The sequence below is a fragment of the Lathyrus oleraceus genome, chromosome 4, assembly GCF_024323335.1.
Source record: "Lathyrus oleraceus cultivar Zhongwan6 chromosome 4, CAAS_Psat_ZW6_1.0, whole genome shotgun sequence".
Classification (NCBI taxonomy): Eukaryota; Viridiplantae; Streptophyta; class Magnoliopsida; order Fabales; family Fabaceae; genus Lathyrus; species Lathyrus oleraceus.
This window is the reverse complement of record NC_066582.1, coordinates 441952967-442025055: the sequence shown is the minus strand read 5'-3', so window position 1 is coordinate 442025055 and position 72089 is coordinate 441952967. Positions and strand designations below refer to the sequence as shown.

Sequence of the window (72089 nt, the reverse complement as noted above, 5' to 3'; positions counted from 1 at the left end):
ATTTGATCACCCGTCAATATAGGTGGAGCTCTGCCTTGTTCTGTCTCTCCATTGAACCCCTTTCTCCATCCACGGTAGTGATGATTTGAATTTAAGAATCTCCGATGACCGAGAAAGACATTCTTCTGACCAAACTCCAAGCGCTTCCAATCTGTTTTATCTTCACAAATAGGACACGCACATTGACCTTTTATGCTATACCCTGATAGATTTCCGTATGCAGGAAAATCATTAATTGTGCCAAACAACATCGCCCTCAAGTTGAAACTTTCTTTCCTATATCCATCATAAACCTCCACACCGGTCTCCCACAAAATCTTTAAATCTTCGATTAAGGGCTTCAAGTACACGTCTATGTCATTCCCTGGTTGTTTAGGTCCAGAAATCAACATAGACAACATCATGTACTTACGCTTCATACATAGCCATGGAGGTAGGTTATAAATCATAATAATCACAGGCCATGTACTGTGTGAGATACTCTGGATACCGTGTGGGTTCATTCCATCAGTAGATAATGCCAAGCGAAGGTTTCTTGATTCTTCTCCAAATTCAGGATAATCATTATCAATTTTCAACCACTGTGGTGAATCTGCCGGATGTCGATACTTTCCATCTATAATTCTTTCATCTGCATGCCAGGTCAAGTGTCTTGAATCGGTTTCACTACGAAACATGCGTCTAAATCTCGGAATAACAGGAAAATACCACAAGACCTTTGCTGGAGACAACTTGTTCTTATATCGCGAGACACCGCATTTAGGACACTCATTTAACGATGCATACTCATTTCGAAACAAAACGCAATCGTTTGGACATGCATGTATCTTATCATAGCTCATGCCAATAGAGCACAACATCTTTTTGGTCTCATATGTTCGATTGGGAAGAACATTATCCTCAGGAAGCATATCTTTCAAAAGGGCTAATAACTCTGTGAAACTTTTATCCGACCACCCATTGCTCGCCTTTAAGTTGTACAACTTTAATACCGCAGACAATCTTGTGAATTTAGTGCAACCATCATACAAAGGTTTCTCTGCATCACTTACCAACCTCTCAAACATTTCGGGACAATCCTTAAGATCTCCTTCAAGTGCTTCTGCAATCTCTTCAACTCGATCACAATCGTATGTATCTGCGCCACTATAGTTTGAGGCATAGGTCGTACTATCCCCCGGTTCAACATTTTCGTTACTTTTCTCACCATGCAAATTCCAACATGTATAACTTCGATCAATTCCATGCCTCATTAGATGCGATGTCAACTGAACTGCGTCAACCCGTTTCCCATAACAACAACCCAAGCAAGGACATATCATTCTACTGGGGTCTTCGGCGTTCGCAACGGCAAACTTAACGAATTCTAATACCCCATTCTCGTACTCTCTCGACAATCGATTGGAAGACATCCATGTATTATCCATTACTAATTAGAATAAACAAAAAACAATTTCAGAAGAGTTCAAACACATTCGGACCTAGGTTTCTAATGATATTGGTGTTGACACAAAATCAGATATTCATAGGGCTTGAAATTGCCTAATAAACCCAAACAAACGTAGGGCTTGAAATTTAACGCATGCGCTATCAAATTTAAAATGACTATGAATATTGAAACTTTACAGGTTGAAACAAACGTAGCATAGACAACGCATAGACAACAATAACAAAAAACTGAAATGGGGCAAAGCTAAAACAAAGCAAGAAATAGGTGGAAGGAGGAAACGAAACAAAGCTAAAACGAAACAAACGTACCTTTGGTGCCAGAAGGAGGAAACGTCGTAGATCTAACAGAGGTGGAAGGAGAACGCGTTAGAACCCTAACGTGAAAAAGAACGAAAATAACAGAGAGTGAAATAACAAAACGCGCAGTATGTTATAATTTTAATGTTTACTAAACGGGACCTTAGAGGGCGCTTGTGGAAAAAAAGCGCCCTCTAAGGTGCGCTGTCTATTGCTCCTTATTTTTTCGCTTCACTTTAGACAGCGCTTTTGTAATAAAGCGCCCTCTAAAGTGCGTTGTTGTACATGGACTTAGAGAGCGCTTTTTTAAAAGCGCCCTCTAAGGGTACCCTTAGAGGGCGCTTTCATAAACGTGCCCTCTATTGTTGTCCCTCCATTTCCTCATTATTTTTTCGCTTCACTTTAGAGGGCGCTTTGTTACACAAGCGCTCTCTAAAGTGCGTTGTTGTACATGGACTTAGAGAGCGCTTTTTTAAAAGCGCCCTCTAAGGGTACCCTTAGAGGGCGCTTTCATAAACGCGCCCTCTATTGGTGTCCCTCCATTTCCTCATTATTTTTTTGCTTCACTTTAGAGGGCGCTTTGTTTCAAAAGCGCCCTCTAAAGTGCGCTGTCTATTCCTCCTTATTTTTCTCTTCACTTTAGAGTGCGCTTCTTTAAGAAAGCGCCCTCTAAGGTGCGCTGTCTATTCCAGTTTTTGGCGTAGTGTTTGGTGTTGCTTTGGTTACACCAAAGGGGAGCCCACGGTCCTTTTGTTGCCCGGATAATATTTGAATGCACCAGCAATGGTGGCTGAGTACGAAGCTTGTATCCTGGGTATCGATCTTCAGGGTGTACATCTACTAGGGCAACAACTTTCTCACTTGTGTATGGGATGGAAGTCGTGCTACCAGTTGAGGTTCAGATTCCGTCGTTACGGGTCCTGATGGACGTGAAACTGAAAGAGGCTGAATGGGTAAGGACTCGGTATGAAGAGTTGAGCCTGATTGAGGAAAAGAGGCTGGCGGCCGTTTGTCATGGGCAGTCGCACTTTAGGCCGAAAGGCACGGTCTCGTGTGCATCACGTGGGAGATATGGGTTGAAAGGGATCCTTCCTCCTCAGAACAATCGTAGGGGCAAGTGGACAAACATTATGAAGGTCCATTCGTGGTCAAGAAGGTTTTCTCTGGCGGAGCCTTGTTGTTAACGACCATGGATGGTGAGGATTTTCCATCCCCTGTGAATGCGGACGCAGTTAAAAAATACTTCGTATAAGAGACCCGCTGGACGAAAAGAATAAAATAGTCCAGGCAAAAAAGGGCATCCCGGCGAACCAAAAAAAAATGAATGAAAAAGGTTCGGGCAAAAATTAGGGATAAAAAGGAAAAATTGTACACCCGGCAAGTCGAAAACCCCACAAGGGCGGCTTGGGCAAAAAAGGGTATCCCGGTGGACTTAAAACCCGAAAGGGCGGTCCAGGCAAAAGAGGGATTGAAACGAACAACTGCGTCTAGCACGATCGTTTAGGCTTTGGTTAAGGCATCTGGAAAATATCCAGTAGGGATCGGTCGGAAGCGTTTTGTTCAGAAGGCAGAAAGTGCGGAGAGTCTTGAGGACATATGGGGTGTAACCGAGTTGGAACTCGATGAGATCGCGGTTTCACATTGCCATTAGGATAGATTTTTCCTTTTGTGCTCAATTACCTCTTTTCAGGAATTGCTTCCTGTGTTTTGCTCGGTTTTGAGCCACATTTTTCTTCAATCAATAAAATGCATATTCAGTCAAATAATTTTGGTTTTTGTTTTCATTACCGCTTTGATTGCAAAAACATCCGTTTATTTTGATAAAGAATATTTGCATTTTGAGACATACAGGTCCCTTCCAATGCATGTTTATAAGATTGAAAACTTGAAATCTTATTCGGAAGGTGGAGTGACCCTAGGTGTTGAAGCTTTGACACACCTGGGGCACGTTTTTATCCAACGATCTCTTTTGTAGGTGCTGTTAGATATTTTCACTCACTTGCAGGTTGTGATGTGAAGCCTTTTTGACAAAAAGATCCCCGTGGAGTCCAATCAGGGACGAAGAATTGAAGAATGGTGAAGAAACGGCGAAAGATGCACGACGATCCTGGAAGTTAATCAAGAAAGCTCTTCAAAGTCTGAAGATGGGAAAGTTTGTATGAATCCAGGGAGCTCGATCCCCGTGGAGTACGGAGAAGGCGAGAATACAAGGTGATGAATCAGAAAAGTCCAGATGAGTCTGGGAGCTCTCAAAAATGGAAAGCTGATACTGGATTTAGATGTTGAATACCAGGGTTCGACAAGTCGGCGGGTGTTCTGTGCCAGACTTTCCTTGTTTCCCCAAACAGGGTTGGGATTGTTACCTCCTCAGCAGATTCAAGGTTTGTGACTTCCCTAGCAGGGTCGGGATAGTTATATCCCCAACAGGTTTGAGATCGGTTTTTCCTCAGCAGCCAGGCCTGAAGATTGCTATTTCCTAGCGGAGGTGTCTGTTGGTAGTTGTTTCCCTAGCATGGCGGAGCGTGTTAGTTCCCCAGCAAGTCAAAGATTGTTGTTTTCCCCGCAGAATGCATTGGTGGTTTCTTCCCCAGCGAAGTCCCCAAGTGGATCGGGTTCAGTGGAGGTCATCCTTGGTAAGGGTGGTCCTTTCCCCAGCAGCGGTGCTATTCCCCAGCAGGGTGGAGATTGGAGTGTTGTCGAGTTCCTCAACAGAGTGCCTCGAGCTCCCCAGAAGAGTCCCTTGAGGGGAATACTGTTTATGCATTCATCATGTAGATAAGCGTAGCATATTGCATCATAAATTGCATAGCATTTCCATGGTTGTGGAGCATTACGCCGTAAAAAATCATGCATCAGCATTGCAAGCATAAACTAGTTTCAAGCCGTGGTTACCGTTTGAGGTTTGGTTTCGCCAGTTGGAAGATGTTACTCTGAGGAGCTTAGCATCCTGACGTTGGGTCAATGGTATTCCCCAGTAGTGCGATATTGGAGGAAGAATTTCTGTCGTGCGAGATGGAAGTTGGAAGATGTTACTCTGAGGAGTTTAGCATTATGACGTTGGGTCAACAGTATTCCCCAGTAGTGCGATATTGGAGGAAGAATTTCTGTCGTGCGAGATGGAAGTTGGAAGGTGTTACTCTGAGGAGTTCAGCATCGTGATTTTGGATCAACAGCATTCCCCAGTTAGTCCCCGGCAAGCATCTGCCTGGTTTTGACATATGTAGATGTCATCCCTGCGATACCGGTAAGTGTCGTGTCGATCCCCGTAATATCCTGTCTTTGGTGTCAGTAAACATCATTGTCCGATGTCAGTAAACATCATTGTTCGATGTCAGTAAACATCATTGTTCGATGTCAGTAAACATCATGGTTCGATGTCAGTAAACATCATTGTTCGATGTCAGTAAACATCATTGTTTGATGTCAGTAAACATCATTGTTCGATGTCAGTAAACGTCGAGTTCCTTCCCAGTCATCAGTAAATGTTTGGTCGAATATCTTTTCTTTGGTGTCAGTAAACATCATTGTTCGATGTCAGTAAACGTCGAGTTCCTTCCCAGTCATCAGTAAATGTCTGGTCGAGTATCTTTTCTTTGGTGTCAGTAAACATCATGGTTCGATGTCAGTAAACATCATTGTTTGATGTCAGTAAACATCATTATTCGATGTCAGTAAACGTCGGGTTCCTTCCCAGTCATTGGTAAATGTCTGGTCGAATACCCTCTGATATGTCGCCATCAGAGTGGTGGTTGGTGTTATTTCCGGCATGGCCAACGGAATTATCACAAGAAAATGGAGAACGAGGTTCATGATTTGGAAAACAAGAGTAATATGAAGTTGTCGGGGTTCAAATGCGGTGATCCGGGATCATCCACGCGAAAGAAAATATTTGTTCGGGGTTCAAGAAAAAGCAACAAAAAAAATCAATCAAAGAAGTACCGGGGTTCAAGAAAAGAAAAAAAATCAAAAAGTTGTGGGGTTCAAGAAAAGCAAAAAATATAATAATCCCCAGCGGAGCGCAAATTGTTCGTCTGTTCTTGGTATTCAACCACTCTTCACCCTGATCATCTGAAAGCCGAAGCTATTCATATCGACAGGTTCACAGTGGATTGAATAGGGGCAGCTGTAACACCTCAAAATTTGCCCTCCTCTCTTGGGACTAGCTTAGCATATTGCATTTCATTTAGGACATTAGACATTTTCATATTGTATATCATGTGAGAACAAACAAGTCATCCTCCAAAGTCTTTTTCAGAAGATAGAGAGGTGAAGAGATTCAAGCCTGAGGGTCTCATGGATTGATCACTAGCCATCTGAGGGTTTGTGCTTCAATTAGGGTTTTCTTGGTCCTTCAAGGAGGTTGAGCATTATATTGGTTGCAAGGGTACATCATCATCATCATGGTTATGTCCTTATCAAAGGCTTCAGAATTCGTGCTCAGATTCCTTGGGATTAGGGTTTTGACCTTTGGTCAACCCTAATCAGTTGCATTCTACCAGTCAGGGATTTTCAAGGAGATGAGGTCTTTCTTGAGAAGGAGATCATCATATGATTTTATTGAGCTTGTACAAGCTAGGGTTCATTTTGTAGCCATTTCCTCAAGTGGTTGAGGCTCAAGCTGATCAGAGCATGGCTAGGTCATCTGTCAACCAGAAAGTCAACAGAAAGTCAACTGAGGGCTAGGAGGTGGAGAAATGAGCTTCAACATCTCATTCATGTTCAAAAGGGGCTTATTAATCATGTCAAATGCATATCTTGAAGAATTTGAGGCCAGATCAAAAACTTTCCAAAAATGGAAAGTGACCTATAATTGTAAGTTTCCAAAAATGGAAAGGTTTTGGTTCAAATTTAACTTGATTTTACATCATCAAAGAAGCTTCAAATGAAATTTTGTCCAACATGAAAGTTTAAGATCTCTCTATCCCATTTCCAAAAAGTCTAAGATCATGAATTTATGATGAATGGTTGAGGAGATATGGTCCAATCATTGCCAAGTGTACATGGAACTTCAAATGTCCATATCTTTTGAACCAAAACTCCAAATTTGGTGGTTCTTTTTGCATAATGCTTCTCATGTCATGAAGTTTCCAAATCAATCATCACATTGCATAAAATGTTATCACATGATCATTTTCATATCCATGCCCATTTTGGAGGGAAATTGCAAAATTTAAAAATGGTGCATTACATGAACTTTTTACCATTGACAATGTGTTTTAAAGATGATTTTAAGTGCATTTGAGCTGGTAATGGTTACTGTTCACGTGTGCATGCTTCACACCCCCTCCAATTTGTCATTTTTTGCCATGCACCTTATCTTGATTAATTTCAACTAAAACATGTTTAATTTGGATCAAGAGTGGATTAGTGAAGCATATATATTCATAATCATAACAGAATTGATGAGAATTCTAGATCTAGATCTCAAAATTCTCTCTCCCTCCAAAATTTTCTTCTAATCAAAATTCAAATTTCTTCAACATAACACCTTGTTTTTATTGAAGATTCATGATCAGTGAGTGTGATTAAGTGTGAATTCAGCCTTTGTTTGGAGAATTGGAGCCATAATCGAGCAGTTGAAGTGCAAGAACATAGCCATGGCAAGTGAGAATTGAGCTAGATCTACACGTTTCCAAGCTTCAATTTCTTCATCAAACATCATTACAAGTATTCTGGATTGGATTTGGATCATTGCAAGGCCTTAGATCGTGCGTTTTCAAGAGCTGCTCTTCAAGAGGTTAGTTTTTCGAGCTTCATAATTCTCAAATCCATGCACATGTTCATGTAGATCTTGTGTTGCTGATGATTCTGGTGAAAATTTCATGAAAAATGATGCACTATAGCATGAGATATGTGTGAATAAAGTTTGATGCATCAACTTTATTTTGTTCGATTCTCATTGATCTTGAGGAATTAGGATTAGATGTTGCTTGATTTGTGTTCTCTATTGCATGAGCTTTGTTTTGATATAATTTTTGATGAATTCTGGAAAATTCTGGAAAATCTGGAAAAAATGTTTGAACATTCATACTGTTCATCTTCATCTTCGTGAGGAAGATGAAGTTTTCCAGGTTAGCGACGGCCTAGCGTCCGTCTTTCCGTCGCTAGTGATGCGCTAGGGTTTGCAGGTGAAACGACTGCGTTTCATATTGGCGCGCGCCTCATTTGAATTCGTACTGGCTTTGATTCCTGGCGAAAGCATTTTTTCAAATACACTTCCATTTTTCCTATTTCCCTCCATATTTCATGCTATGCTCCATTTTGATTTCAAATTTTTTTTTATCAACTTTAAAAATACATATCAAATTGAAAAATGACTCAAATAATTCCAAATTTTTTGTAGCATGATCCTCTGTTTGTCTAGTTTTTTTTATGATAATTGCTAAAGTTGTGCATGGCTGGGTTTTGAATGGTGCTAGACTCTTTGATCATATGTGCTTTATTGACCTTGCCTTGCTCTTTCTATTGTGAAATGCTTGATTTTAATCCAAATGCTTTGAAATTTTGACATGATGATTCTTGACATGTTAATGGATGTTTGAGGCTTGGTTTGGTATTTTTCTCATTTGCCATTTCTGTTTTACACACATGTTTGTATGGTGTGACAATTTGTGTCACACATTTGGTTAATCAACTTGTGCAATTTAATTTCCATATCAAATGATCTTTGTTGCTTCTGATTTTTTGTATGATGATTGTATTGGATGTGTTGAATGCTCATGAATTTTTCCAGAATTATTTGAACCATTTCTGTTTTGATTTGGAATTTTCATTCTCAATGTCCATTTGAATGCTTTGAAATTGTCTTTGACTTCCCTTGCACATGAAATGCCTTTGCTTGATGATTTTGTTTTGGTCCTTTTTAGGACATGTTAATATGTGTTTGAAGTTGCATTGTGTTGAATATTAGCTCCTGTTTTGAATTTTTTCTTCATCTTTGACCCTAGGCTTTGACCTAGTGGTTTGTACTTACATGTGAGCTTTGAATTTCAGGTGCAAGCATCCAATTTCCATGGTTGATGTTGCTTCATCATTTGAATGTTGATATTTGCTATTGATTGCTAACAATTGGTTGTTTTGTAGGTTGAGGATAATTCACTTGAGTTTGCCTTATGGTTTACTCATAGTGCATGTTGGATTGTCTGTGTGTTGTTGACTGTTCTCTGTTTGTCTGAACACTGTACTGATTTGTTTTGTTGTTTACACAGGTACCTAAGTTGCTTTAAGTTCATTTGAACTTTGCTTTGCTTTGCTTGTGGTTGGCATACCACTTAGGTATAATCCCTGATCTTCATGTAGTCTTGAAGACCTGACATGTTACTTTGGCAGGCACCTATCTGAAGCCCTCCTTAAGAGGCAATGTTTGTGTTTGTTTATCTTTGTGCCTTGTACATATAAAGACCTCCTAAGTGAAGAGGCATTGGCAGATAAAAGGGATGTGCAATCCATCCCCTGCTACTCAGTTGTGTCATTCATCCTGCTCACACCATGTGTTGATGCACTTTGAATAAAAACCCAAAATCTTGTTGTGTCAGTCATTGTGGAATAGAGTCCCACATTCTGGACCCCCACACTTTCATTGTCTGAAGCTATCCCAGGCCAGGGATAAGAGCTATGAGGTCTTATCCTCATCTACCATTTCATCTGCTTCACCCTAACTCTCAATGTTAGGGTTAAGAGCTAAAAACACCCCTTTCCAGTTGGCTTGTTTGTCGAGGTTGATTTGACCCCTTGACTAAAGCCTTGCCTTGTATGAGCCACTTGTTTGCATATAGTGTATGTGCTTGCTCTCTTGTGCTTGTGTTTGATTATGTACTGTTTAGGCTAGCTTGCTTCCTGTGCAAGTTGGGATTAGAGACCTCAACATAGGGATCGTATGCATGACAACTTCTAGGCTCGAGTTGTAGTCTTCCTAGTAGCTTGTTATCTCCCTAGTCTCTGGTCAGGAGAAAGTTTCTCCTCTGTTAAGGGGAACTACGTCGCCCTGATCCTCATACCAGATGAGGTACGTAGGGAGGAGATCGTACGAGATCTCTCCGGGCGCCCTTTTCTTTTTTGCGTGTGTTTTGCTTGACAGCTATCAGGCTCGAGTTCCCGACTCCCTGTTAGTCTGTGTGTTCACCCTTTTTCTTTTTTGCGTGTGTTTTGCTTGACAGCTATTAGGTCCGAGTTCCCGACTCCCTGTTAGTCTGTGTGTTCACCCTTTTTCTTTTTTGCGTGTGTTTTATTTGACAGCTATTAGGTCTGAGTTCCCGACTCCCTGTTAGTCTGTGTGTTCACCCTTTTTCTTTTTGCATGTGTTTTGCTTGACAGCTATCAGGCTCGAGTTCCCGACTCCCTGTTAATCTGTGTGTTCACCCTTTTTCGTTTTTGCGTGTGTTTTGCTTGACAGCTATTAGGTCCGAGTTCCCGACTCCCTGTTAGTCTATGTGTTCACCCTTTTTCTTTTTTGCGTGTGTTTTGCTTGACAGCTATTAGGTCCGAGTTCCCGACTCCCTGTTAGTCTGTGTGTTCACCCTTTTTCTTTTTGCGTGTGTTTTGTTTGACAGCTATTAGGTCCGAGTTCCCGACTCCCTTTTAGTTTGTCTGTTTGATAACCTCTTGTGTGTGGGTGTGGAGTCTGATGTAAGTCCAGCGATTGGCATTCGGTTTCCCGTTTATTGGTTGTTTGTGTGGAGTCTGATGTAAGTCCAGCCATTGGCATTCGGTTTCCTATTGGTGTTTGTTGTTTGGAGTCTGATATAAGCCCAGCGATTGGCATTCGGTTTCCTGTTTGTGTTTCTTTTGTTCGGAGTCGTACGTAAGACCAGCCATTGGCAGTCTGTTTCCATTTGCGTGTTTGCTTTGACGTCTCAGCGTCTGTGCGTGTGTTTTGTTCCGGCGTGCGTTAGCCGAACTACGGTAGCTCTGATTCTCATTCCAGATGAGATACGTAGGCATAGGATGCGATATCCTAGCGAGCCTGTTCCCCTCTTTTTCCATCCCTGTTTATTCCAGTGTGTGCATTCTTTTTGAGCAGTTCTTCAGCAACCTTATTCTACTCTTCTGAGCGTGGATCCCGTCGAGTACGACGGACGTGACGGGGTGCTAATACCTTCCCCTTGTGTAACCGACTCCCGATCCTTGTAATCTCCGATCGTAAGACCATTTCCTTTCCAAGTTTACTTCGAGCGTTTCCTTTCCCTCCTTTGGGATAAATAACGCACGGTGGCGGCTCTGTTTGTTTGTTTTCCCGCCGGTTGTTTTTCGCGGATGCGACATGGTGTTGGGCTAAAATGAATAAAAAAATCATGTCATATAAAATAATTCCAACAACATTGTCACGTATTCAAAATTTAATATTTTTATACAAAATTTAACGGAAATGGCAAACTTTACTAATAGAATGGTTTTTAAGGGACTAAATATGAACTTTTATTAGTTAAGGGATGAAAGTAAAACCTTAAATTAAGTTAAGGGATAAAAAAATGCATTAAGCATAAAATATGAAAGTAAAACCTTAAATAAAGTTAAGTGACGAATAATTATCTATATACGTTATTTTCATATATACAATTCCATCTTACATTGTACTCTTAGTCACCTTTTTATCGTCTTTGGGAAGGGGTTCCTTATTAAATCGGGGTAAGATCGGCTTTTCATCTACAGGCCCGACCCAAGGGGCAGGTCGCCTAGGCGGCTTCCTTGGGCCTAAAAAAATATGAAGGTATGCATACTTACTTCTTTTATGTCCTTGACTATGAATATGATTTGATTTATCAAAACTGTGGAGAAAAAATGAACAATATTTTTAAAATTTTAATGTTAAGATATTTTTTTATTTAATTCACATTGAATCCATCAAATCAAGATAACAATATGCTATTTGTTTTATTTTTTATTAAGTAATATATACAATTAATTGATGATCATATGTGAGTTTCGTAAAAAAGTATGGTGATAATACGTTATTTATAATTTTTTATATATAATATAATTTTGTTTTTCCTGTTATTAAAAATATTCTATAAATAGTTTAATATAAATTTTTATGTATTTCAAAAAATAAAATTAAAGAACAATTCGTCGCAGGCCTCCATATGTGTTAGGTCGGCCTTAGTCATCTACAAATTCAACTCTCAAACCTTGCCTCTAGATTTAGAGTGGGATTCTATTTAGGGGTAAGGATATTTCATCGAGATAGAATTCCTTACCAATTACCTTGTGATTCGATCTATATTGTGAGGTTAATATAGCTTATAACTACCATAAAATTCTATAGGTCGAGTCCATAATTTTTTTAGCACTAAAGATATTTCTGTTTACCAAAATATCTGGCTAGGTTCAACCGACTTCAGTTTAGGCTTATATACATGTTTTATCAATTTTTCACCATTCCTTCTTACTTTGAACCTTTAAGGTTCAAAGAAATAACTCATGTCATGGTTATTGTTGGTAAAAGATCATTATACATGGTCATATCAAACAATCCCTTTTTGACTAACTTGAACTTTCCTTATTTAATAGCTTTTTGAGTAGTTTTCTTAAAGACTATACAATTAGTTGTAGAATGAATGTAAGAGTTGTTCCATTTTCAATAAATGTCGCCATTGATCATATTATGGAGAAACTTTACATTATAATGCATTTGTGTAATTCCCCCAAAAGCTAGAACATGAATTACCCTTCCCCTTAAAGATCTCAATTGTTAATATATATGTTCTAGAATTGGATGGCATACGAGTATATGGTTCCCCCATATCACCAACAAAACCATGCCATGAAATTGTTATAAATTTAAGTTAACGTTAGTTAAATATGCCTTCGGAGCATCCTTCTCCAATTTGAACCTTTAAGTTAAGGTTGGTTAAATATGCCTTGGTAAAGAGGAATATCCGGTGAAGATTTTTATAATCAAAGATAAATTAAACAACTAAAATTTATGAAATTTATTTTGGTTTCCTTCTCCAATTTGTGTAGTGAATGTTCCAATGTGATACAATTTTAATTCCCCATCTTCCTCAAAAAAGGTAAAAAAAAATTAGAGAGATTTATATCCCTTGATAAAAGCACCATATTATTCATCCATTATGAATAAATTTTTATATACACATGATCATAGGCTTATCATGGATTTCAAATGTGTCCTAAAGTACCTCTTGATGATATCATATATGAGGTTACGATCCAATGTCTATTGTTCTAGAGGTCTTTCATTACTACAACATGTTAATGTCGTATATTTTCTAGGAGTTATTTAAAACATGTTGGTTTTTAGCCCAAGGAGGAGTATTCCCATGTGGTTACTCTTAGTTCATCTTCAATGGGGTTTTCACAAAATGTTCCTAGTACCATTGGAGCATTATATTAGTCTTGGTAGGTTTGAACCCACTAGGGTTGAAACAGGTGCATTAGGTCATGGAATATGTGTTTCTAGGTTAATATAACAAGGTGGATAATAACTTATTTCTATTGATTCTAATAATCAATGATCGTTCTTTGTAGTTTAGCTACTAAGAAAAAATCTTGTCTTTCAGTATAAGACATGTTTTCTACTTGCAAAGAGTTGTTGTAAGGAGATATATGTGTCATGCTAATATGTCATATTGATTCATGAAGACTATTACCCATATGGATATGTTTAGTTAAAGATTAGTCTCATTCATTATATGTATCTTTTTCCTATTATTTCCCCTAGGGATAGTCGTGGCAAATATACTAAGCTTGGAATTTACATGTTAAAAGGTACATGTCATGTACGATTCGACTAAACTAATGGAAGTTTATTGTTATCATGATTATCTAACTTTGCATAACAATGTATGTCTTACCTTTATATCCTTGAGATCTCTAAATAATTGAGGTGGCTGAATTATCACAAGAATTCCATCCTCTTTCCTCCAAATATTTGACATATTGATCCTCATTATGAACCATGGGTTTAGTTTTGTCAGCAAGTTATTGAGAGACCTAGTGCATGATGCCATGTATCAACTGTAACTCCTATTTACTTCAAGCGATTACATCAAAGAAAGAACTATGTTCTTCAACAGTGGATTCCTTTATTCATCCAAATAGTGTTAAGTACATAGTTTGATTTTTTTTTCAGGTTCCTATACTAATGAAAGTATAAGTAGATTGTAAAGTAAAAAGATAAAGATAAGTTGTGAAAAAAATGATAAAACTGATTGGTTATTTTTATCAAAAATAGAATATATGATGGATATTTGTAGGTAAAATTAATCATATTATCAATAACATCGTGACCTATACAATTTAGCCATAACTCTCCTTAATCAACTATTCTCGGTGTGACGTGTGTTTCTTCATGTTATAGGGTCTACGTAACGCCTCATATTTGGCTTGGTTTCCCTCTATTTTGCACAATTTTTGTTCTTCTTATCCCCGTGTAAGTAAAGGTTTGTTATGGAAATAAAACATTTAATATTTTTATAGAAAAATAATATAATCTATATTTGGAGATCATATTGGTCTTTGGTATGTGAATAATATATAAATGAGAAAAATAAATATAATTAAAATGGATGAAAATATATTAGAGTTTTTAAAATTTCAATGTCACATATTCAAAGTCAAGAAACACATTTATAAAGTTTAATTCATATACTTTATTTGTTTTAACATATGGCATAAATAATAAAAGAACACACTTCTTCTTTTAAATTAAGTGTTTCCTGCTTATTCCTCAAAACTTTTTATGATGAGAGTTATTATTCTTCCTTCTCCTTTCTTGCTTTATATCTTTAACAGGTAAGTGAATTGTGTTTATTCTCTTCTTCACAATATTCATTTTGTTGTAATAATGTGTTTCATTTCTCTCATGTTCTTTATTATTTATTAGCTTTTTTGTATTATTTTTTATTTTAGTATTTTTTTATTTATTATTCTTTAGTATTTGTTTATTTTCTATAAACATATATTTAAATTTTGTTTATTTTTAAAAATAATTCACTTATCTTTTACACAGATGAGTGAAGAATATTTTATGGATTTAATTGAAATACACTAACAGTGTAAAGAGATTTTACATCATTAGTTAATCCTAGACGTTGGATATTAAAATAAGTTTGACTTTTATTTAAAAAATCTATAAAGTAATGCAAATGGGTGATGGTGATGAATCGACAGTGTAAATCTTTTTACATTGAGAGTGCATAGTAATTAATCTCATACTTTATTTATGTTAATATGTTTTTGGACTTTAACTCTATCTCAAAATAACAATCACAATTTCATGCTGCATGCAAATATTTTGAGCCCAGTACAAGCAAATTAATTATTTGTACACATATTTTATTTAGTTGATGTAAAAAATATTTTTTGTTTAATTAAAATAAAGTTAATAAACTGATCTAAAAGTTTACATATCTTAATTTTTAAATATTTCAATAATTAAAGAAAGTCAATATAAAGTATGGCCCAAATGAAACAAGATCTCTCTTATACGTTGGGCCTGACCAGTGAACAACGGCCCAAGGGGCTTGGATTTTACTAATATAAAGGAAAACATTTTCCCCACCCATAAAATTATTTTGGATGAATACATTTAAAAAATCGTTTTTTTGTAAAAAAAAAACTTGGATAAATTATACAGGTTACTTTATCCACTTCATATGATGTTAGTTTACCATAGTGAAAAGTCACAAAAATCCTTAGATTTTGGAGATGTATCTTCGAAAACGTATTTAAATTACACACCTCTAACGCTTTAATGGATGAAGCAGCCTATTTTTCTCAAAAATATTTACGAAAATGTATCTCTAAACTAGTTTTTGATAAGTTTGAGGTGGATGATTCACTTGTGAAGTACAAAGTGTTTTCAAGAGATTAATCTCAAAATGCATCTCCGTAATTTTTTTTGCTTGATTTCGTAAATGCATCTCCAAACCATTTTTTAACAAATATGAAAATGATGACTCACTTATCAAGCATTGTATGTATTTTATTCACCCTTATCCCATGAAGTGGAATTCTAGAGTCTTGTATGATTTTTTTCTAAGGGAATTTATTAATGCACCATATGTATTACTTATGCACCACGTGAAAATACTAAAATGCCACCAGATTCCAGAGATGCATCTTTGGACTTACCCAATTATGACTTAACGTTAAAATATTCTGGAGATGCATTTTCAAACTTATTTCCGAGATGCATCTCCGAAAGGTATTGAAGCTTAAATCACGTCAGGCCCCTTCTCTTTCCTCGTTTCTAAAAAAACACAAAGTTTGCTCAAACTCTCTCAAAGTGTTTTCCATCAACCAACTTCAAAATCAAACAACCAAGCTCAGAGATTCTTCAATTAATATCAGGTGTATCAGAGACATCATACAAGTGTGAAGTTAACTCTAAATTTGTATGTTTTTTGATTTATTGAAATTTTTTTGACGTATTGTGTAAATGAGTGGAAATTGATTATTAAGGTAAGAAATGAGTAGAAATGACATGAATGATAGTTTAGACATATTATAAAACATGTTTGTGGGTTGAAAATGATTGTCAAACCATTATTTTTGGGGTTTGCATGTCTGCATTGCAGCCATTGAGAGACCTGAAGAGTTGTAGAAAATTCTGGAGATGCATCTCCGGAATTTTTCAACGTGTAAGTTTCCCAGTAACCGGAGATGCATCTCCATAAATTAGCATTATGTTTTATTTTTGCTTTTCTTGCTTGTAGTGTTGCTTGCTTGTACTAATTATTTGGTTTACTTACAAGTATTATGGCTTATAGATACGATAGACTGAGGCACGAGAGAATTGTGCAATATGCATCGGTGCGGACAGAGAAGAGTCGGGTTTCGGAGGCACCTGTTCACTATGGCCATGCAGAGACATCTACTTCTAGGACTCATGCTTCTCCTTGTGTTTCTCCATCTTTTTCTTCCTGTAGGAGATGGGTTTCACCTACTGATGTATCACTTCATCCATCCTCCCGCAGGTGCCATGCTTCACCTATTCATGCGCCATAGATAGTGGAGGCACCAGTGCCACCTCCAGCGAATAATTCTTATGAGCCAGTGACACCTCTGGCTACTGATGTTGATAAGCCAGTGACCTCTGGTTAGTGAGGTTGTTGAGAATGATGAGGCAGAGCCACCTCAGGGATTTTGGAGGAGGCCATGTAGAGTTGTCAATACCGCCTTTGTACCTAGACCATATTGTCAAACATATCTGGGACGGAGAGGTAACATTAGTTGAACTCATTCTTTTTAATTTACATTTATTATTATATTACAAGTTTCTAACATTGATTTATTTTTCTGTAGGATCGTGATCCACTGAAGTTTATTAACCATAGGCAGAAGACTATTGGTTTGCCTCAATCGAATGAGGATTTGCTTCTGACAACTTTATCCCTATCTGGGATGAAAAACTTGTGCATGAACGGTTATATTATGGTCAACCATTGGATGATTAATGCATTTGTGGATTAAGAACTTGTCCATATAGCATATGTTATGAGAGCATACCTGCTAGATTTGATTAGCATTATGATTTTTATGGATAAGAATGTCACTTATACAGATGTCGTCTACCTACGATACTTCGAGAATTTCTAGTGGATTCATGAGTACAACTGGGGGGCGCTTGTTTGGTCTACTTGTACTCAAAGTTATCAGAGGGTTGTAGTTGGAAGACAAAGCAGGTAACAGGAAGCATCACACTACTTAAGATAATATTTATTGGTCTTTTAATGTTTCTGTGTCATTTTCATTTCATCTTTACAACACCATTACTGATGATTCGTGTGTTCCAAACTTTTCAAGCTTGGATCCTTCAACACTTCCCGCGCATCTCCAATTGGGCGGGTGTAATGACTTACACTGAGTATATGTCACGTGTTAATGCATTTACCCCGCTCAGAGGAAACCATGCGATATAGCCATTTTGTATCTTGACCGCTTGGTCACCAAGGACATGTACTTCACCAGTTATGTCAATCATCATGATACGCGGCCATTGGACGACATAGTGTTATACTCATGATGGTTGGCTTGTGGATCACGTCTCACTGCTCTTCATCTTCCATAGTCCGTGATATGGTATTTCAGCTACACTCAGACCATTCCCAAACATCGTATTGTCTCTGTTTCTCCTGCTTTGACACGTAGACAGATGTACGTCATTTTTGAAGATTATGAGAGTCATCCAGTACCGGAGGAGGCACAAAGCATCGTAGTTGAGAGCGACTCAAGCTACATCAACGAGTACATCAGGTGGTTCTTCAGGGTGTCACATCCATATATGGTGCAGGCTTCTCCAAGAACTACACCAAGACCAACTCATCAGGAGATATTATAGGAGGAGCAAGCATAGTTAGATCAAGTTGAGAATGTCTTGTCTAGATGTCGTTGCACAGTGGAGATTGTGCAGGCAGACATTGATATAGGTATCTTCCCTAATGGGTATGATTTGAGGCATCTCCTAGATGCCATCATGACAGAGGCACGAAAGGCATTGATTTACCGAAGACAACTCTAGAGGACGTGGGATATTGAAGTCTGATGAGTTAGAGGAGGCAGAGGAGATGTAGTCCGACATACACAATGGTGCAGTAGTATATAGTAGTTGTGTTTTGGATTCATTATGGATTGTATTTTATCTTTATTTCATGCTACTTTATCATGTATTTCGACTTTATTTATATATGTCATTTTTGGGACCATCTGAATTTATATATGTCATATTTCGCATATCGATTGTATGGTTTAAATCTCGTCACATAACATGCTACATAACATTTTTAAATCTTCATCTGAATAACCATAAAAAAGCATAACATGCACTATTTTGATATGTTACGGAGATGCATCTCCGTAAAATAACCGGCGATGCATATTCGGACGCACCTTGTCCAAAATGCCTCTCAGATTCTGGAGATGCATCTTCGGACGCACCTTGTCAAAAATCTAAACAGTAATGATCCATAGATGCATCTCCAGAATAATAAACGTGTAAAATGCCTTTAAAGTGGATGAATAGTGTATATTTTAAAATATTACGAAGATGCATCTCTAGATCATTAACGTTTAGATTTTGGACAAGGTGCTATTAGATATAGGCATTTGTTATAGTTAACATAGATATTATTATGTACATACCATACATTATAGCTTAGCCTATACCATACTTGTATATAAATACTGATGTAACTATTATTCAGTTTAATAAAAAAATAGTATTCAATTCATTTTAATTCTTTTTCTCTTCTTGAATACGTGTAACAAACTCTCTCTCTCTCTCGTTCTTGAACACGAGTTATCATCTTCATCTCCTTCAAGATGAGTTCCACTTGGTTCCTTGATATGGTATCAGAGCTATACAAGCTCTAGTAGCCATTGTTTCTCTCTTTCTTTTCTTGTATATCTTTCCTCTTTCCTTTTCTTTCATCTTCATCAATGACTGCTCAGAGCTTTGCCGATTTTGCTACAAACTCTGCCAATCCATATTTTCTCCATCCAAACGAGAATCCAGCTCTCGTTCTTGTTTCTCCCTCACTCAACGATAAGAACTATGACACATGGTCTCGATCGATGCAGATTGCGTTAATCTCCAAGAACAAAGACAGATTCATCGACGGTACTCTTCCCAAACTTGCTGTTTCGGATATTCTATATGCACCATGGATTCGATGCAACACGATGGTTCTTGCGTGGATTCAACGATCAATTTCTGAATCAATTGCGCGATCGGTACTATGGATTGAAAATGCCGCTGATGTGTGGAAGAATCTGCAAATTAGATTTTCACATAGCGATATATCTCGCATATCTGATATCAAAGAAGAATTGTATAAGTTTCGTCAAGGTACGTTAGATGTATCCAATTACTTTACTCATTTGAAGGTTGATAACACTAAAATTTATGTATTTTCAACTCCGATTTCACATGCATTCTAGTTGTTTTATTGTCATTTTGTTGTGTTATTACTGTGTTTTCCTTTGTTTTCAGGTTTTTACTTTAATCGGAGTCCCGATCGAGAAAAGGAGTGAAAAAGGGCTAAAAATCCTAAAATTCAGCATTTTTTGCTTATGGCCTACCCAGTGGTGGGCGCCACAGACCAAGCCATGACGTGTCAAATTCAACTTCCCTCAACTCCCACGTTTCCCCACTACATCCACTAAGGCGCCTCACTTTGGCCTTGTGGCGGGCGCCATGGCCTCGTGGCGGGCGCCACAAGAGGAAAAACGGTTCCCTCTTATTTTCAAGTTGAAGGGCATCCAAGTCATTTCCATCTTTTTACTTGCTTATAAATAGAAACACGAATTCACTTTTACAATCATCCAAACTTAGAGCAGACGAAGATCCAAACTTAGAACAGAGGCAAACTCAGAAGCAAATTTGTTTCACTTAGGCATATATTCAGTATTTTATAGTGGTAATCGCTTCGTATTGGAGTGTTACCACAATTGTGTAATCAAGTCTGTGATAGAGTCTGTAATCGAGTTTGGAGCACTTTGGAAGGAAGTTAATCCTGCCGCCATTTTCTTTTCCGCATTGCAATTTACTCAGCCCTCCGATTGGAGCAGGTTTTTATTTCTTGTCTTTACTTTATTTATTTTCTGCACTCGCTTTTACTTTATTTATTTCATGCACTCGCTTTTACTTTATTTATTTCCCGCACTCGCTTTTACTTTATTTATTTCCCGCACTCGCTTTTACTTTATTTATTTCCCGCACTCGCTTTACTTTATTTATTTTCTCGCACTCGCTTTAAATTATTTACTTTCCGCACTCGCACTACTTTTATTTACTTTCCGCACTCGCACTACTTTTATTTATTTTAATGCACCTTTACTTTACCATGTCTAGCTAAATTTATAAGGTTAGAATGTAAGGATCATAATTGAACCGATAATCCGTACAATTGTTCGTAGAAACACTTAAGGGCTATTTTAACTTTCAAATTAAGTTTTCCCGCACTTCAATTCCGTTGGGTAAGATCGAAAGCCGTCTAACCTCTTTCTAAACTTAATTGTTTTTAACTATTTCAAAAACAGCGAAAGCGCTTTGTTTAGTTCATTAGGAGATTTTAACATTAAGAAGAAAAAAGATTTTAAAACTATTTTCGGACGCGTTTATAAGTTTAGAGTCTGGTTCGTAAGAACCTCTTTTGGTTAAGAAATCCAGGTTATAATACTTTTCAACTTAGTCAAGATACTATATTTCTTAAAAATAGGTTTACTACTCTAACGCAATGCGCGCCTTTTTATAAGTGACAATAAGAGGGTTTGATTAGGGAGTACAACTCGGTTCTGAATACGCGAAAGCGACAGTTCCTGTTAAATTAGTTCTTTTCAAAGTAGGAAACATTGCCCATAAGTAGTTCTATTAGCAAGTACTTGGATTATCAATTGATTACGTGAATTACATTCGACCCTGTCTTTATTAATTAAATCTATTTAAATACTTTACTTTTCATTGCACACTACAAAAACACCTATTTTGACTGCCTTTGATAAACACCATAACAACAGATAACGATAGCTTGACACTTGGTCTCTGTGGATTCGACAATCTTTTATATTACTCTGACGCGTTCGTATACTTGCGAAAAGCACGCATCAAGTTTTTGGCGCCGTTGCTGGGGACCAATTTCGTCAAATTTCATTTTCCTGTTGTTATATCATTTAGACTTAGGTTATTTCCCGCCGGTCAATGCGAAGAACTCGCAGTACCGGAAGTTTAAGCCTAGTAAACCCTCTGGCGGAACCTGGACGTTACGCTCGCGCACATTTATTCTTTCATAGAATTAAGAGAGATATGACCGAAGATCAAAACCAAAGACCTCTTAAGGACTTCGCTCAACCATCTAATTAAGAACCTAGTTCTAGTATAGTAAACCCAACTATCCTAGCCAATAATTTTGAACTTAAACCATCTCTGTTACAACTAGTGCAACAGAGACAATTCGCGGGTCTCGCTACCGAGAACCCTAACCAACATTTAAAAATATTTCTTCAATTAGCAGATACTTTTAAAACCAATGGAGCTTCTCCTGAGGCAATACGTTTAAGATTATTCCCTTTTTCCCTCAGAGATAAAGCCCTATCATGGTTAGATTCCCTTCCACCCAATTCCATTACGACTTGTGATAACCTTAGAAGAGTTTTTCTTGCTAGATATTTTCCCCCGAGTAAAACCGCCGTTCTTCGAAACCATATAACTAGATTTACCCAAAACCAAGGAGAATCGCTGTTCGAAGCTTGGGAGAGATATAAAGAGTTGTTACGAGCATGCCCACATCATGACTTAGAAAACTGGTTAATCATTCAAACCTTATATAATGGACTTTATTATAACACAAAGATTACCATCGACGCTGCCGCTGGCGGTGCTCTGATGAACAAACCTTACCCTGAAGCTAGTGCCCTCATCGAAGACATGGCTCAAAACCATCAATCATGGGGAGTCGAACGAGCGACAGTTGAGAAGAAGGAAGCCCAAGGAGGAGTGCATGAACTGAGCTCTATAGACATGATGCAAGCTAAAATGGACGCATTAGCCCTCAAAGTCGAGCATATGTACACGAACCCGAATACTGTAGCCGCAGTTTCGTCGGATTGTGAGATATGTGGAACCCAAGGACACCAATCTGCAGAATGCAGTGTATTGAACGAAACCCACTCCGAGCAAGTGAACTACACCCAAGAGAACCCATACTCAAATACCTATAACCCTTGATGGAGGAATCACCCTAACTTCTCCTATAAAAACAATAACCCTATCCAAAATAATACACCTCCGAGACCTAGTTATCAAGCCCTAAGATCAAATCAACCTATGCAACCTGTACCACCAAAGCCGAGCCTTGAGAAAATTATGGAAAATTTTATCACCGCTCAAACCCAACAAAACAAGGAGTTCATGAACCAAAACATTCATGTTAACGAATTGATTACTCAGTTAGGAACCAAGGTTGACCAAATAGTTACTCATACCAAGATGCTTGAAACCCAGATCTCTCAGGTAGCTTTAAACCAAGCCCCTCAGACTACACCTGGAGGACAATTCCCTGGACAACCTCAACAAAATCCGAGAGGACAAGCCAATGCCATTACCCTACGAAGTGGGAACGCTTATGATGAGCCACCAAACCCAAGATTGAGTGAACCCGAAACTTCTAAGGAATGTACCAAACCCCCTGACAAAGTAAAGGAACCAGAGGAATCTGAAAACCAGGAAGGTCGAGAGAAAGGAGAAGAACCTAAAGATAAAATTTACGTACCACCCCCGCCATATAAACCACCTATACCATATCTGCAAAGACTCAAACAAACCCAGATCAATAAACAGTATCAAAAAATTATTAAAGTTATAGAAAAACTTCATGTGGAAATCCCTTTCACAGAAGCCATCACCCAAATACCTTCTTATGCAAAGTTTCTGAAAGACATCCTTACCAACAAACGTAGACTTGACGATCCGAAGCCGTTGGAATGTAATGCTATTTCCGAGGACAAATTAGCAAAGAAAGATAAAGATCCTGGAAATTTCTCCATTCCTTGCCTTTTAGGTAATCATGTCATCGATAAAGCTTTCCTAGACTTAGGAGCTAGTGTGAGCCTAATGCCTCTAGCAGTTTGTGAGAGGTTAAACTTAGGAGAGTTACAATCCACTAAGATGTCACTTCAGTTAGCCGATAGATCTGTTAAATATCCGATAGGCATTTTAGAAGATGTTCCTGTTAGGATAGGTCAACTATTTATCCCTATTGATTTTGTCGTCATGGACATCAAAGAGGACAATGATATACCAATCCTTCTAGGTAGACCATTCTTATCAACTGCAGGAGCCATAATAGATGTCAAGAAAGGAAAGTTGACATTTGAGGTAGGTGACGAGAAAATAGAATTTATACTTTCGAAATTTCTTATGGCACCTGTGATGGGAGACTCGTGTTATGCCTTAGATATCATTGATGAATGTGTTAGAGAATTAGAACAAAAAGAAATTATAAAAACAATTAAGTTACCATCAAACCCCGTAAAGGAAGATGATGACTTTAAAGAACCCTACATCGATGATAACCTTTACGAATGTTTATCCCTTACTCCAGATCCTATGCCATGCCCTGAGAAACCAACCTTAGAACTTAAGGAACTGCCTAAGAACCTGAGATATGAGTTCCTCGATGAAAAGATGAATCGTCTAGTTATAGTTAGTGCTACCTTGAGCCATGAGGAAACGAACCAACTTTTAGACGTTTTACGAAGACATCCCTCAGCCTTAGGAAATAATATCTCTGACCTGAAAGGTATAAGCCCATCTGTATGCATGCATCGGATTTCGCTCGAAGAAGATTCAAAACCCTCTAGGGAACATCAGAAAAAGAATAAACCCTATAATGAGTGATGTTGTTAAAAAGGAAGTTCTTAAGTTACTTGAGGCAGGTATAATCTACCAGATCTCGGATAGTAAGTGGGTGAGCCCTGTGCATGTAGTACCTAAAAAGGGAGGCATCACAGTCGTGCAAAACGATAAAGGCGAACATGTAGCAAAACGTTTAGAAGGAGGATGGCGGATGTGTATAGATTATAGAAAATTAAATAAAGCAACTAGGAAGGACCATTTCCCTTTACCATTTATAGACCAAATGTTGGAGCGTCTAGCTAGACACTCCTACTTCTGTTATCTAGATGGATACTCTGGATTCTTCCAAGTACCTATTCACCCAGAAGATCAAGAAAAAACTACCTTTACATGCCCTTATGGAACTTTTGCCTACAGACGAATGCCTTTCAGCCTTTGTAACGCCCCAGCTACTTTCGAACGCTGCATGATGTCAATATTCGCAGATTACCTAGATGGTATCATGGAAGTGTTTATGGACGATTTCTCGGTTTGCGGATTCAATTTTCACAATTGTCTTGCTAACCTTGAGAAAATCCTGGAGAGATGCGTGGAGGTGAACCTCGTGCTAAATTGGGAAAAATGTCATTTCATGGTGACCGAAGGAATAGTTTTAGGACATATAGTTTCCGAAAAAGGTATAGAGGTAGATAAAGCTAAAATAGAAGTTATAGAAAACCTAAAACCACCAAAAACAATCAAAGAAGTCCGAAGCTTTCTTGGACACGTTGGATTCTACCGGCGTTTTATTAAGGACTTCTCCAAAATAACAAAACCGTTAACCGGACTTTTAATGAAAGATGCTGAATTCATTTTTGATGAAAAATGTAATGACGCATTTAATCTTTTAAAGCAAGCATTAATCTCTGCACCCATTATGAAACTGCCCGATTGGTCGGAACCTTTTGAGATAATGTGCGATGCTAGTGATTATGCAGTTGGGGTCGTTCTAGGACAGAGAAAAGATAAAAAATTACATACCATTTATTATGCCAGTAGAACCCTAGATGCTGCCCAACTTAACTACGCAACAACCGAAAAAGAATTACTCGTTGTAGTTTTCGCTATAGACAAATTTAGATCTTATCTAGTAGGAGCAAAAATTATTGTTTACACCGATCATGCTGCCATTCGTTACCTATTAAGTAAAAAAAGATGCCAAGCCCAGGTTACTCCGATGGATTCTATTACTACAAGAGTTTGATTTATATATAAGAGATAAAAAAGGCACTGAGAATGTAGTAGCCGATCACCTTTCTAGGCTAGAACCTCTAGAACCTGAACTAATACCCATAAATGATGATTTCGCCTATGATAGACTGATAGCTAAAGTAGAAACCATTGAAGATAATAACCTAGATCTTTATGAGCACCCCAAAAATTCCTTAGCAATAAGTAACGTACCCTGGTATGCAGATTTCTTTAATTACCTAGCTGCTGATATAGTACCCCCTGATCTTGACTACCACCGCAAGAAGAAATTCTTCCACGATGTGAGAAACTTCTATTGGGACGAACCGCTCCTTTTCAAAAGGGGTAAAGATGGCATCTTTCGCCGTTGCGTTCCAGAAGAAGAGGTAAATAGTATTATCGAGCATTGTCATTCTGCACCTTATGGTGGACATGCGAGCACCTCTAAGACATACACCAAGATTCTTCAAGCTGGCCTATTCTGGCCTACCATGTGGCGCGATGTTTATGCTTTCATTGTCAAGTGTGATAGATGCCAACGCACTGGAAACATTTCAAGACGTGATGAAATGCCTCTAAGAAACATTCAGGAAGTAGAACTCTTTGACGTATGGGGTATAGATTTCATGGGACCCTTTCCACCATCCTTAGGAAACAGGTATATTTTAGTAGCTGTAGACTATGTGTCTAAGTGGATTGAAGCTATAGCTGCACCCACAAACGACACTAGGGTAGTAATCAAACTATTTAAAAACTATATATTCCCTAGATTTGGAACACCACGTTTAGTCATAAGCGATGGAGGATCACACTTTATATCAAGAATATTTGACAAACTTTTAAGAAAATATGGAGTTAGGCATAGAGTAGCAACACCATACCACCCACAGACTAGTGGCCAAGTAGAAGTATCTAATAGGGAGATAAAACAAATCCTAGAGAAAACTGTTTCTATTTCTAGGAGAGACTGGTCTCAGAAGCTTCAAGAAGCATTATGGGCCTATAGAACCACTTTCAAAACCCCTATAGGAACTACTCCTTACCAACTAGTCTATGGAAAATCTTGTCACTTACCATTCGAATTAGAGCATAAGGCCTATTGGGCCATTAAAACTTTGAATTTAGACTACCTAGCCGCTGGAGAAAAGCGTACCCTAGACATTCATAAATTAGAAGAGCTTAGGCAATCGGCCTACGAAAATGCAAAAATATATAAAGAGAGGACAAAAGCCTATCATGACAAAAGAATAGTAAAGAAAAACTTCAATGTAGGCGATTCTGTTCTCCTTTTCAACACTAGGTTACGACTCTTCCCTGGAAAGCTACGTTTAAGATGGACTGGTCCTTTCGAAGTATCCAAGATTCTGAGATCAGGAGCCGTAGAAATCAAGAACCAAACGTGTATTCCATTCATTGTAAATGGACAAAGACTGAAGCTCTACGAAGGAGGAGACATTCCAGCATACTACTCAAGCCACACCCTGATTGATCCACCGATTCCTACTACTACAGGTGTATAAATTCTGATCGTCAAGCTAATGACGTTAAACAAGCGCTGCGTGGGAGGCAACCCATGGTTTTTCTTTTCATTTTACTTTTTTTTTCGCATTTATTTACATTTATTTTTATTTTTATTTTATTTCATCTTATTTTGCATAGAGACTAAAAATTTGAATGGTTTGCATTTTCAGGATCACTTTCTTAACTTTTACAGGATGCAGGGTTTTGATGACATGCATGTTGCCTATAGAGATTATGCTCAGAGGGAGCGCTACATTGCTTTGTATCATCACCCTATGGCACCCACACGTTACCCTGATCAGCATTGTATGGAGGCACTGGGTATCGAGCCGAGTATCAGATTCCTTAGCCACCAACTTCACTGGGACGAATTTGCTGATGACTTGAATAACACATACAGGAACCTGACTTTGGAGTTCCTGAGTTCATTCGACTATGACCCATATTCTGGACCAGATGGGTATGCTGCTTTCAGACTTTTTGGAGTTGAATACTCCTTCATCCAGAAAGAGTTCGGCGACTTATTGGGCTTCCAGACCACTCCTGATGCTATCCCGGAGACACCTATGGTATATTTTCTGGGTAAGGAGGTGGAGAAGTTTTGGAGTGATATATCAGGTGGCGGAAGCCAGGATCCATCTACGCAGTTATCTTATGTCATACATAACCCAGCCTTCAGATATTTTCAGATGATATTAGCACATTCCTTCTTGGGAAGACAGGATGCAGAGACACTACTGAGTGAAGAGAAGATCTTCCTATTATTTTGCGCATCCCAGTCTCGCCCAGTAGCATGTGGGAACTTTTTATTGAATAATCTCAGCGGTATCTCTAGATCCACTGAAGGAGTCATCCATGTTGGTGGAATCATCACACAGATTGTTGTCGCTTTAGGTCTGTCTTGCAAGCTGTCACATCTTCGGATCTATTGTGGACACACTACCATGGACATCGATTTCTGTTTGACCAGAGGATTGATGAGGAGAGCCTCTTTCCACCCATGTCAGTTCTGATTGCTAGTCGACAGTGAGGCTATCCATTATTTCACACTGCCAGACCCTATGATGACCAGTGTGCATGATCCAACGAATTAGAGTTATGCTCTAGAGGGCCAGGGAGAGACCGTCGAGGCACCGAGATCACTACCCGCTACTGAATACACGCCTACACCATCATCTCCTAGAATCACTGTTTTCTCTAATAATCATTCATTGCAGACACCCGACATACGCACCCAGATTACTGAGTGCCGTAAAGAGATTGCAGAGCTTAGACAGGAAGTGGCGGACCTAACTTTACAGATAGGAGTGTCTGATCTCACCCATGCTACTGAAGCCGATTGTCTATATCAGAAGATCGCAGAGCTCAGGCAGGAGATAGCTGTGCTCCGTGGATCCACTCAGGCAGACGACACCCCTAATACCTGATCTCACCATTTCATTTTATTTCTCTTTTATATATTTATCGTATTTGCATTATCTATTTTATATTATCACATTTAGAATATTATATAAACCACTAATATACATTAGTATTTCTATTTTTATCTATATATGTTTTATATTTATTTTATTTGCATTTTAATTTTTCAGTTATTTATTTATTTATATTTAATTTCTGTTTTTGTTTTTGTTTCAGTTTCACTTTTTATTTTTCGTTTTTTTTCACTTTTATAAAAATTATGCAAGTCGAAGAAACTAGGAGAATCACAAGACAAATGCTATCCAGACCCCTCAAAGCCAAAAGACAAGAGAAGCCCAAACCAAAGGACCAAAATTTGGCCCATCCAGATTTTGCCTTGTGGCACCCGCCACAGCGTCTGTAAATGGTCGGGGCAGACCCCTTTTCTTCACCATTTTTGCAACTTACAACCTCCAAAACCCATTTTTTCACCTTGGAAAAAAGTCCTTGAACCCACAAAAAGCTCATACTTTCCTAACCATCCTACCACACAAATCATTAATCCACTTTCCATTTTCGATTTCATCCGTCGGATTTTGTAAAAATCCAACCTTTTCACCAACCACTTCATCTTCTTCATCCACTTTTCAAGAGCATTCAAAGCGAGTTCAACGGATTCATTATTCGAGGAGGGAAACCGGGGGGAGACAAAGAAAAATCATTGAACGGTTGCAAAATCGGGAAATCCTCCCGACAAGGTATGTTGACGAAAACTGTCTCTACACTTTAGGTATCTACCATAGCATTTTTCATTTATTGGACAACTTAGGTTTGCATAATTTCTTTATCAACAAAGAACCCACCTATGAGCGGTTGACAATCGAATTTTTAAGTTGCTTAATTTATATTGTCAACCCTAACACTGCTAGCACAGTTGGTACTGTCAAATTTAGAATGTTTGCTGTTGAATACCAATTCAGTACCGACGAACTAGCCAGCTTGTTAGGGATCCCTCATGGGGAAGGTGCTATTTGTGAGGCCCCTTTGGATTTCGAATGGTCTATTGAGGTATTTTCCTTCTGGGAGCGTTTATCAAACACTTCCATAAAATCTTTTGAAGGAGTTCTTGCCTCAACTATCCATAACCCGGCCATCAGAGTTTTTAGATATCTGTTGGCATGCACTATTTTTGGCCGGGAGAATCCAAATAAGGTTAATGCTAGAGAGCTTCTATATTTGCAAGGAAGCCTCACAAATAGGCGAATTAATTCGGTTCCGTTTATGCTCGCCCATATGATTTTAACTCTGAATAAGGCGGGACCGATTTCTTTTGGTGGATTGATTATGTCTATTGCTCGGGCACTTAACCTGAACAATGAGATGGCTACCCTAGACCCCTTACCTCCTCGCACAATTAACTTAAAATTTCTGAGAGACATGAAATTGTGTCGTTCAAGGAGAGAAGGAGGTTATACACTTATGATTCATGGTGTAGCCATCCCATCTGTTATTCTACCTTGCACTAGACGTACCGATATACGTGATGAGAGGAATTGGACCTACGATTTAGATGTTCCACCTGTTTTGGGTTCTCTTCCTCCTAACATTCCTGATGAGGCGGGACCAAACACTGATGATGAATATGATCGGAGAGAGAGATCTCCCGTACCCCATGTGTCCCCCCATCATCCTTCACCACCACACACCGCACCATCTTCTTCTTCTGCAGGTACCGCTCCTGGCTTCTATATTACAGAGGAGATGTGGAAAGAACACATGGCTAGAGAGCAGAGGCGAGATGACCTACTCTCTACCATCCAGCAACAAATGGCGGACAACATGAGCTTTATGCAAGAGTCGCAGCGGAGGACAGACAGGTCCTACGAGACCGTTCTACAGTCTATGCTTGCGATAACAAATACACAAGCCCGCCAACAACAATACAACCAGCGACACATGGCACTCATCGAAGCTACTCAAGGTTCCATTCTTGGTAACCTTCGAGAGGTGAGGACCGCTCAGGATGCCCTGCAGGCGAGGATGGATCAGAGAGACCGTCGTCGTACCCGATCCCGTCGTCCACCTCAGGATGGCGAGGGCACTAGTGATCAGCAATAGGTTGTCAGGTAACTCTTCCCTTATCTTATTTCGAAACATTGGGACAATGTTCGATTTAAGTGTGGGAGGAGCATTTATCGTTTTCCTTTTATTTCCAATTTTATTTGCTGTTTTTAGACTATTTATTTCCTTTTAGTTGTTTAATTTCCCTTTTAGTTGTTTATTTTTCTTTTTAGTATAATGCATGAGTCTGACGAGTCACCGAATATAGTAGATCTTTAGTATAATCTAATCTCCCCATACCTTTTAGCCCCACCAAAATTTTTTTGCAAAAGAAAACAGTGTTATTCCAAAAGTTTTCAAGTTTTAAAGACATGTTTTGAGTAAGGATGCGGTGACTTGGGAGAACTTTGCGAAACATCAGTATTATTTTAGCACCATAGACTTCGTAAATATATGAATCATTCCCGAAACCCCACATACCATGGCCTTAATCATCATTTCCGTATAAGTCCTCAGTAGTTTATCCTAGCAGTCAACTCCGGCCTACGCATCCTCTATATAGGGGACCGATGCAAATAAGTGAATGATCCAGAAAAATAAAAAAAAAATAAAAGAAAGCAAAAAGGAAACTCCTGTATAGGTGACCCTCACAAAGTCATTTAAACCAAAGGATTGTAAAAAATTGCTAGAAAAAGAAAAAGAAAGAAACTCACCCACTGTTGGTTGGTTCAGAGGTATCTGGCACTGAACTCGGTAGGGCGGATTACGATCTGATCCCCCACAACTCCAGTTGGGTCCAATAAAAGGGTTTACACATGTTTATGTGCCGGAACACCCAAGCTCATATCATAATCACTAATAGGCCACTCTATTATGAAGCATGTACGGATAACGGGCTTAATGTGATTGTACCTGAATGAAAAGGACACAAAAAGAGATGAAGAGGCAGGCCTGGGTATTGTGGGATAATATGGGTTGGTTAATATAGGAATGAAGTTTATGTCCGTATTTGCGGATTAGTGTCATCATGATACCCTTAGTTCACTCAGTTAGTACCTATCACTGCATCCCGACTTGAACTTAGAATTTCTACCTGAAGCACTCGTTTACACCGGTTTTTCTTTCATGAGCTTTATAATGTTTTGCTTGAGGACAAGCAAAGGTTTAAGTGTGGGAGAGTTTGATAACACTAAAATTTACGTATTTTCGACTCCGATTTCACATGCATTCTAGTTGTTTTATTGTCATTTTGTTGTGTTATTATTGTGTTTTCCTTTGTTTTCAAGTTTTTACTTTAATCGGAGCCCCGATCGAGAAAAGGAGTGAAAAAGGGCTACAAACCCTAAAATTCAGCATTTTTTGCTTATGGCCTACCCAGTGGCGGGCGCCACAGACCAAGCCATGACGTGTCAAATTCAACTTCCCTCAACTCCCACGTTTCCCCACTACATCCACTAAGGCGCCTCACTTTGGCCTTGTGGCGGGCGCCATGGCCTTGTGGCGGGCGCCACAAGAGGAAAAACGGTTCCCTCCTATTTTCAAGTTGAAGGGCATCCAAGTCATTTCCATCTTTTTACTTGCTTATAAATAGAAACGCGAATTCACTTTTACAATCATCCAAACTTAGAGCAGACGAAGATCCAAACTTAGAACAGAGGCAAACTCAGAAGCAAATTTGTTTCACTTAGGCGTATATTCAGTATTTTATAGTGGTAATCACTTCGCATTGGAGTGTTACCACAATTGTGTAATCAAGTCTGTGATAGAGTCTGTAATCGAGTTTGGAGCACTTTGGAAGGAAGTTAATCCTGCCGCCATTTTCTTTTCCGCATTGCAATTTACTCAGCCCTCCGATTGGAGCAGGTTTTTATTTCTTGTCTTTACTTTATTTATTTTCTGCACTCGCTTTTACTTTATTTATTTCATGCACTCGCTTTTACTTTATTTATTTCCTCGCACTCGCTTTTACTTTATTTATTTCCCGCACTCGCTTTACTTTATTTATTTTCTCGCACTCGCTTTAAATTATTTACTTTCCGCACTCGCACTACTTTTATTTACTTTTCGCACTCGCACTACTTTTATTTATTTTAATGCACCTTTACTTTACCATGTCTAGCTAAATTTATAAGGTTAGAATGTAAGGATCACAATTGAACCGATAATCCGTACAATTGTTCGTAGAAACACTTAAGGGCTATTTTAACTTTCAAATTAAGTTTTCCCGCACTTCAATTTTGTTGGGTAAGATCGAAAGCCGTCCAACATCTTTTTAAACTTAATTGTTTTTAACTATTTCAAAAACAGCGAAAGCGTTTTGTTTAGTTCATTAGGAGATTTTAACATTAAGAAGAAAAGAGATTTTAAAACTATTTTCGAACGCGTTTATAAGTTTAGAGTCTGGTTCGTAAGAACCTCTTTTGGTTAAGAAATCCAGGTTATAATACTTTTCAACTTAGTCAAGATACTATATTTCTTAAAAATAGGTTTACTACTCTAACGCAATGCGCGTCTTTTTATAAGTGACAATAAGAGGGTTTGATTAGGGAGTACAACTCGGTTCTGAATACGCGAAAGCGACAATTCCTGTTAAATTAGTTCTTTTCAAAGTAGGAAACATTGCCCATAAGTAGTTCTATTAGCAAGTACTTGGATTATCAATTGATTACGTGAATTACATTCGACCTTGTCTTTATTAATTAAATCTATTTAAATACTTTACTTTTCATTGCACACTACAAAAACACCTATTTTGACTGCCTTTGATAAACACCATAACAACAGATAACGATAGCTTGACACTTGGTCTCTGTGGATTCGACAATCTTTTATATTACTCTGACGCGTTCGTATACTTGCGAAAAGCACACATCAAAGGTTCTGTGGGATGAATTAGAGAACTATCGTCCAATTCAATCTTGTTCATGTGATATTCCGTGTTCTTGCGGTGCTACTGCGTCCATACGTAGGTATAGGGAACAAGATTACGTAATTAGGTTTCTAAAAGGGTTAAATGAGAAATTTACACACTCCAAGAGCCAAATCATGATGATGAATCCCTTACCTGAGATTGATAAGGCATTTTCTTTAGTGATTCAGCAAGAAAGAGAGATGAACAATACTGTTTCTGCTATTCTGCCTGTTGTTGGCAAAGGTGAGGAAGGTGTGGCCTTGAGTGCTCAAGCATCTCCTGATGCTCAACCTAACAGAAACAATCAGTATCGAGGAAAATATCAGGGTTATGGTGGTCAAAGAGGTCAGAACCGAGTTTGCACTCATTGTGGAAGAACGAACCATACCATTGACACTTGTTTCATCAAGCATGGTTATCCACCAGGCTTTAAGCATAGAAGCAAGGGGAATGTTTCTGGTCCTCAGCAATCTGCAACCATCAACAATGCCTCCGACAACTCTGCAAGTTCGACATCAGATTCAGCATCAGGTGTTTCTGCTAATGCTTCATATGGATTAACTCAAGAGCAATACAACAATATTCTTGCACTGCTTCAACATTCAAAAATCCCCTCAACAACCAACTCCGTCTCCACATCTCCCCTTGTGCTAAACTTTCTCTCTTCCACTGCCAATGGTAAGTCTCTCACTCTTTGGATTCTAGACATAGGAGCCACATATCACATTTCTCTTAATCTTTCAGCTTTCACTAGTTATAAGTTTATAGTTCCTATTTCTGTAACTTTGCCTGACGGTTCTCAACTGTCTATATCGATATTTGGTTCTGTCCACCTTACACCATCTTTGGTTCTACATAATGTCCTCTATATTCCATCCTTCAATGTTAATCTCATATCTATAGCCAAGCTGTCACAAAATAATAATTGTTCTGTACAATTCAATGCTAATTCATGTTCCCTTATGCAGAACCCTTCCATGGAAACGATTGGTATAGCTGAATTGCAAAATGGATTGTATGTCATTAATTCAACTGGATCTCATTCTTCTTGTAATTTTGTATCTGATAATAACTGTAATGTTGGCATATGAGATTAGGACATCCCTCTCATAAAAGCTTACAGGCCATTGCTAGAATTTTTCCTTTTATTTCATGTAAACACAATTATACACCATGTGATTCTTGTCATTTTGCTAAGCAAAGAAAACTCCCTTTTCCTAATAGTGTTACTCGTACTAATGATGTCTTTGATATTCTTCATGCTGATTTGTGGGGACCCTTTTCCACTATTTCTACATTAGGACACAAATACTTTCTCACTTTGGTAGATGACTATTCTAGGTTTACTTGGGTAATTTTTCTTAAAACCAAAGATCAAACCAGAGATAGCCTTATCCATTTTATATCCTTTATTGAGAAACAATTTAATAAATCTCTCAAATGCTTGAGGTCTGACAATGGCACTGAGTTTTTAACTCTACAAAACTTTCTCTCATCTAAGGGTATTATCCATCAAAAATCCTGTGTTGAAACCCCTCAACAAAATGGTGTTGTTGAGAGGAAACACCAACATATACTCAATGTAGCTAGAGCTTTACATTTCCAATCAAATATACCCTTAAACTTATGGAATTTTTGTGTTCAACATGCTATCCACCTTATAAATAGGCTTCCCACTCCTTTACTTCAATTAAAGAGTCCTCATGAAATTCTATACCAAGAGCCGCGTCCCTCATTCACCTTAAGGTGTTTGGTTGTTTATGCTATGCTTCCACCATTATGGCTCATAGAACTAAGTTTGACCCTAGGGCAAGCAAAGCTATATTTTTAGGGTATAAGGAAGGAACCAAGGGTTACATACTATATGATTTGAATCACCACAATATATTTGTATCCAGAAATGTTATCTTTTATGAACATCTATTTCCTTTCAAAGACCATTCTCATCCTCACACACTTTCTCTTGACAGCTCATAGTCTACTCTTTTAGGTGATGCCACTCCTTTAGGTGATGTTACTACACATACTGAGTCTCCCCTTTTCCCTCCCCAAAATGACCTGTCTACCCTCCCTCCTAGTACAAAAAACAGCCTTGGTGGTACAGAAAACAGTTATGCTAGTCCTGATAGTACAACAGACAGTCTTATTACTCCTGCTAGTACAGAACACAGTCATGTACCTAATACCAATTCTGTCCCCTTGCCCACATCTTTATCTGACCTTGACCCTCTTCCTTTATCCACCAGTCCTACAACTGATATTTCTTCATCATCTCCTCTCAATATCAACCTCAATCAAGACACTCCACACGAATTTCAAATCCCCCTAGCTATCTTGTTGATTATCACTGCTATTCCATTTCTGATAAGTCTCAACCTTCAAAGGTTATTTATCCTTTGTCCTTTGTTCTCTCATATAGTCAATGTTCTCCTACATATCATCATTTTTGTTGTTCCATATCTACTAATCCTGAACCATCCACCTTTCAACAAGCTAACAAACTTGAATGTTGGAGACATGCTATGAATATTAAATTGCAGGCTCTTGCAGATAATCATACATGGACTTTAGTGGATTTACCACCTGGTAAGGTTCCTATTGGCTGTAGATGGGTCTATAAAGTCAAATACAAAGCAAATGGCTCTATTGAAAGACATAAAGCCAGGCTTGTTGCAAAGGAGTATACACAATTGGAGGGAATAGACTATTTTGATACCTTTTCACTTGTGGCCAAGATAACCACAGTCAGAGTACTTTTATCCATTGCTGCTATCAAAGGTTGGCACCTAGAGCAACTGGATGTCAATAATGCTTTTTTGCATGGAGATTTATATGAAGAAGTTTACATGACTTTACCTCCTGGGCTAGCTGCTTCTAATTCTTCACAAGTTTGCAAGCTTCACAAGTCATTATATGGTTTGAAGCAAGCTAGTAGGCAATGGTATGCTAAACTTTCTTCTTTCTTGCTTTCTGTTGGTTATTCACAATCTCAGGCTGATTGTTCATTATATGTCAAATCCACACCTGCTAGCTTCACTGCTTTACTTGTTTATGTGGATGACATAGTTTTGGCTGGAAATTCTCTTCATGAAATTCACTCTGTCAAGCAACTCTTGGATGACCAGTTCAGTATCAAAGACCTTGGTCAACTAAGGTATTTCTTAGGGTTTGAACTGGCACGTTCTAGCAAAGGCATATTCATGAATCAACGGAAATATACTCTGGAATTGCTAGAAGATACAGGTTTTCTAGCTGCCAAAACCTTCTTCTGTACCCTTTGATCCTAATATCAAACTTTCCACCTCAGATGGCCAACCTCTTGATGATCCCTCCACATATCGTAGGCTTATTGGTAGGTTGATATACCTTACTAATAGTAGACCCGATATTTCTTATGTTGTGCAGCACTTAAGCCAATATGTGTCAAAGCCACTTGTTCCTCATTATCAGGTTGCAACAAGAATTTTAAGGTACCTAAAGTCTGCCCCAGCCAAAGGTATTCTGTTTTCAGCTTCAGCTCTCTCAAACTCTGTGGTTTTACTGATTCTGACTGGGCCAGATGCTCTGAAACTAGAAAGTCAGTTACAGGGTTTTGTGTCCTTCTTGGTTCCTCTCTTATTTGTTGGAAATCTAAGAAGCAAAATACGGTTTCTCGTTCTTCCACTGAAGCTAAATATCGCACTTTGGCCTCCTTGTCTTATGAACTTCAATGGCTCCAATATCTATTTCATGATTTCCTAATTCAATTTCCTCAGCCTGCTTCAGTTTATTGTGATAGCAAGTCAGCCATATACCTTGCCCACAATCCTACCTTTCATGAAAGAAGTAAACACATTGAATTGGATTGCCATGTTGTTCGTGAGAAAATTTTATCTAAGTTGCTACATCTCTTGCCTATTTCAACTGCTGCGCAACTAGCAGATGTGTTTACAAAACCATTGCATTCTCCTGCCTTCAATTCCAATTTTTCCAAGCTGGGTCTTTGTAGCATCCAAAGTCCACCTTGAGGGGGGATATTAGATATAGGCATTTGTTATAGTTAACATATATATTATTATGTACATACCATACACTATAGCTTAGCCTATACCATACTTGTATATAAATACTGATGTAACTATTATTCAGTTTAATAAAAAAACAGTATTCAATTCATTTTAATTCTTTTTCTCTTCTTGAATACGTGTAACAAACTCTCTCTCTCTCTCTCTCTCTCTCTCTCTCTCTCTCTCTCTCTCTCTCTCTCTCTCTCTCTCTCTCTCGTTCTTGAACACGAGTTATCATCTTCATCTCCTTCAAGATGAGTTCCACTTGCTTCCTTGATAGGTGCGTTCCGAGATGCATCTCCAGAATCTGATGGACATTTTAGGTTTTTCAGAAGGTGTTTTCTACCCATAGAGTGGGATGAGAAATTCTCCTTTCTAACATAGTTAAATATAAATTAAGAGTGAGAGGCCTAAAACAATGATGTTATTCGGCTTAAATAGAAAATAGTAAGCCCAATGATTCTTAAAAGCCTAAAGCAAGATAATTTAACTTGGCAACCCCCTGTAGCACCTCAAATTTGCACCCTCCATTCATGCATTCATTTCATTTTTAGGTCATTGACATTACATTAACATTGCATGGTGCATTGCATCTCATCAGTCAAGACTGGCATCAAGAGGATTCATCTGTGCAAGAGACCAAGCATTTCCTTGAAAAGAAGCCACATGAGTATTCTGAAGAGCTTATATGAACCAAGGTTCATTTTGAAGCAACTTGACCAAGTGCTAGAGGCTCAAAAGTCACCAGTGCAGTTTCAGGTCATCTAGGGCCCATAAAAGTCAACTGCAAGTCAATTGAAGGCTAGGAGGGGGAGAAATGGTTTGAGACACTTCATTCATGTCCAAAAGAGGTTTATTCATCATGTCAAACATCTACTTTGAAGAATTTGAAGCCAGATCAAAAGTTTCCAAAAATGGAAAGTGACCTGTAATTTCAAGTTTCCAAAAATGGCAAGTTTTTGGACCAACTTCAACTTGAATTTCCAACATCAAAGAAGCTTCAAATGAAATTTTGTCCAACATGAAAGTTGAAGATCTTTCTCTCCCATTTCCAAAAAGTCCAAGATCATGAGCATCTGATGAATGGTTGAGGAGATATGATCCAATCATTGCCAAGTGTGCATGGAACTTCAAAAGGACATAACTTTTGATCTAGAACTCCAAATTGAGTGCCTCTTTTTGCATAATGCTTGTCATGACTCATAATTTCCAAATCCAATGTTGCATTGCATGAAATTTCATCACATGACCATTTGTTCAATCATGCTTATTTTGGAGGGAAAATCATGAATTTGAAATTGGTGCATCACATGAGCCTTTTGATCATTCCAACATGTTCATAAAATGGTTTTAAGTGAAATTGCATGGCTATATGCACTATTCACGTGGGATTGCATGCATGGGGTGAAAAAACCAATTTTTGCATAATACCTCTTTTCTCACTAAAATCTCATTAACCATGCTTAATTGTAATTAGGAAATGGATTAGGCCAGCATATAAATAGTAAATCCTAACAGAATTTTCAGAATTCACAATTCTAGATCTAGATTGAAAATTTCCCTCCAAAATTTCTCTTCTTCCAAATTCAAAAATTCTTCAAAGAACACTTGATTTTTATTGCATATTCTGTTTTCTTGATCCTCATTTGGTAGAATTCAAGCCATTGATTGAAGAAATTGGTGAAGAATCAAGCAATTCCATACATGAACATGAACATGGAGTTTTGAAGATTTAGCTAGATCCAAGCCATTCCAAGGGTTGATTTGTGCATCAGAAGTGGTAACAAGGTTGATAGAAGAGATTTGGATGCTTGCCAAGCCTTGAATCTACTACTGCCATTGTTGAAGCTTCAAGAGGTCAGAATTTCGCATCTCCTAATTCTTGTTTTTATTGCCAAAGACTTGTAGTTCGTTGCTTGCTGATTCCACGGTATAAAGAACATGAAATTTGGTGCAATATTGATGGAGATATATGAGTTTAAAGTTTGGATGTGAGATTTTATTTTCATCGATTTGCATGATTCATGAACAATTAGAACTAATTAATAGTGGATTTGGAACCTACATGTCAAGACGAATCGATTGGTGTATGATATTGCGAATTCTGGAAAACAATTTCATGAACGTTACTGTTCATCCACCATCTTCATGAAGAAGACAGTGGTTTCCTCCCTAGGCCACCGCGTGTGAATAGTGCACGCCGCCTTCTGCAACAGGCCCTGTTTGTTAGGGTTTTGTCCAGGTCATTTGCCACGCGTGCGTCTCGTTGGCGTAGTGATTGGCTGGGATTCGTCGACTGTGTCCACGCGTGCTGGACCTCGCTGACTGGGCGCCAGCTAGTTTAATGAAACTACAGCGTTTTGATGTGAACGCTACACACTTCGAATCCATGCTCCAGCGTTTTGGTTTTTATTTTCATTTTCCCTGGCCAAGTGAAACGCTGACGTTTTGAGAGACGCGTTGGACCTCCTTCGATTCCAGCTGGTGGCGTTTCTCAAATTTAATTCATTTTTTTCCTTTCTCTCCATTTATCTCACATTTTATTTCATTTTATTCTCCAACTTTGAAAAATCACCAAAAATAGCTTGATGATCCAATTAATTCCAGGTTTTTTCCTATATGATCATATGATTGTCTTCTATTTTTTGATGTGGATTTCTGGAATTGTGCATGGCTGGAATTTTAATTGTGCTAGACTAATTGAACATGTATGCTTTTGTGACATGCCTCATTCAAATTGATGTGAAATGCTCAATAATGATCCAATTGACATGAAATTTTGTGTGCTTATTCTCAACATATTGTGTGATTTTTGAGGCTTGGTTGTGCATTTTTAGCATTTTCCATTTCTGTTTTAGGCATGTGCTAATATGGTGTGACAATGTGTGTCACACAATTTGATGTTGATCTTCTCCATTTTCATTGCCTTGCCAATTGAGCTCCTCTATTTACAATTTTTGGCATGATGATTATGTTTGACATGTTGATTGCTCATAAAAATTTCTAGAATTGTTTGAGTCATTTCTGTTTTAATATGGAATTTTGATTCTTATTGACCAATTGTATGCACCTTTTGCTTGCCTTGCTTTCTCTTGGATGAATGATGACTTTGCTTAATGCTTTTGACTTGGTCCTTTTTAGGACATGTTCTTACTTGTTTAAAGTTGCTTCATGTTGAGTATTAGCTTCTGTTTTGAATTTTTTCTCCACCTTTGACCCTAGGCTTTGCCCTAGGGGTTTGTACTCATCTTTTGAGTTTTGCATTTCAGGTTCAAGCTTATAGTCCTAAGGGATGATGTTGATCTCATGATTTGAGATGCCTTTACTTTGTCCACTAACCCTTTTTGTTTGTAGGTCATTTGAGATGATGAAACAATTTGAATGCTTGCACCTAAAGTTTGCTTGTTGTGTATATTGGGAACCATTGTTGTTAACTGTTGATTGTTTGTCTGAACATAGTACTGATTGTTTAGCTTTTCTTACAGGTACTTTAGCCGCTTTAACTCATTGCTTGAGTTGCTTTGCTGGTGGTTGGCTTACCACCTAGGTAACCTCTCTGACTTCATGTAGTCTGGAAGACCTGCTATTTTTGGCAGGCACATGTCTGAAGCCCTCCTTAAGAGGCAATGTTTGTGGTTGTTTATGTTTGTGCCATGTACTTCAAAGACCTCCTAAGTGAAGAGGCATTGGCAGATAGAAGGGATGTGCAATCCATCCCCTGCTATTCAGTTGAGTCTTTCATCTTGCTCGCACTAGGTGCTGATGCATCTTGAATAAACACCCAAGATCTTGTATATAGAGTCAGTCAAGTGGAGTAGAGTCCCACATTCTGGACTCCCACACTTTCATTGGTTGAAGCTCACCCAGGCCTGGGTTAAGAGCTATGAGGTCTTACCCTCATTACCTTTTCATTTGCTCACCCTGACGGTCAATGTCAGTGGTTAAGAGCTTCCTCAGATACCCTCTCAGTACCGGCTTGTTTGTCGAGGTTGATATGACCCCTTGACTAAAGCCTCACCCTTAATGTTTGAGCCCCTTGTTGGTGTGTTTACTTCATGCTGTATGTGTTTGTGTGGTGTGATTGTATCCCCATAGGATTGCTAGACTTCGCATAGTCTCGTTTGCATGTCAATTAAGGTAGCACGGTTCCTTCGTCTAGGACTTCCTTTCTTGCGTGAGCTTTCCTAAAACACAAACCAACTTTATCCCCTCTTAAGGACACGTTAACTCCTTCTACTACAGGTGAGTAAGTCTCCCAAGGTCTAGCATCCGATAGATTGCGTAGTAACGTTGTTCACATAAAAAACACAAAACAAATAGAAATAGCTTAGCCGAACTACGGCAACTCTGATTCTCATGTCCAGATGAGATACGTAGGCACGAGATGCGATGTCTTGTCGAGTTTGACTGACAACTAACTGTGATCCTTTTCTCTCTCCCTCGTTGCGATTGAGACCTTCCCTTTCTCTTGCCCTAGTTGCAATCGAGACCCTCCTTCTTCTTGTGTGTGTGCTTGGAGTCTGACTTAAGTCCAGCGATTGGCAGTCGGTTTCCTGTGTGTGGTTGTTTGTTCGGAGTCTGACGTAAGTCCAGCGATTGGCAGTCGGTTTCTTGTGTGTGGTTGTTTGTTTGGAGTCTGATGTAAGTCCAGCGATTGGCATTCGGTTTCCTGTTTGCGTTTCTTTTGTGGAGTTGGATGTAAGCCCAGCGATTGGCATTCCGTTTCCAGTTTGTGTTTGTGTGTTTGCTCTGACATCTCAGCGTTTTTGCTTTCAGCGTTTTGTTTCGGCGTACGTTAGCCGAGCTACGAGTGCTCTGATTCTTACTCTGGTTAGAGAAGATACGTATGCATAGGATGCGACATCCTAGCGAGCACGTTCCGTTTCCCCGAACTACGTCGACTCTGATGTTTGTGTCTGACAAACTACGTAGGCCCAGGATGCGACATCCTGCCGAGTCCGCTTTCTCCGTCTTCTTTCATCTGCGTTCTATTCCAGTTTTGTGCAGTTTTTGAGCAGTTATTCAGCAACCTTGTTCTATTCTTTTGAGCGTGGATCCCGTCGAGTACGACGGATGCGTAGGGGTGCTAATACCTTCCCTTCGCATAACCGACTCCGGTCCTATCAATCTCTGGTCGTAAGACCATTTCCTTTCCAGGTTTACTTCGAGCGTTTCCTTTCCCTCCTTTGGGATAAATAACGCACGGTGGCGGCTCTGTGTCTTTTCCCGCCGGTTTTTCGTGTAATGCGACACACCCCACCCGCTTATATTTCGCACCACCACATTATGAATATTATTACTTTTCTGCCCTTATTAATTAATTTTTATTTTATTTTCTATTGCGTTTATCGGAAATTTAAAAAAAAATAGTTTTTTTTTAAATTTCCAATAAAAAATATCATAATTTAAAATTAAAAAATTCAAAAAATTTCAAGGAAAAAATTGTACACTATCGGAAATTTCAAAGATTTTGGTAAACTACGGCGCTTTTAGAAATTTTCGATAAACTATAGCACTAAAAAAAATTTTACACTATTGGGAATTTCGAAATTTTTGGTAAACTACAATACTTTTCAATTTTTCCTGATAAACTACAGCACTTCTCGAAATTTCCGGTAAACTAAATAAAAATATCGTACCAAAAGTTTAAAAATGAACTATCAGAAATTTGGACAGTTACCGAAAATTTTAAATGAACTATCTGAAATTTCATTTGAACTTTTGACTCAAATTTTTCCATAGACATTTTGGGAATTATGAAAATATACGGGGGTGTCAGGTATAAATGGGGATGGCATGTTAAATTCTCCTAAAACAATTATCTATAATTGCATTATTGGTGTTCTTTTTATTACTATTATTATGTTAAAAAAATAGTCGTTCTTATTATTTTTAAATTATAAATATTAAAAATTAATTTAAAGTATAAAATGTCATTTAGTAAAAAATTATAAAGTGGTTAGTATTATTTTTTAAATTAAAATTTTACTATAACCACTTGATTTTTATGTGTTAACCATAGGCATGAGAACGGGGTTGATCGAAGGTTTTAACTTGTCACCCCCACACTTGTACTTGACACTCCTCAATCCTTCTGAATAGAAAATATTAGTCTTGGAATATTTTTCACTTTTTTACAAAATTTATGAAACATATGCATGAATTCTAAGTTGTTTGGGCGATACCTGAAATTTCAATTTTACTCCCAGAAATTTCGAAATCAGTATGTTTTTTTTACTGAAAAGTGCAAAATTTGTGTGAATTTCAGAATCTTCGATATTTTTGAAAACATTTTCCCCAAAAAATTCACAATTTGCGATACAATTGATATGCATTTCCCTGAAAATTTCAGAATTTCCGATGATTTTTTCTCAAAAATTTCAAAGTTTCTGATGAAATTAGGAAAAATTTAAAATTTTGGGAATTTATCTTTTCTTCTGATTTTTACAGTGAAATATAGGGGAAGGGACGACACTATTGCAGATAGAGCGACAGACCAGGCTAGGGCTGCTAAGGTTGAGTCTTCCCAAATATGGGTTGGACGAGTGGTTTCAACTAGTTCACACCATAAGTGGTTGGTTGAGCAGGGGCAATTCAGTGCATCCCGTAGCACCCAACACCGAGCGGTGAGATCAGTCGAGTAGCCCAGAGATGATGTTGAGGTTGTTCATGCTCAGGATGTGCAGGTTCAGGATATTCATGATCCAGCAGTCGAGATAGATGCGACACATGTTGCTGTTGAGGTTGTTGATGATGTGGTTGTTGATGAGGTGGCAGATGAGGTGGTCTATCCAGATTCCCCTGTTGTAGTTGACGTGGTCTAACCAGATGTTGATGATGACGTGACTGCCACATATTCGATCATATCTGCTACCACTGACACAAAGGTTATAGGTCCATCGGCAAAGCCGTCTATGCATAATGATGGAGCATTCCCGAGAGCACCCATTTACCGGTCGGTGCTTACAGAGTATGTTGATCATATGGCATACCGACTAGTGCAGGGAGAGGTATATATATTTTATGTTTACCTTTAATTTATTTAATATTGTTCCACGAAAGCTAATTGCTAATTTTTTAAAATTTGTTTCTTAGTGGACTGTCCCACGCTGAACGTGGCCTCTCACAGGTCAAAGATAAAGAACTTCCCGAAGACTCTGATCCCCGAGCAAGTTAGGCAAATTGTACATGATTTTGATCTCCTTGCATTTTCCGAATGCTCACTTACCATGCTTGACGTTTCACTTCTTACTGCTATTGTTGAGCGATGACACAAAGAGACATCTTCCTTTGATCTATCATTTTGGGAGATGACTATCACTCTGGATGATGTCTCCTCATTGTTCAATCTCCTCATCGCAGGAAAATTCTTTATGGCTCCTGTTATTAGCATGTCTTCGTGTTTGACAGTTGTATGAGATTTTGGAGTTTCTGAGGAGGCCGTGCTGGAGGAGTTTGACTTTAATAGGTGCGCTATCTTTCGTATGTCTTAGCTTCGGGGTAGGTACGATGAGCTTGTTGCGGCACAGATGTATGAGGTTGCCACTAGGGTGTACATGCTACATCTTGTAGCATGTACTCTCTTTGTAGACAAGTCAGGTGTTTATATCGACACCCAATACATGTGGTGGTTCAGTAGCCTTGACGATACCAGTTGAGCTTGGGGGTGCATTGTGTTCATCATCCTATATTTAGCACTTAGAGTTGTGACAACCTTTTAGACCATATAGCTTGCTGGTTATTTGAGTCTAGTACAGGTATACTTGAAATTATTATTTGTTGTTTAGTTTTTATTTAATTGTTACGAATAACATTTCTTAATTATTATTTATTGCGTCTGTGTTCTAATAATAGTACTTGATATACGAGCATTTCCCCACCACTTGTGATTAAAGGGTACAACATTTAAAGTAAAAAATGAAGGAGAACCTGTATGCCACACTATAAACACCATAGTGGGAGAATTTGTTGGATGAAGTGAATGGAATTTCTCTTTCAAGGGATATGATCTCCAGATAATGCATTTGCTACTTCCTCGTCAAACCTCATTCATCTTTTGTTCCCAAAATCACTTTATCTCACATAGACATCATCGGGATGATCCCCTACAAGCATTACCATGTGGTTATCAATGTCTAGATGTTTCTTTAGAACATAGAAGTTGTTGGGGGAGAATATGGTAGTTGAATGGTCTAGAATATGAGGCTTAATAGACTGTTCCCAAAAGGCCAATTTAAAAAATATATGCATTTCAAAATTATAGTTAAAAAAAATGTTCAATACATCAAAAAAATTACAATATATGTGATAGGAATGACTACATACAATGACACGATAATCAGAAAATAAAAAAGTATCATGATGAAACTACTAAAAAATAAAGTAGAAATTAAATTAACTTTGAATGTACATGAGAAGTGTATTTCAAACTTATTTAATTGATGAGGATTCTATGATCACAAATTTTTGGTTTAATCACCAAGGAGATCGTCCAGAGGATTAGTCTAACACACACCTACTTTTACACAAGAAATCACTACGAAAGTAGTGAGTCCTAACCGCGTGTAATATATAGAAAACTTGAATTTATTTAGTTTTGTTTCTGCAATGTTTTTGCAAAATAACATAAGTGCAGCGTGAGAGAAATGTAGTGGAGAATTATTATTTTTTTTCTTTTTTTTTCTCAGTGCCACATGTCATGAGTTGGTTGGACATTTTTTTAATTTGAAAATTCTCTCTCTTTTCTCGAATTTTGCGCCCCTTATTTTCAATTTCATTTATTTATTTATTTTTGTTTAATTATTATTATTTTGTAATTATTGTTAGATTAGGATTTCCATTTTTTAATGGGCTTAGGTCCATGGTTGGCATGTTTGTGTTTCTCTTTTTTTTCTTTTCTAACATATCATGTCATGCTTACACCGCTCATAGGTTGCTTTATTTTTTTAGTCATTTTATTTTATTTTATTTTATTATTTATTTTCTCTTGATCAATTTAATTATTTAAAGTATTGGTTATTTGATTGATTGTGTATTTGATCTCAATGTGTGAAGTTGATCAATTAGATAATTCATGTTCATGTCCCTCAATCATGTAAATAATCATGCTCACTATACTTTCCTAACATTCCATTCAGTTTCCGAACCATTCTTCGAAACCATTTCACAAATCAAACAATTTTCACTAACGCGAGTGCTTAATCCAATGTCAAGTATCTTTTCCTCTTCATTCAAACATTTTTTGTAATCAACTTCAAACACTTGATCCTACGTTAAGTTGTCCATTTTCAAACTCTTTTTCACAATAAATAATTTGATTGAAAAAGGATTAGCGTGGAAGTAATTTTCTTCTCATTTCCCGAATGTTCATGGGATGGCCGCACTTAGCCTCCCGTTCTAATATTTGTCAATCACATCAAAACACTTTTAAATAACTGGTCTTATAGAACTAATGGTGGGAGATGAAAGAAGAGTGATAAAGGTATGGTTTGAACCAAAGGATAATGTGATTTGAACCCAAGAAGGGATGAAGATTCGAAACCAAGAGTAAAATTGGCATGAACCAATATGTGGGGAGCCAAAGACATGTAACCACTATATGGAAGCGCCGGAAACAAAGGGAATTAAGTGTTTGGCATCAATACAAACATCTCTCAGTTCAAAGGCAAACACTAGATGGAGCTCAAATAAATAGTATATTTGACTCAAAGAGAAAGTGTATAGCATGAAGTGAATGATTGGTAGAAGGTATTGAATGGAAGTAGATAATAGTGAATAATGGAAATGAATCGTAGGATAGATAAATAATTAAGGTGGAAAGAAACTGAAAGATTTGGTAAAAAGTGACATAATGGTATAGTTTGAAACCAAAGGGTAAGAGTATTATTGGAATCTATAAAGGAAATGGCATTTAAAACCCAAGAGTAAAGGTGACATGAACCAATATGTTGGGGGGAGGGGGGAGGGATAAGGCATGGTACCGCTATATTGGAAGGGCCAAAAACAAAGAGAATTAAGTATTTGCCGACGAGACAAATATCTCTTGGTACAAAGGTGGACAATTATCCTAAAAGGGTATATGGAATTCCAAAGAAATATGGCATTTGGTTTAAAAGAGAGACAATATGTCACTAAGATGGATTCTTATGATTGAAGATATATGATAATAGGTCATGAAAGATATGGATGGTGCCCTAAGGTAGAAGAAATAATAATTATGCTCGTCAAAGGTTTAAAGCCTTGTGCCTATGTATTCTCATCGTGCAATGAGAAAGTCAAAGCTCTGTAGTTCATGGAACTAAGACAGAACAAGGACAATAAGAGATATATAAAAGTGATGAAAAATATAACTTTGCACCAAAAGACAATGGTAGCATGGGAACTCATAAAGGTAAATGAACTTTGAACCACAAAGTAAACAAGCATCAAGCTAGAAAACAAAGGAATTAAGTGTTTTAAATCAAGGCAAACATCTCTTGGTTTGCAAGATGGGAACTGGAATTGCCCTAAAAGGATATGTATAGGACCCAAAGAAAAATGATATTTGGTCCAACGAAACAGTATATCACTGTAGGGGGAATAAGCAATTTGAAACCAAAAGAAAATGGTATATTTAATCCATGAAGTAATAAACTCTAAACCAAAGAGGAAACAAGCGTCAAGCCAGAAAATAAAGGAATTAAGTGTTTGGCATCAAGACAAATATCTCTTGGTTCATGATGATGGACATTGGAATTGCCCTAAAAGGATATGCATGACATCCAAAGGGATAAGGTATTTGGTTTCAAAGAGAAGATATTAAAATATTGTTGAGTAATGGTAATGATTGTAGAAGGGGAAAGAATAAATAAATGTGATCGCCAAGGATTCAAAGCCTTGTGCCTAAGTATTCTCATCTTGCAATGAGAAATTCAGAGCTCTGTAGTTCAGAAATAATGCGGAACAAGGACAGAAAGATTGATTTGATAAGAAGTGATGAAAATTATAACTTGTACCAAAATAAAATGGTAGCATAAGAACCCATAAAGAAAATAAACTTTGAACCAAAGAGTAAACAGGCGTCAAGCCAAAAAACAAAGGAATTAAATTTTGAAATTAAGGCAAACATCTTTTGGTTTACAAGATGGGCACTGGAATTTCCCTAAAAGGATATGTATGGGACTCAAAAGAAAATGATATTTGGTCCAAGGAAACAGTATATCACTATCGAAAAACAGACAAACTGAAACCAAAAGAAAATGGTATATTGAATCCATGAAGGAGTAAACTCTGAAACAAAGAGGAAACAAGCTTCAAGCCAGAAAACAAAAGAATTAAGTGTTTGGCATCAAGACAAACATTGATTGTTCATGAGGATGGACATTGGAATTGCCCTAAAAGGATATGCATGGAATCCAAAAGGATAAGGTATTTAGTTCCAAAGAAAATACAGTGTAAAACTGCTGAGGGATGGTAATGATTGATGAACGAGAATGAATAAATAAATGTGCTCGCGGAGGATCTAAATCCTCGTGCTTACGTATTCTCACCGTGAAATGAGAAAGTCAGAGCTCCATAGTTCAGCAAACTAAAGCGGAACAAAGACAGCAAGAGATTGCTAAGGTAAGAGTGATGGTAATGAAAGATGAAGAAGACTTGGCAGTCATTGGATATGAACCACACTAAAGTTTATGAGAAAAGGTGAATAAGATGAGCAACTCGGTCATTCGTCTCATACCTAAAGATATTCAGAATTAGTTAAGGAATTCTCCACTCTCACTCATTCTTTACTACTTAAGGCCCATGGAATACGGTCCTCATCATAACTTTCAAGTTGCTGAAGAAAACTCTCCTTGGTGCTCCTTATGATGAAGACTTGTCAATCATTTTATTCGAACTGCACTAAAGTCTATGAACAAAGGTGAATACCTTGAGCAACTGGGTCATTTGTCTCGTACCCAAGTATATCCTAGACAAGGACAGGAATGCGCCACTCTCATCATTCTTTGTTACGTAGGGCTCATGGCATGTCATTCTCATCATGATTAACAAGCTCTTGAAGAAACACCTTTGACGTGCCTTGCATAATATTCCATTGCTTGATTTGTCTGAGATGCCTTGATTGGAAGTTTGTACTTGAGGCCTTGAGATCCATAACATTTCTAACTACATGAACTAGTCTTACCAAGTGATCAAGGGACTTTTGATTACTTGAATATACTGGGGACTATACACAATCAAAGGATTTAGTTAATCAAAGTATATTTTGATCAACTTAATCAAAGGGATGGATTCATGTGAAAATTATGTACAATGAACTAATCATAGCAACATGCTTCCAATTCTAAAATTTCCTAGAACTAGGGGAACATTGTTGATTTTATTGGTTAGGAATTATGTACAAAGCTAATTATAAAAGAATCAAAACCCTAACAAATCAATTACTTGATTAAAGTCAAATAACAAAATTAAATCTGAAGGTTAATGTTTGAATTCTAATCCAATCATCATCATGAATTAAAACCATATTTTATCTTCTAATTAACAATTAAAACTTAATCAAACTAAGTGTAAAATTATCATTAATTTGACATAATTTCCCATGAATTTTCATATTTGGAATTACATAGAAAGGATTAAAAACATGGCAAAAAACAAAGAAAATAGTAAAAAAAAAAACTAAAAACTAGACAATGGGCATAGGGGGTGCATGCGCTGAAACAGGGTTTGATCAGCAGTTGTGGGCGCATGCTCACTATTCCAAGGCCCAAAATCACAGTCCCACACAGGGGTGTGTGTGTACATGGATTGTGGTGTATGCAATAATGTGAATGGGCTTTGGCCCTGTCATACCCCCAAATTCACCCTACCCTTCACAATGATCATCTAGGTTACTAACCCTAATCATTTGCATATCCTGATAAGGATTCATCTCATCTACATATCCATAGTATCATGTACATTCCATTTTCATTGAGGAAAGCATAAAATCATGGATTCAAAGTTCTTGGTCACACAAAGCATTGAAGGGAGGCTGAGTCCTAAGCCAGGGTTCTTCCATGGCATGCTGGTATTGGTGAACCCTTTATCTTGGTTATCTTTATCATGGAGCATAACCTGGAATCCCTAACTCATGGATGTTAGGTGTTAGCATCATCAAGATCAGTTCAAGTCCTTGAAACCCTAATTTCTGACTATGGTATTATCATATGTGGTGTGCACATTCAAGATTGAGCTTTCGTCTGATTCATCTGATCCATTAGGGATGGTTCATTTGCTTGATAAAGATTCATGGTCCTGATTCATTTATTGGGATTCATTCAAAGCTTTACATGGTCATGACATGTTGCTTGGATGGTGTTCTTTGGTTCAAGATCAGTCAATAGCATGGCATATTTCAAAGGCATTGGGTCCATATTCATTTTGTCCATAAGAAATACATTTTTTTACCTAAGTTGATTTTTGGTCAACTATTGACTTTTTGGTCAACTAGTTGACCAAAGTCAACTTATCATTTACACATCCCAAACCCTAATCTTTATTTCCATTTCTCCATAATCCATCTTTGATTCACTACGATACACTTTGAAACCAAAGTCACTTTTTAAACCATTTACCATTCATTCTAATTACATAATCCATTTGATTTCTAAATACATAAACCATACACCTAGAAATTTCAACCCAATCAATTTCCATTTTCAAATATAAAAACCAATTTGCACATTCAATTCCATTCAAATCAATTTCAAACCATATTTCAATTACATTCAACCGTTGATTACAAGTTACAATATTTACAAATACTTCAACTAAATTCACATTTCAGTACAAATTCATTCGATAACATATTATTCCATTCAATTAGATCATTTCATACAACCAATTCCATATAATTGGAATCCCAAATTAAATACAACATTCACCATACAAATCCATTCCAAAATTATACATGATTCCAATTACAATCAATTTCAAGTTACAACCTTTCAAGTTTACAACATGTTCCAAAAAAAAATACAGTCCAAGCAGTCCAAAGTCCACTGAATCCAAGTCAGCTCCATGACAGTCCCATTCCAATGATGCACTTTAATGCAGCCAATACCATGATCATCCAACACCAAGTCTAAACTCACAAGATCAAACCATGAACCTGCACAATTCCCTCCTAACTAACAATGTATAACAGAGCTGAACCGAACTTCAATTCCCCCTAACAAAAAAATGCAACAAACTTATAACAGACCCCAACTGTCAAAACTGATAACAGAATCCAATCTTTAATAACCATTCACTTCACTCTTCAAGAACCTGCCTCAAGAACTTCCAACAAACTCGACCCAATTCCAATGGCACTCTCCAAAATTCAGAGCAGAATGAATTCCCCTTAACAAACCTCATAACCAACTCTTCAACCGAATTCCCACAACTTCCAACTTCTACAACCAACCGTATCCATCACCACCAACCTATATAATTTTCCAAAGCTCACTTCAACCGACTAACAGAATAAAAACCTCCCAACTGCAACAAACACTCATCATAGAAACCTCACAACCATATATAACAGAACGACTTCATCAACCAACTTCCCTCTCCCAATCGACCTCACCCTCACAAGAACAAATTCAGAACCTCCCTCAAGACCTTCATAATAACTGAACCAATTCCCAAAAAATAACAACTTCTTCAATCACAAACAAAAAATGAAAACAGAAAGAGAAAGAGAGGAGGAGAAAAATCGTAGGCAGGGGTAGCAGGGAAGAAGGAAACTCGTAGCATTTTGAAGGAGAAAGCTTCATTCTTCATCTTGATTTTCGGCAACAGAGCGCCACACGCACGAACAACAACAACAATTCTTCGTAAATCTTCACCATAACGAGACCGACCATCTTCATCGACCGCGACGCAACGATTCAAGATCGAGCAATCACAATGCAACGATGATTCGAATGGAATCTTCTTACTGTATGCAATTTCGATTTCGAATTCAATTTGTGGATAAGGTTTAACGTGTATTCAATTGCATTTTCTTGATTCTTCGTGGATGAGGAATTGTGTTCGTCGTTGCTCTTTGATAACCATGATTGTCGGTGCGAATTCGAAGTGAATTTGAAGCTTGAGTTTCTTGTGCCTCGAACTTGAATCATTGCACCGCGAGCGGACTCTGTGTTTTCGATCTAAGATCGTGAATTTGGAAAGAAGGGTGTTTGAGATGAGTCTTCTGTGTTTTCATTCATGAGCATGGCGTTGGTGTACCTTGTTTGAGCCAGGTTTTTTTTATGTTCTTGGAAGACTTGGGCTTTTGGCCCAAGCAAGCCTTTTTTTTCGCTTCTTGGCACCCTCATCCGTTAATCTCAACCCCATGCCCCATTAATGGGATTAAAACTTTTCTAATCCCATTAGTTTGGTTTAATCTTTTGTTTAATTTATGTTAATCCTGATTTTTGTTGATTAATCATGCATGCTAACAAAAAAGATAAAAAAAATAAGCGAAAAAATAACTTTTCAAAAGAAATAAAAGGTACTTAACTCAATGTCAAGTGTTTTCCAAATAAAATCACACCATTGCAACGTAAGTGCTTGATGCAACGTCAAGTATCTCATCTACTTCATCCCATCTTTCACATCTCTTTCTCAATATCTCACCATTTCACAAAACATCAATAACAAACCATTGATCCAACGTCAAGCGGCACTTCTCAAATCAAATTCAAAACACCATAAAATACGATTAGGATTGTACGCCGCAAGCCTTAAGTGGTAAAGAAGGGACGATAATGGAGTTTTTCTACACTCATTTTGAGTAGCTTGGTGGTTCTAGCTATTCACCTTTACTCATGGTCTTTAGTGCAATCAGAAGTCAAGAACATTATCTTTTCAAAGACATAAAAACAATGACAACTCATCAAACCTTTTGTTTGAGCCTTAGGGCATCACTCCGAAAACCTTTTTCCTAAGTATAAAATCAACAAAATAAACAAACATTTTGTACCCACGAACTACGGGACTCTGATTTCTCACTTCAACAAGTGAGCATACATAGGCACGAGGACCCAAATCCTTTAGCAAGTAAGCATTAAGATAACGACACTTATTCAAGCGTAGACATCCTAGATGATTCCCATGGAGTACCATGGATGTGAGGGGTGATAATACCTTCCCCTTTCATAACCGACTTCTGAACCTGTTCATGGTTGCGATGATCATTCTTTTGGTTTTCTCGATATTTTCCCTTTCTTTTGGAATAAATAAAAACCGATGGAGACTCTGTATTTTTCGCGTAGCGACAAGCCCAAGGTTACGGTCCAAACATTGTGAATCCAAGCTTCAACAGGAATATCAGATCAGACTCTCCTCACATTCAAATGCTCTCCCTCCTTGGAGATTTCTGGTCAAAACATCCGTCGGGCCGAAAATTGCCTCCGACGACGGAGGCTTTAACACCACGAGTCATACATCATCTTGACTGTCTCCCTTCACTCTATCTAATCCCTAAACTAATTCGCTCAAATTCTCACTCGTGACTACAAATCGAAGTAAAACTCGCAAGAACCCTAGCTATCAATTTTCAAATTACACGTCACATATACGACATTGGGAGCTCCAACCATAAGGGTTTGGCTCCCCACGCACCAAACTACATCACAACAACTGGTTTAGAACAAAACAAGGGCGAAACGAAGGCTTGCCTATCGAAGCAGCTCCGATGGCTCTTGGAGATGGATGTTTGATATTTGTTGATGAAAACATGAGGTCTTCCTCTTCAGATATCACTTCTAATTTGCTTGTTTAAGTTGCAACATATCAATCTTGAATCTTCTTCTCCTTCTTCAACCTTAGTCCGCAGGAATGATTGGTTTGTTGTTGATGTGTGTGTGTGTGTGTGTGTGAGCTTGATGAATGGTTGAGGCTGAGCTCGGTTGTTTAGAGTTTCAAAGGTTGAGACTCTAACAACTGTGAAGATTCAAAGCTTTTGGTATGAGGAGGATTTCAGTGAGAGAGAGTGAATGAGGAAGATAAATATTGAGAGGGTGAGTTATGGTTGAGGGTGAGGAAGATGAGAGTGATGATTCAGAGAGTGTAGTGAGAGCTTCTGAGAATTTTGCAGAGAAAAATGGTTGATTTGTGAGGTGAGGCTAAAGAATGAAAACATCCCCTTGATTGTGAAGAAGGATGAATTATATATAGAGGTTGAAGCTTGAGGTTAGAATAGGGATTTCAATATGAAGTTAGTTACAAGTTAGTTGGTGATCCAAATATGACTAGTAGATGCAGATAATAATTGGATGAATCATGTGTTAATGGATTAAAGATAACCTGCTGAACTGGTATGATTTTGAGTTGCAAGTTTTGAGTTTTTTTTTGGCAAACTACAGGATGACTTATTGATGCAGGCTGCAGAGTGATGGTTTGCTGAGTTGCTCTGTTAGTTTGAAGTTAACTGGTGAAGTTAGTTGTTAGTGAATTATTATGTTGTGACAGTTAAATTATTAGTGATGCTTAAAACTCTATTAGTTCACTTTCTTGTTGATTTATTATGCTACGTGAATGAGATATGTTATGTTATGCAATGTTAAACTTCTGTTAGTGTAACTGAGCTTCAGTCAAAAACCAACTTGATGTATTAGTTTAAGAACTGTTTTAAAACTTGTGGAGAAAGGACTGTTTGAATTGAGCCTTGTTAAGACTATGTGAAAAGTCAATGTGTTAACTGTTAAAACAAGTTAGCTTGCACAATTATTTGGAAGTTGATGTAACTCGTTGGTTAGAAAAAAGATGTTAGAGTATGGATAGCTAATTATTCATTAGAGTAGAATATCAATTAAATTAAAGGTTACATGTGTTTGTAATACACTAGTAAATGCTTCAACTGCTTGATGTTAAGTTGAATTATACATTGCTATAGTTTTCTAATAAATGCTAGCTAGTATTGAGATGAATGATATTGATGGACTGATTTGGGTTAGAATTGTTATGCTCAATATGAAATGTGTGGGACTATGTTGAATGTTAGAGCTAGGAATTTTTAAGAATATGATGGTGAGCTTAGAACTGCTACTGTGATTTTGGTTAGTAGAACTTGGATGTTTTGAATCAAACCTGGTATGTTATGTTAATTGAATGCCCATTGGCATCTTGTACTCATTTTGGTTAAATGCTATGAACTTACTTTGTACAAATGCCAATTAATTGAATGCTAAAGTTAAGTGGTGATGTATGAACATATGTGGGCATAATGTATGGATGCTTGGTTATCTTGAAAAATAATGTGTATCATGATGTTAATGTTGGAATTGTGATCCTTCTGCAGGTTGGTAATAGCAAGATATGTTGGCATGACATGGTGATGGAATTAGCAAGTCATGCATGTGGAGAAATCTTGGAATTCAAAAAAGCACAAAATATCGAGTCTTGAAGATGAAGTAATTTAGAAACATAGAGTTAGGGTTAGAGAGTTGACTTTGGTCAACTGGTTGACCAAAAAGTCAACAGTTGACCAAAGTCAACTGTAGGTCAAAGTTACTTTTTTGTTGTAATTCTTGTATGAATTCTTGTAAATGGTATTGTACAAATAGAATGAACATTCCTTCTTTGAAAATGGTTTTTGATATAATGCAATGTCTAATTTTCAAATAAAGTTCTTTTGCCTCCAAAATTCAATTGATCTTGAATTATGCTATTGAATGCCATGCAGACTTAAATGCCATGAATCTTAAAATGAACATGAATAAAACTTGCATAACAAGGCAATGGATTAAAAGACTTATCAAGCCAATAATCATGAAATGAACCCTAGTCCAAAGATGACTAATGAAAATGGAAGATGACATGATGCAAAACACAAAGATCAGATGCTTAATTCCATGAATTAAGCAAACCACGAGATCTAACAAGCAATATGGCTTTGTAAATAAAATTCAAAACAAATGGTCCTCAATGGCCGTGAATCCAAACTAGGGTTTCAAGCCACATGATCCAAAGATGACAAAATAGGTAATAATTCTCTTCAAGCAAATCAAACCATATGGCGCACAAAATTAGGGTTCCATGATCACCCAAAGAAATCAAAAAGACGCATACCAAGGTAGCCTACAAAGTCAGGGTTTCAAGGACCAAATGGTTCATCAAGGACAAGAGCCAAGAAAATTAGGGTTTAGGCATGAATGAAAAGTCATGATGCAACCCCACAAGGTCGATGCAATCCCACAAGATCTCAAGCAACAAGAGTTTAGGGTTTCATACCTTTGATCCACATTAGATGCCATAATATCACCTCTAGAGTTTGGTTCTCAAGAAAACCCTAGCTTTTAGTTATAAATAACCACGACTTTGAACCTATGATGTAGTGTTTAAGATGAATGCATGATACATATGTACTTAGGATAAATGTATACAGATGAATCTAAATCCAAAAGTCAGATGAAAAAGTGAAAAGGGGAGGACAAATTTTGGGGTATGACATGCCCCTATTTAATCATCTTAAACATGAATGCACGAATTTCAAAAGCTTTTCGGGTATTCAAGGTAGAAGAGGATTAAATACAAAAACATTTGAAAATTCTCCCATTTTGAACTTCTTTAAGGTAAGTGCATATGGAGGAAATATTTTGTGGAGAAATAAATCAATCGCAAAGGAGGAACATGATATGCATGTTATAATGTATGAATGCTTATGGGGCCATGTGGGTGATATTCACAAAGACAAGACTTTTCTGATGTAATACATGTTAGGGAAACTATGTCGGCCCGATCGAGTGTTGGAAAATAATTTACACAAACGGGTGTCAAAAGTCAATACAGACGAGTATTGAGAAGGTAAGATCAACATGAGTGAATATTAGGAACTAGTACAGACGAGTAATGAAAAGGAATTGTCAACACAAACGAGTGTTAAGAACTAAAATAGACATATATTGCAAAAGGTAGGATCAACACGGACGAGTGTTGGATATCAATACGGACGAGTATTGAAAAAGTTTGGGATTAACACAGAAGAGTATTAAAAATCAATACAGATGAGTACTGATGAAGGAAATACCAAAACGGACGAGTGTTGGAAAGAAATACAAACGAGTATTGGGAAAATAGTGTTAACACAGACAAGTGTTGATAGTCAATGCATACGAGTACTAGCAAAGGAAGTGCTAACACGGACAAGCATTGGAAAGCAATACAAACGGGTATTAAGAAAATGGTGTCAACATGGACGAGTGTTTAGATTCAAAACAGACGAGTACTGACGAAGGAAATACCAACACAGACGAGTGTTAGAAAGCAATACAAACAAGTATTGGAAAGATATATAAACACAGACGAGTGTTGGAAAAGGTTAAACACGGACGAGTGATTTGGAAAATATGCCAGCAAGGACAAGTATTTAAACAACAAGGTCTTTTGTGAGAGGTACCAGGTTTGGATCATGCCTTGTATGCATGTTTGAATTTTTTATGACGTAATGCTCCATATTGATGGATATGTCACGTGAATTTAGAGATGGAATGAGGATTACTATATGCATGATGCAAGTATAATTGAGCTTTTTGATTTTCCAAGCAAAGATTGGGTTTTGGGTGTGCCAGTAAGAACTGGATTTGGGAAATGCCAATAAAAATTGGACTTTAGATTTTTTGCTTGCAAGGCTTCATGCTATATTATATGAATGATATGTATGAGTGAAGTGATGCGCATGATAATGACTTGTGTATTGGTTACACCATATGCTCATGTTGCGGGCGGTGGGAAGTTAGTGCTAAGATAAGGGTCATATATACGTGATTCTCTGACACCTACTTCAGGCTCAACAGTTGTCACGCCTCTGGACTTGATCAGAAACATGGAGAGAGCTTGTACATATATATCCTACCTCTGCCCCAGTCTATTGGATATTTGCATGAGTTGCCCCAATTACAAGCTATGAAGCAGTTTTATCATCTAAAGATCTCAAACTGGCTTGCCCCAGCGTCTTGGAATGGTAACCTCTTGACTAATCATTATTGGGAGTGTTTGAATTCTCGTACTCTTGAGGTGGTATGCCCCTATACGAGCCTTGAAGTAACTTTCCCCTATCTAGCTGATTCAGAGAGATTTGTCAAATCTCGACGTGATTGCCCCATATTGACTGAATTATTAAGAGATTTGTGCTTTGGGAATCAAAAGAAATGTCCAATCTTCCCATTATAAGTTTTCTTGATGTCAAGTTCCTGTTTGCAAGTAAAAATTCTCATTTTGGAAATGATAATTGTAATGTCATGCTCGTGCAAGTTTTGAAACTCAAATATGTTCACTAAGATTATGACATATAGTGAATGAATCACTAGTTAGAATGCCATCAATACAAATGATAAGCAAATCTTTAGGAGTCATCTATGATGCGATCTTACCATAGTATGCATTCAAAATAAACCCTGCTTCAATTAGGTCTTTTAAGGATTGTAATATGGCATGGTTCACGGTTCCAAAAAGAAAGGATATAAGGCTTAAAACCTATTCTAACCCACTCGTTCTCTGTGATGTTCTCCAGTCCTGCGTTCAGTTAGCTTGAAACAAGCGTTCATCTTTCAAAAAAGGATTTTGAATAGTAGCAAAGTTAGTTATGGAACCAATGGGAGTTTAGAGCGACAGTCACTCACCTTTTGCTTTTGTTTGCAGCCACATTGATTTTTGCTTTTGATGAGGATTTTCTTAGTGATCCTCTGCTATTTTATTTGCTTTCCCTTATTTTTGCCTGGACTGATCCTTTGAATTTGCAGTCCACCAGGATGCCCTAACTTTTTCATAAGTCAATCTTGTTTTCAAGCTCTTGACTTAGCGGGCCTTTGTTTTGCTTTTGAATTTTATTTCTCATCTTTTTGTTTTTTGTATTGGAGCAAATCTTGTGACATTTGCTTGCTTGATTTGTTGCAAGGGTTGTGACTGTCTCACTCCTTTTGCTTGTAAGGGATAACTAATGTGCATCTATGATTCCATCTTTTGAGATGGATATGATATGATTGATCCTTTAATGGGATGCTCTCCTTTTCTAAATTTGAATGCAAGGTCAAGTTAACTGAAGACTACCCTACCCCTGGTTAAAATTGAGGGTTTTATGTACAAAAAGAAACTCCTACTTCAAGGCCCAAAGGGGTTGGCTATGGATTATCTTCCTTATATTATCAGGAAGATTTCATTCAAAAGCATACGGATAGTGATCTCGCGCATTTTTTTATCATAATTCTCTTTTAATTTTGCTTGAGAAAAAGTTTGATACTGATAAGTAAAATATGAGTGAACACGAATGGATTTAATCAAAACATGCACATTTATTTCATTATTATTATTATCATCTGAAAACCAGATAAGTTTTACAAATGAACAATAATTAACAAATAAGAAAAGATTACAAATGAGACATGATTGAACAATATGATATTGCTAACATGACTAGTCTTGATATTCATCCTGTAGATGCAACCCCAATTCTGAGCATTCCTCGTTAATGACTGCACTCACCACCATTTGTCCTCACATTGGGCCCTTCTTCAATGAAAGTCAAAATATTTTGGTCCATGAGCTCTTGTACCCTAGCTTTGAAAACCAAACAATCATCTGTGGAGTTCCCTATGTATCCGACATGGAACGCGCAAGACACCTTAGGGTTATGCCTATGATGGTAGGGGAAATCAGCAGGTGGTAATCTCTTTGACACAATGAAACCTTGCTGGACAAGGTAAAATATCAATTGAGCATATGGAATAGGGATATGGTTACACTAAGGAAGTTTTTTATCGTTACGCTAATTCTGCCCCTGCCTTCGGTTAATCTGCACAGTTTGTTGACTTTGTAGGATCTGGGCCTGAGGAGGTTGTTGATACTGGGTTCTTGACTATCTAATTAGAAGTCTGACCATACTAAACTCCAAATGGGAAGTAGGGTTCCCCATGATAAGCATACTAAGGTGCAACAGTAGTAGAAGACGATGCCCAACGATAGGCCAAAGGCAATCCAGGGTGATATCCTCGATTCTGATACTGCACAACGGGATGGACCATAAAAAGAGGAACTTGCACATGAATCGGAGGACCCTGATATTCGAACTCCTTCTCAATAGGCGCCTCAGCAGTCACATGTGTGAAACATAACAACTTCTGATCAATGAGTTCTCGAACTTTGGTTTTGAGAACATAATAAGCTTCTGTAGAATGCCATATATATTATGCATGATATTCGCATATGGCATTGGGATCATGCTTACGATGGTAGGGAAACTTGGAAGGCTCGATCTATTTAGGCACAATTGCCCCAACATTAATCAGTATAGGAAGCAAATATGCATAAGACATAGGAAGTAGATCATAGCAAGGACGTCTCCTTTCTTGGTCGTTGTTTACCTTGCTGATTTGTTTCTGCTTCGGTTTCTGATTGCTTTAGGTTTCCTTTTTATGTGGCAAGAGATACTGTTCTTGGGGAGGAAGTAGCAGAATACCTACATCCACCTTCTGTATGTCATCCATCTTAAGTTCATTCTCAGTTTGCTTGCCAAATTCAACTCGATCTGAGAGGTCTATTGTCATGTTGTCCATGAATAGCCCCACGACCCTGTCAACCCTGTCTTGATTGTGACCCAAAATCCTCTTGCACTCAGTGTTCTTACCCTGTTCCATGAATCTTCAATGATTGGTGTCAGTGAATCATTATCTTTTTGGTTGAGAAAAGGATAAGGTGAGCTTTTTCTGGTTGACATGTATATGTTGGGGATGGAATGCAAATAATTATGCAGCATCCATAGATTCAAATCCTTGGTGGTGTAATAACTCATGTTTCAAATTTTTGGCATATATACATCAATGCAATAATGATATGCAATAAAGTATGTTCATAACACAACACAATCTAGATAATTTGCGTATACTACCTGATGCAGGATCAAAGGTTTGATGTATCCATGAGAATAAAGGTATGTAGAGTCTATGGTTTCCTGTAGAAAAACCCATATCCTCCTCACATGTAGGTTATAGTCTTCAAAAGGTAGTTCCTAGAAGGTTCCCAGAGCCATCGATCTAAAATGAAAATACCTTGTTGTAGCGAATTCTCATAGGACAAAAGTACTTCCAAGTGAATCTAGTATGGGTGTGGGTCTTGTGCTAACCCAACGCACGAAATGCAGGTTGACACGAATATCCATAAGTCCATCATGTGTTTATACTCAGCTCGGGTGCAGAGCTTCTTTCATGTAATATCATCCCAACCCAATAGAGAGTATAACAGATATCCAACATATAACGAATATTTAAAGCAAATAAAGAAATGTGATAAATAACATAAAGACAGAGAGAGTAAAGTGATAAAGATAAACACCAAAAGCAATTAAAGAAAACAATCAAAGTTAGGCTCGATCCCTTTTAGCAACTAGGTTGCAATCCTCAGTAGAGTCTCCAACTGAAATTGGGGAGTCTCAAGAAGAGATCCTCAACTGCAAGCTATCCCAAGCAGTGACCATCAAACTTTTTTTATTCCTGAAGGAAAAGGAAAACATCGATAAAACCCAAGTGAAGAAAAAATGGGTAAGGAAGTCGGTTATGAAAAGGGAAGGTATTAGCACCCTTCATATCTGTTGTACTCAACGAGAACCATTATGATTATTCTATGATCAGATGGGTGTCATACCTAAAGGTTACTCGCGGAAGAATAAAGGGAAAATGATGTAATAGATAAAGTTCTTGGTGAGGATCAGGGCCCTCATGCCTACGTATCCTTATAGTGCATAAGGAATTCATGGCTCCGTAGTTCATAGGACTAACGGTGGGAGATGAAAGAAGAGTGATAACAAATATGGTTTGAACCAAAGGATAGTGTGGTTTGAATCCATGAAGGGATGAAATCTAAACCAGAGAGTAAAGGTGACATGAACCAATATGTGGGGGCCTAAGGCATGGTACCACCATATGGAAGGGCCGGAAACAAAGAGAATTAGGTGTTTAGCAATAAGTCAAACAACTCTTGGTTCAAAGGAAGACACTAGATGGAGCTCAAATAAATAGTATATTTGGCTCAAAGGAAAGTATATCACGTGGAGTGAATGGTTGGTAGAAGGTACTGAATGTAGGTAGTGAGCTGTGAACAATGGAAGTGAATGGAGTAATAGAGAGAAATAATTAAGGTAGAAAGAATTGAAAGGTTTGGTAGAAGTGACAGAAAAGGTATAGTTTGGAACCAAAAGGTTAAGGGTATTGTTGGAATCCATAACATAAATGGTGTTTGAAACCAAGAGTAAAGGTGACATGAACCAATATGTGGAGGGCCTAAGGCATGATACCACTATATTGAAAGGGCCAAAAACAAAGAGAATTAAATGTTTTCCGACGAGAAAAATAACTCTTGGTACAAAGGTGGATAATTGTCCTAAAAGGGTATATATGGAATCCCAAATAAAAATGGTATTTGGTTCCAAAGAAAAAAATATGTCACTGGGATGAATGGTTATGATTGAAGGTAGATGGTGGATTGTGAAAGATATGGATGGTGCCCTAAGACAGAACGAAGAGGAATAAATAGGAATATACTCTTCAAGGGTTCGAAGCCTTGTGCCTACGTATTCTCATTGTGCAATGAAAAATTAAGAGCTCCGTAGTTCGTGGAACTAATGCGGAACAAAGAAAGGAAGATTTGATGGAATTGATGAAAAGTATAACTTGTACCAAAAGACAATGGTAGCATGGGAACCCATAAATGTAAATGAACTTTGAACCCAAGAGTAAAAGTGGCATGAACCAATATGTGGGGGGTTGAAGGCATGGTACCACTATATAGTGGGGCTAAAAATAAAGAGAATTAAATGTTTGTTGACGCGACAAACAACTTTTGGTTCACAAGGTGAGTACTGATAAATTTCCCTAAAAGAATATATATGGGACCCAAGGAAAAATAATGTTTGGTACAAGGAAACATTATATCACTGTAGGGGGACAGACAATATGAAACCAAAAGATAATGGTATATTAAATCCATGAAGGAATAAACTCTGAACCGAAGAGTGAACATGCATATTAGCCAAAAAGAAAGGAATGAAATGTTTGTCGATGAGACAAATAGCTCTTGGTTCAAAGGTGGGCATTGGAATTTCCCTAAAAGGATATGCATGGAATCCAAAGGGATAAGGTATTTGGTTCCAAAGATAAGTCAATAAAATACTGTTGAGGGATGGTAATGATTAATGAACGGGAAAGAATAAATAAATGTGCTCGCGGAGGATCTGAATCCTCGTGCCTATATATTCTCACCGTGGAATGAGAAAGTCGGAGCTCTGTAGTTCAGAAAACTTAAGTGGAATAAAGACAACAAGAGATTTAGAAGGAAAGAGAGATGGTAATGAAAGGTGAAGAAGAAATGGTAGTCATCAGATATGAATCACACTAAAGTCTATGAGTAAAGGTTAATACGATGAGCGACTGAGTCATTCGTCTTGTACCCAAGGATACTCTAGATGAGTTAAGGAATGTTCCACTCTCATCATTCTTTGTTAATTAAGGCTCATGGCGTGTAACTTTTATCATGATTAACAAGTGTTGATGTAGCTTGTGAAGAGATACTTGACAATCATTTGATTCAAATTATGCTAAAGTCTATGAATAAAGGTGAATACGATGAGCAATTGGGTCATTCATCCCGTACCCAAAGATATTCAGAATGAATTAAGGAATTCTCCACTCTCACTCTTTCTCTATTGCTTAAGGCTCATGTCACACAACTTGAATCATGATTCACAAGTATTGACCTTTGTTGTGCTTGAGAAGTAGTCCACTGTCTGTAATGTGAATATCTTGTACTGATTTCAAGTCTTGAACTCTTGATCTTGGATCTTGAGGTCTTGAGCTCTTGGGATCCAGTACAACTTGAACACGAGGGACTTGTCTTATCAAGTGATCAAGGGTATTTTGATCACTTGAATAGGCTTGGGGAATTAAGTACAGTGCAAAGGATTTAGTTGATCAAAATAAACTTTGATCAACATATAATCGGAGTGAAAAAGTTAATTGAAATGTACAACCTAAAGGGTTAATCAGTCAATCTGAACTAGGAGGTTCTATACAGCTCTAAACTAGGGGAGCAAGAACGACCAACCTTCAAGGAGGTGATTTCCCTGGAAATCTTTGCAACTTGAAGATTACAAAGACGAAGAAAACCAGAGGTAAACAGGACTTGGACCTTTAACTCCTTTCTTCTGCACTGAACTTCTTCTCCTCCTTCTTCAAACGCTTAGTCTGTAGGCTATAAATTCTATGATTGCTCTATCTTGTTTAATTTATGCGTGTGTAAGAGAAAAGGAGCTTAGCATAAGTCAATTGAAGCTCTCTTGATGAGCTTTAATGGCTTCTAGGGAGTGCTTATAGGTGAGGTTGAGAGAAAAATTCAGAGAGTTTCAAAGTGTTTTTTTCCAGAGGGTGAGCATCCACACAAAATTTGGAGGGAAAGATTGATTTATAGTTATTAGGTTTGGAGTGAACTTTCTATGTATGGGGTTTGGATCAAGCTTAGGAGTTAGTTATGATGAGGCTAGGAGTTAGTTAGGATGAACTCAATGAGTTGATTCTGTTAACTCCCTGAGTTAACAGTTAGATGTTAGTTGCTTGAGTTAGTTGGTATGTTAGTTGAGTTAGGATCAAGTCTAGCTGCTATTCGAATTATGCTACTTGAAGCTAGTTGTATGGTAGTTTAAACCTTGTCAAATCAGTATCAGCGATTGGATCAAACTGTTGAAACTATGTCAGTTAAAATAGCTAGTCACACTCTGTAGGGCAAATCTCTATTAGTAACCTTATTAAATGTTGTTAAAAAATCATGTTCATAGCTCTATTAATTGATATGTATAGTTGTTCTGAAATTTGAATTACACACAAATGTTGGCTAATTAGTTTAGTTAGTGATTAGTTCAACTGCTATAGAAATTATAACTAACATAGCCATATTAATTTGGATTGAACTCTGCTTGTTAGTTATCTCATACAGGTTATGAATTGGTTATTTCAGTTAGATAGGTTCAATTAATGGTTGGAATAGGCTTTGATTTATGCAAATTGAGTTAGGTTAGTTAATGATGCAATATGTTTTAATCCAATCTGTTAGTTGGACTCCTGCTATGAAATTAGTTATGTCAGCATGCTTACAATTAAGATGCTCAACCTATTGCGATTAATGGCTTGCTTAGTAGAAGCAGGAAACATACTAGGCCTGCTACGAATGTCATGAACTGCCAAATGGATGAATTGCTAAATGTATGAACTACTAAATGAATATTTGACTGTATTGGAATGTTTAAGATTATGTTGTTTAAAACACAAATGAATTGATGTTAAAAGGTGTAATTTTATGCATAGTATGTAAAAGGGGTTTTGGTGGACCTGCCACTTTTGCATTCATGGTAGCTGTGAATTAGTTGTAATGGAATTGCTTGCTAATGCATTACTATGACTGTTAGAATTGTTTGGTGGATTAGTGAGCATGTTACATTAGTCATGGATTGTTATTACTTGCTAATGAACTCATGGACCTAATGAGAATGAATTGTAATTAGCCTAAATCCCAATTGTAGTGGACTTTAGTGTGGAAGGCTATATGCAATAATGATTATTTGTTGTCTTTAAACTCTAACTGCTTAGACTGTCATGGAACTTGATAGAAATTTAGGGCTGCTAGTATATACTATGTAGGTATGCTACATGAACACATACTATGTGCATATGGATGCATTAATATGTGAATGAATGCATGTGTTGGATGCGTATGCTAATGTATGCCTTGCTATGAATGGAATGCAGGTTTTGTGCAAGGCTGACTTGCTTGTAGATTGGTTAAGACTTCAAGAAATGTCATGAAAGTTCAATGGAGATGAAAATGCAAATAAATGGTTTGCTTGAAAATGAAGCAAGTTTGGCCATGAAGAAAAGTAAGAAGATGGAAGAGTGAATACCATTGGGAAATCAAGATTAGGACTAGGGATTTGGTTAGTTGACTTTGGTCAAAGTTCACCAAAAATTCAATTGTTGACCAAAGTGAACATTTAGTCAAAAATGCCATTTTTGTAGTTCTCCTTGTATGAACACTTGTAAAACTTTGTATGGAATAAAATGAACATTTTTTTAGAAGAAAATATCTTTTTTGATTTAATGCACAATGTTTCTACTTTCAAATATCAAATTTTCCACCAAAATTTCCTGTTTATTTACTTTGAACCAAGAGGCTTCGGTGAATCATGAAATTTAAAACTTGAATTAATGCACTAATGAAAACATGGATTAATGCACCATGAAGCGTTAAATGGATCATGAAAACATGCATAGCAAAAATTAGACCATGATCAAATGACTGACTCTAAAGGTAAAGGCATGATGCAAACTATAATGCGCATATGTCATAATTCAAGCATTAAGGTTTCAATATACAAACCACATGGTCACCAAATGTCACACATTCATACTTAAGGTTTGAAACCAAATCCAAAGATCAAGATGCAAACCACAAAAGTTGAACCTCCCCAATTAGAGTTTCATGCTCAACCCAAAGTCACTAGGCAACCCACATGAACCAAGCAATAATGCTCCACAAACAAATTCAAACCAAATGGCCCCTAAAATTTGGGTTTCATAATCACCCAAAACAAACCACAAGATCTATGGGTGTCCAAGGTTAAGAAATAGGGTTTAGGCATACTGCACTTCCATACCCAAGCTTCAAGCATCAAGAACTTAGAGTTTCATACCTTGATCCAAATTGAATGTAACACCACCCCCTCTAGGGCTTGATTCTCAGGCAAAACCCTAGCTTTGATTAGGTGTAAACAACCATAAACCTTTGAATCTATGAAGATGTTTGCAAATGTTAATACGAATGGATATTACATATGTAATTTGCATGAATGCGTGTAGATGAATCACAATCCAAAAGTCATATGAAAAATGAAAAAGGGAGGGAAGATTTTAGGGTACGACACTGTGGAGCAATAAAGTTTCCCTAAATTTAACCTAAATTAGGGCATTTATAACAAGTTTAAAGCAAAGTCCATAATGAATGAAAATTTAAGAAAAATAGAGTAGAAGGACATGCCTGAGCAATATATGTACTAGATTAAAGTTCGAATCGGTGAATATTTTTCTTTAGGATGATGTTCTCTAATGTGATCTAGGGTTTTCCGCAAGTGGTAAAAGTGAATGAGTGATAAAAATTGATTGGTGAAGTTTAAATTTAAGTCTACTCGCACTTCTCAAGATTCTGAAACTGACTTCTCGCTAGGCGTGCTAGGCTGCGTTGGTCAATAGCTCGAGTTTTTTACTTTTTTTCCTTCCCATGGGCGAGCTGGGTGGGAAATGGCCTGACCATTTTACACTTAGAGAGCCCACATTTTAGTGGTTTGGAACGTTTGTTTGTATCAAAGTGATTGAATTGAAACTACCTAACTAAAAGCCTAATTCTAAAGAAAACTTTAAAATGTGGTTGAGCTGCCTCCCAACAAGCACTTGTTTTATGTTAGTAGGTTCATAGTCATCAGTGTTGACACCAATTACCTTATAACTTACCTCACAATCTTTGTTTCTACCCTTTATTTCTCCTCTATCAATATCCAATCATCCTCGCACTCTTCGTGAAAGGTCTTCCTAAGACGAAAGGTATCTTTGGGCCTTCCTTAAGATTCAATATTACAAAATCTATAGGAAATGAGAACTTGCCTACCTATATCAGTACATCTTTCACTTCTCTCATTGGATTCCTACGTGTTTTGTTTGTCTTTTGCAGTTTTCTTGCATATGGATTTATCTACAGATACCCAATTCTTTATGTCACTGATTGTGGCATAATATTGACACTAGCACCTAAGTCAGTATGTTCATTTCCAATTTTTATATTACCTATAGAGTCAGGTAATAAAACTACTCAAGGACCAACTTCCTTCATGAATAGGACCTTCAAATTTTGATTGCATGATTCATCCTGCAATCCTTCTTCCTATGGATCTTCTACTCCATCTTCATTGGCTTTGACAATAATGAACTCATGCCAAGAATAACACTATAGTCATCCTTTGGATTATTCCTTGTGTTAGAACTAAATGTGTTACTTGGGAGATTTGAGAAATGCTTGGCTAATTGACCCACATGTGTTTCAAGGTTTTTAATTAATTGAGTAAGTGTATCCTCCAACTTTGTTATTTTATCTTGTTATGGAGGTACTTATGAATAATATTGTAAAGGTTGTCTGTTGAAAGGAGCAACATTGAATCTCCATGTTGGATTAAAATTGTTGTTACGTGAAAATTTGTTATTTTGATATTGCTCAGGCTTTTGATTGCCTAAATAATTTACTCCCCCATTAATAGGGGAAATCAAGTTAGATGGTCTCCACTATAAAGTTCACAAAATGAAATATGTCTTTGCTGAGGTACTTCGTGCATTTCCTTTAGTTGTTGTGGCAGCTTTGGCAGTTGTCTGGTTGGTTCACCCATCGTTTGAGTGAATTGCTTATTTCGAGCAAGAATGATATCATTGGTATTTAGTTCTATGAGACCATTCTTCCTTTATGAGGGTTCTTGTTATGTTTTCCTTCATTATCACTTAGCGTCATTCTCTCAATGATTGTTATTGCATCATCTACACTTTTAGACATCAGAGAACCTCCAACAGTAGCATCTAGCAACAACTTTGGTTGTTGTTGAAGTCCATTATAAAAGATGTGTATATGCGTGAATTCGTCAAAACCGTGGTTTGGAAATCTTCTCATCATGGACTTGTATCTTTCATATGCTTCATAGAGAGTTTTTGCTATGCCCTTGGAAAAACACCGCGATAGTTGTCTTGGCTTCTATGATTTTTTTTGCAAGGACATAATATGTTTAGGAACTTTTCTTCCAAAAAGTTACAGTTTACCACTGTCGACGTGGGTTAATCTGGATACCACTCCTTTGCTTTTCCAATGAAAGAGTGTGGAAACAATCATAAGTATACTACTTCTTCCTCATTTTCTATAGCTCCTAGCGTGCCAACAATTTCGTAGAATTTTGTGAGATGCGTGTACGAGTCTTCATGATCTAAATCTGTAAAATGGCTATCATACGAATTTTGAAATATCCTATTTTCATTCCACTTTGTAGGATATTTCTTTGTGTTCAAGCGAGATGAGCTAGATGTATGGTATTATGTTAACACGATGTGTCACCGTTGTTATTTCCATTGTTGTTAGTGTTGTTGTTGATAACATCGATAATTGTTTTTTGTTGTGTTGAGACACAAGACTCTTCTAGATCTAGCCCTTTGAATCTTTGTTTCTTCTTCCTAATTTTACTGAGGTTTATATGTGTGGTTTGTTCTATTTTAGGATCGAATAACAATTGTTCTACAGGAACCTTACCTCGCATAAACTAGTAAAAGTAAACTAATTCTAAAGGTTAATAAGTTAATGTTTATAAACAAAATATACATCTATTAACATATATACATAGCTATAACAATACTTAAAATGATAAAACTATGTTATATCTTTAAAACTAGGACTAGTCCCCAACAACATCGGTATTTTGTCGTGTTAGTAGCAAAAGTAAGTTTTACAATTATCATATACATGAAGACTGATGGTTTTAAAGAAATTTTAAAACTTTTAAGATTTTAAGTACATGAAAGGGTCGTGTATTGGTTGTTAAGCGTGAAACTAAATAACATAAAATAAATGACAAAAGGTAAAATGGAAATTTCAGTGTTAATAGTGAGAATGTACATCCATAGGCCAATAATATGCTTTTCTATTCTTCTAATAATATTACCATATGTTACAATCGCTCGTATCTCCTTTTGTTTTCCACATAGTGAGATCAGTGTATCGCCTAATAGCCGATATCTCTAACTATTAACCAACACAGAGCATTGAGTCCAAACAATTGTAATGTAGCGAGACTCTACATCAATCTTACTATTGTACGCGTGGATATCAAACCGGCCCCTATCTATAGGCAATATCATCTAATAAATGATTATCTTGGATCTAGTAATGACAAGCACCTTTTGATTTCGAGTTACACCGTGTAAACAAGTTTTATGTTGCAAAGCTAAAACAAACATTAAGATTAAAGAGTCATCAATATTATAACATGAGTAGAACTACACAAAACATCATGACATATTTAGTATATGAATATAATGCCTACATCTAACCCCGAAAAAGAGGTTTTAGCTACACTTACTCATGGTTAACGTAACAACGAGAAACTCTAGGATGCCAACCTTGGAAGTATGATACGCCATATCACTTGAGTAGCGCTTTCGCCTTCATACCTCCTTTCTTATTCTCCTGTTGTAGACCAAAGTGAACTTCCTCCAATTTTATACTACCTCGATCCATCGAAACTCCCTTTGCATTGAACTAGAACTTGCTATTTATAAGCAAAATTTTGAGGCTTTCTCTAGGCGCATTATCCTTGTGCCTAGCGCGCCTAGCATGCTCTGCCAAATCTAACAAAACATATTTTCTTATTTATCAAGCAATGCTTGCATTTATTCCATGTGTCCTTGACCGCTTTTGCACACCCAACGCACCTCCCATTCGACTAGCACACTAACCCTTGCTCCACCATGAAGTACTTACATATGGTCATATGCCACCTGGCCTTGTCTACGCTTAGTGCACTTGTATCTTGGGCATAGCGAGCATGGCTTTTTTAGTGTTTTACTTTGCCTATTTTATGCATGCTGAATCATGGTTTTTAAATTATTTTCACCATTTTTTATTAATGCATACAAAAAAGTCCAAATAAGTTTTTTCTCACTTTTCATAGATAAATTAGGGGTGTTTTGTAACAGTTGCTTTTGAAATAAGTCAATAATTACCGACGTATTTAACATAAATCTGGAACTTATCAAAGGACGTAAATGTAACATTCACCCTTAGGTCTGTTAACATGCATACATACATTAGAAAGGTTTCACCCACCTGATAGTTAGGGTTTTGACGTGATAACGTGGATGATGATTCAATGAATCGAAGACGAGTTAGATGCTACAAAGGGTGCACTTAAACAGGAAAAAATAAGCAAGAATGCAAAAGGAAGAAAAGGTTTATGTGGGAATAGAAGATGCCTTCAACATGTGAGGATGTTTCGACAAAGTTTATCCCCAAGATCCTGTCGACACCCAAGACTGGCTTTAAGAAGCTAGTTGAAGCCTCTGTATACATTGTGTGATCTAGGGGACTTAGTGAAAATTCATGCAAGATTAAAATATATTTCGATTGACCGGAGGCAGTTGAGGAATAAAACGAGGCTAAATAACTATCTTTAATCTTTACCCAAGACAAGAGACGTGTGGAAGCACATCTAAAGACGATTTTGCATGCAGGCAGAACGTGGCGGATGAGGAAGAAAGACCCGTTAAAAAGTAGTTATTTAGTTTTACTATAAATAAGTATTGTAACTTAAGAAAATCCGTGTGTTGAAATTACTACAGAACCCACTTACTCAAAGTATATGTGTCAAAGAGAGAGAAAAGTGAATTTTAGTGCAAATGTACATTCATACACCATTTTATTTATCAAATTCTTTTACTTATATATGTTTTCACTTGTTTTTTATCAATACTTAGTCAAAACATAGAAAACGTGTTACATCTTGTTCTTTATTTGTTCTAAGAGTTATTTTCAAAACAAAACTCTTGAGTGTTTATGCAAACACTACACACGATAATCATAACTTTTGTATGTATGTCTGGGATCAATCTAGTCAATCTCGTGAGTGGCCCTGTTTAGGAGGACTAGCGGTTGTTTTCCAAATTCACAGGTAAACAAATTGGCACGCCCTGTGGGACGTTGTGCAAAACTTTGTTTGAAATTTATATTTTACAAAATATTTCCTCAGTTTTGAAAACTTTTCAAA

The 72089-nt window shown here is 37.4% G+C and overlaps 1 non-coding gene across 1 annotated transcript; it reads right to left on the bottom strand.

Moving 5' to 3' along the window:
• Positions 1–21892: 21892 nt before the first annotated feature.
• On the bottom strand, positions 21893–21999 carry LOC127077324 (small nucleolar RNA R71). Its single transcript, XR_007787159.1, has one exon. It is a non-coding gene; the product is annotated as a small nucleolar RNA R71 (small nucleolar RNA).
• Between the last annotated feature and the right edge of the window lie 50090 nt (positions 22000–72089).